This window comes from Dipteris shenzhenensis, chromosome 29, assembly GCF_047967505.1.
Source record: "Dipteris shenzhenensis isolate YYH24624 ecotype China chromosome 29, Dip_SZ_1.0, whole genome shotgun sequence".
Classification (NCBI taxonomy): domain Eukaryota; kingdom Viridiplantae; phylum Streptophyta; class Polypodiopsida; order Gleicheniales; family Dipteridaceae; genus Dipteris; species Dipteris shenzhenensis.
Genome location: NC_141624.1, coordinates 39043550 through 39115638, shown reverse-complemented (window position 1 = coordinate 39115638; position 72089 = coordinate 39043550). Strand labels below are relative to the sequence as shown.

The 72089-nt window shown below is 42.3% G+C and overlaps 1 protein-coding gene across 1 annotated transcript; it reads left to right on the top strand.

Moving 5' to 3' along the window:
- The first annotated feature begins 28370 nt into the window (after window positions 1-28370).
- On the top strand, window positions 28371-47412 carry LOC147882812 (oxysterol-binding protein-related protein 3B-like). Its single transcript, XM_087400270.1, has 10 exons — window positions 28371-28737; window positions 29020-29113; window positions 41480-41596; window positions 41875-41947; window positions 42227-42345; window positions 42437-42558; window positions 43890-44066; window positions 46132-46276; window positions 46433-46611; window positions 46866-47412. The coding sequence occupies exons 1-10, from the start codon at window positions 28646-28648 to the stop codon at window positions 47137-47139; spliced, it is 1392 nt and encodes a 463-aa protein (XP_087256396.1). The 5' UTR covers window positions 28371-28645; the 3' UTR covers window positions 47140-47412.
- Window positions 47413-72089: the final 24677 nt, after the last annotated feature.

Genomic DNA, 72089 nt, shown 5'->3' with positions numbered 1-72089 from the left:
ACTTTAGATAATGGGCGTTGTGGACCCTCTGGCTTCAGTGAAATCACGCATTTTTGCCTTCATCTCTTCAGCACCCTTATGAGTTCTTCCAGGCCTCATTGTGGCAGTCCTTATATGATGCCTTGCATGAGGAGGATTTGGATGTCTCTTGCATTGAGCTTTTCTTTTACTGTTTTTGATAAATAGGGTTTGGCTCTTTTCTAGAGCCTTACCCTGTTGTAAAATGGTGATTTCATAATATAATATTCATAGTTTCACAAAAAAAAAGGGTGTGTGTGTGTGTGTGTGCGCGTGCACATGTGTGTGTGTGTGTAGGTATTCTAAAAGTGTTGTTAGACTCATGTTCTATCCTCCTATAGTACCTTGGACAGGTGAGTAGTGAGGTTTGAGCTCATTGCACTCTATTTTGCTTCTATACTTTTTAATCACAATTCTTAGTACCTTTGTCATTGGAATATTTATATCACAATTCTTAGTACTTTTGTCATCGGAATATTTATATTAGCCCTTTTTGAAATGCAAATGTGTACTGGAGGATGATTAATTTTATAATGCTTGTGTGAGAAAATTGTAGAGTTTTAGCAAGCTACAGTTTTGATATATAGCAATTTAAATGTTTCAATTGTTTTAGTAATCAAATTATGGTCAGACATTGTGTAAAAGCACTTTGGACATCTAGCTTTTTTGCTTGCTATTTTGCGCTAAATTTTAAATTGTAGATTTGAGTCCTAGAGTAACAAATTTGGCAAATTGAGATGAACAAAAAACTATAGGAAATCAATAGATGGTTCAAAATCATTGAGATCCAAGACATATTCAAAGTTTTGGAGAGATCGGGGGTCATGGAGGTTCACATTAAGGCGAACTAACAATGAAAAGTTAACTCCATGGAGTCATAAATTCATGTATATATTGGAAGATTGAAATCTATAAATACAAGGCTTCAATGAGGTAATGCATTAGGAATATTATTGTCAAAGACACTGTTACAATAACTATACCTAAGCCCTAATAAGGATCACATTGAGCCTTAGGACTACCCACTCACTTGGAATTTATATGCAAATCTTGAACATTATATACATAACTTGAAAATAATGGTTTAAAGAGTCTAGTACTTACAACTAATATTAAACTTGAAATATGTTATATCAAACTATTAATTGAGCTACTAATGGCTACTACGACTTTAAAAATCCAAAACTACCAAACTGATGATCATTTTGAGCTCGAATCAATTGCAAATTGATCCTAATTTTGCAAAGAAAATTCTCATGATGCTTCAAGTGGCTGCTCCCACTGCCTCTTTGCCTTAGCGCCCTTCGCCTTCCAACCTTCTAGCATCCAAGAAAATGAACTCGCCTTTTCCCTTCACCCTGTAGCCTCCTACCATCCTACTAGACTCTACCCTTTGTGCTCCCAACAACTCATAGCACTATGCCTTTCGTGAGGCTCTCGGTGACCTCCCTCTATTGCCAAGCAATGGTTGCATCAAACAAACCATCATAAAAAAGAAGCAGTAAAAGTAGCAGCAGATCCAAGCACTGCCATAGCCACTGCAGCTTCTCCTCCTCCTCTGGCATAGCCAAGAGAGAGGGTGCAGAGAGAGAGAGAGAGATGGCAGCAAGGAATGTGGGGAGAGAACAAGTGAGAGAGGGGGAGAGGGCAGCAACAACATTGGGCAGGACCAACGTTGAGAAGGTTTTAAGGAAGAGACGATGGTGGTGGTGAAGGTTTGAGAATTAGCTCGAAGGCGATGGCAGTGGAGAAGGCTTTTTTACCCCACTCACACTCCCACTCCTCAAGTAATTTGAGAATTTTAATTTTGGGAATGTTAGGGGCCCCTGTATGCTCATAAATAGTAGTGCAATGCGAGCATTATTAGGCAATCCTTAATCACCAACAATTCTCTCTCTTGCAACCATCCTACCTGCTCTACTGGGTGGAAAAATGTCATCTACAACCTCAATGCCATATGGGAGTGTGGGACATAAGGATCTCCAATGATCACTAAGAGATGAGCATATTACTACATGTGCTTCTATGTATTCATAGAGTGAGGCATTCATTGGATCTATAGTCTCCACCCTAATTTCTAGTCTTATTTCAAAGATTCCCTAATATTGACCTAGGGATAGGCTTCTTGACAAATGGTTTTTGATAGAATTTCTTTCATGGTCAACACCCCAAAATTGACTGATTTGTATGGTTGATTTTTTTAGCATTAATAGAAATCTCTTTTCTTAGGCAAAAAAATCACCAACATTCCATAGAGTAGAGGATATGGAAAGGTCCAATAGACTATATGCTACTATAATAAATGTTGTGGTGTGCCACAATGAGAATCTATATGTGGATGAATGTTTTCTTAAAGTGCCATAATGGTACCTAATGTGGTGGGGCATAGCCCATGTGAAAGCCATGAAGTACCTGGGTAGATAGTGTTCCTCTTCAATAATCACAAGTCAACAATGTTGATGACTCTACGACAAATCGTACTCTAGTGACACTCTGCAAAAGGCTCTTGTTCATCAGGAAAAAGGTTAGTATACCACATGGGTGCATGGAAGGCGACTATATGAACAATACAAGCAAGACAATAGCACATTCCAAATCATATAGCATTACAATAAGCAATTGCAACAATGGTTAGAATTATTTGCTAGCATGGCGTCAAATGAGCAACAATGTGAAATGGAAAGACAAATGATCCCATCGATCCATATCAAGTTGCATAGTGTAGAGACTAAACTTCATAAGCTCAAGGAAAGCATGGCAGAATAAATGTAACAAAAGTTCCTTGTACAAAATGCTTTAGCAAAAAGTAGAAAGGATGTATAACAAGTTACAATTTTTTTGCAAGAAAAACACCTACAGCTATCTAATGCCTTGAGCAGAAAGGAAGATGTCAAGCTATCCCAAATGCAAGTCTCTTGTGATGATCTAAAAAAAGAAATGGTGCACTTAAACAAAAGCTTGCTACTTAAAGATGACCAGATCCATGCAACAATAGACATAAACAATGAGATGCAAAAAAGTCTTGAAGAAGGTAAATAAATTTCAATTACTAGGGAAGGAAGGGAGACAATTTTGAATGCCAAAGTAGAACTACATGCTCAAGACCAAGAGATACTCCAACTCTACGTGCTTAATGATCAATTGCTAGGGAATACAAAAGCAGCTCAATAATTCAATTGTCTAAATCTTGCCTACACCTCAACACTGGGTAAGTATAAAGAAAATTGCATAGAGTTACAAAATAAAAAGGCAATAATTTCCAAATTGGAACTCAACTCCTAAGTCAATCCAATGATGAAGTGGAGTCATCATCATAATATATGTTGCTACAAGGCATCGCTACATTATGCCAAGATCTTGTTACAGTCCTCAAGTAAGAGGATCACCTCGAAGGAGGAATATGCATTTAGTAGAAACACTTGTAACTTAAGTTGCTACATGCAGTATCTAGTCTTGATTGGACCAGGCCAGGAAGTACAAAGACTCTTTGGGATCTATGTCACCAAATGGATGAGGATGAGCACAATGTGTTATTTCTCTTAGTGCATGCAAATCTCATACGGTTAAAGCCTCATGTGATATTCTATATGAGTGTTTGATGGAAATCCTCCTCTTACAGATGTAGCTAGAGTCCTACCCTTACTGCAATAATCATCATCAAATTCCCTGGTATATAATTTCAAGACAAATCCTACATTGAAGTTCACAATGCCTCCCGAAAGCAACAAAGATCTGCTCGAGGAATACGTGGTCTACCTTCAATCTAATCTCCCCTAACTTGCCACTTTCTTTTCTAATTTTCTCACATCTCTCTCTAACTCTAGTAACATCCTCCATATCTTTCCTAAAATCCATGCTAACCCATATTCCTTGCATGCCTCTCAACACTATCTCCTAATCCAAGAATCTAACTCCTACCATCTAGTAATACTAACATTTTTCCACTACTTGAAAACCCTTCCCTAGAGGACTATCGAGTTGCTAAATCCATTTGTTCTGCTCTTCCTCCACTTTCCACCAACATCCTTGGTTCCCCCTTCTTTAATTCACTACTTGCTTCCACATCGTGTTTGTCCCCAAAACCTCTTCTTCTCCCCAAATACCACATATTCCTCAAATCTCAATTGAATTTCTAGTAGAAGGCACCATCAATGTTTCCATCAATGAGCTTCATGAATTGGATAATCCAAATCAAACACCCACATGGGAGTTGAATAAGAATACAGGCAGGATTCCCATGTTTGGTAATCCCATACGTGATTTTTGGAAGCAATACCCAGATATGCAGTCAAGAGGAGGGGTGGGATCTCTCTGGCATTTCCATGCACATTTGCCAAGTGCAAATCACTCCAAACATAAGCGGCAAGTTGGAACTACAACCTGCATGGTGGACCAAAATTTCTCAAAGAAAAATATATCCTTGAGTATTTACAAGATCCATCTACCTTTCGAACGAATCCCACATTTGATGTGGTACCCCGTTGCTACCAATGGGATGCCCATTAGCATGATCCAAATAAGGAAGATGCTCCTCTCAATTGGCCACTAATCAATAGATACTCTAAGGTCAAATGGACAAGCCAAGAAACACTCATCAAAGCCATCAACAAACATGCATCATAGATGTGACGTAGTTATGATAAAACACTCAAGAGAGCGCCAAAAATAGTGAAGCTTTAGTAGTAATCCTAGAGGTGTCCCTCACCATTGATGACCATTTACCCATGCTTAAGTTCAACCCAAATCAATAGATAGATGCTCAAACAACCAGTCGCCTCTTCAAGTGTGGTATGTGTGTTTGTTTGAAGAAATGGCTAACACTGGCTTCTAAAAATTGAGCAAATAATCTACGATGTTCGTGGATAACAAGGAAAATATTAACAACAAGCTCGATCCATCTATCACCAATGCCATCTTTACCATACTCATTGGGTAAAAACTACCACAACACAACATTATCTACAGACTCAACCATAACTCAAGGACAAGTAATCAAATCAGCCTGGGGGAGTTGTTAACCTTGTGGCAACAAGGGCCATAAGTGTAGTCTAGAGCAATGCCAATGAGATCATCATGTGTGGAGAGTAGCGCGGCAAAGCTCTGCTGGTAATATCTTAAGCCTGAAATATGGTATGATGAATCTTAAAAGTGGAGGATAGCCAAAATACTCTCTAGAAAAGATCCAATAATACTTGCAAAATCAAGATCTAGAGAGAAAATACTAAAACTAGAGAGAGAAAGACTAAAATCCTATAATTTTTTAGGTCCCCCCACTTTGTGGAGGGACTCAAAAGGTCCCCCCACTATGTGCAGGGTTCACCCACTTTGTGTAGGGACTCATGAGGTTCCCTTATTTTGTGTAGGGACTCATAAGGTTCCCCACTTTGTGTAGAGACCTAAGAGGTCCCCCCAAAAGTGGAGGGACTCTTGTCCAAGAGGTCCCCTACAAAAGAGGTCCCATCCTAGAGGTACCTACAGATTGTGTAGAGGCCAACATGTATTAATCTCTCTCAATGAAATGAAGCTCCCACTCATTGGGGTTGAGTGTTCAAGCTCACTATTGTGTTCCTTGTGGGGGTTAAAGGCCACTGTACCTTAACCCCAGTTATGTATTATACTCAAACACATATATATATGGATTGCAAACTTATCGATGGCTAATCTTTGCATGCAACCTTACAATTTACTATTGTATAGGACTAGACATATTCTAATAATGCCCCTTTCATTTATGCATTATTTATGTACCCTCTTTTGTTGAGCTAGAATACTTTAGTCAAATAAATCTCTCATGGAATCAATAATGGCCCACCATATAATATGACATTAATTAATGAAGAAAGTATGATTACTTCCATTGGTAGAACAAAGTTTGTCCACAACATGGGTTTTAATATATTAAGTAAGAGGCCAAAAAGGTTGAGGGGCCGCTATAATAAAGAAATAACTATGTACAATACACTTGATAATAAGGTTATGGGCCACTATAGATGTTAATATATAATTCAAAATCCATATCTATAACATAACATGTGGATTAAGTCAATAATTAGCCACATCATGGATCAATTACTAATTTATTTTCCAAGTCTAGAAAGCATTAAGATAGGCTATGATAAGGCCATACCTTGGAGAAATATAAAATTATATCAAAACAAATATTCAAGCAATAATTGAAGCAAAAATAGCCTTTGAAGACCACTTAAGAAGGTGTGCAAGGTTTAGGAGGATGATCTCAAAGAGATGAATCTCGAAACAGAACAAGGTTCGAAGATGGTGCATGTTAGTGCTTTGGTGGATGGTATTTTTCATGAAGATTTGAACCCTTATTGCTAGAATTCAAAGATGTATTTGCCTAGCATTCTATAGATATGAAGGGGGTTGATCCCTCTTTTTGTCAGATCAACTTAAAGAAGGATGTTGTCCCAGTGATCTAGCAAAGATACAAAATGAACCTAAATTTTTCTCAGAAGGTGAAGGAGGAAATAAATAAGTTGCTCAAGGTGGGGTTTATTTACCTAGTGGTGGATAAGGTGATGAGATTTCACCCATAGTCATAGTACTCAAGAAGAATGGTAAACTCAGAGTATGTGTTGATTATAGAAAACTAAATGCATCAACAATAACATATCCTTTCCCAAACCTTTCTGTGACACAATGCTTGATATTGTGGCTAGTCATGAGATGTATAGCTTTCTTGATGGTTTTAGTGGCTATAATCAAATAAGGATGGCTCCAAAAGACAAAGACAAAACTGCTTTCATCACAGAGTGGGGAGCTTTTGCTACTAGTAATGTTATGACCTTTAGTCTGAAGAATACGCCTCCCACATTTCAAAAGTGGATTCAAGAATTCTTTGCTCCGTACTTGACTACTTTTATAAGGGTTTTTCTTGATAATTTCTGTATGTTTGGGAAGAAGGAGGAACATTGGCAACATCTTAGATTGTGCCTTGAGAGATGCAAAATTGTACAACTTAGTCTTAATCCAGGGAAGTGTGCTTTTGCAATCAAGAGGGGTCCTGTAATAAAGTAATGTGGATCATCAAGCCCTCATTTATTTGGTAAACAAACCACAGTTGTCTAGAAGCTTGGCTAGATGGATATTACTTCCACAAGAATATGACTATGACATTGTTCATACACCCGATAATTAGCATGTTGTTGTTGTAGATTATTTAAGCCAATTTTGATGAATGGTGAAGCACCTTTGGGAATTTAGGATGATTTACCCGATGCATATTTGTTTTCTATTAACCTAGATGGTGGTAGGATTGATGATAGAATGCTTCTTTTTTTTATGGATGGGATAGTACCTCAGTCCTATCATGAGATCAGAGAAAGAAATTTGTGTTGCAAAGTAAACCATTTTTTGTGATAGCTAGAGTTTTATATAGAAGAGGTATTGATCAAATTATCCGAAGATGTGGTCTAGATCATGAGAGGAAAGTAGTATTGATGGAAGCACATGCTGGAAATTCAAGAGGTCACTATTTTGGTGATATTACTGGGAAAAAGATACTCTATGCAAGTTTGTGGTGGCCTACAATGTTGAAAGATGCTCATCAATTTGCTAAAACTTGTTTACCATGTCAAAGAGATGGCATGCCAACAAATGCAGATCAGATGCCACATTAGCCTATCTTACCTTTGGGTCCATTCCAGAAATGGAGACTTGATTTCATGGGTCTGATCAAACCTCTTGCTAGGTATACTAGCAATAAGTATGTCTTGGCAACCACCGACTATTGCACAAAGTGGGTAGAGGCAGTTGCTTTACAGGATAACATAGCTGCTACTAGCATGGCTAAGTTCATTTATCACAATAGCATTACCAGGTTTGGCTGTCCAACAGAGAATTTCTGATCAAGGGGTTCATTTTATGAACAAAGTTATGAAGAAGTTAGCAAACACACACGTGATTGTGCATACGAAGTCAACTACATACTATCCACAAGCCACTAGCTAGGCTAAGTGAGAGTGCTCTCAACGGAAGCAAGAACGAAAGAGGGAGAGAGAGAGAGAGAGAGACAGAGAGCCACACAAGTTTTGGTGGGTGCAGAACCACCCTAATCTTCTTTTTCATTCATTTATATATGTGTTTGAGTATTGTACATAACCGGGGTAAAGGCACAGTGACCTTTAACCCCCACAACCTCCCACTCAAAGGACAATGTGCCTTTAAGGGAGAACAACCAGTGAGCATACTATCCAATGCCCATCAATACACGACAATACTCAAACCGCTGACTAGGTAGACTCTTCATTAGCATATCTGTAAGGTTATCATCTGTATGAACCTTGACAAGCTCTATGCGCTTGTCCTCAAGTACCTCCCTGATGAAATGGTACCTGACCTCAATGTGTTTGGTCTTTGCATGAAAGACTAGATTCCGTGCTAGCTGAATAGCACTCGTGGAATCACTATGCAATGTCGGTGTACCTATATGAATCCCCAAATCTCCCACTAGCCGATCAAGCCATATAGCCTCCTTGCAACCCTCTGTGGCTGCAACATACTCAGCCTCTGTGGTAGACAAAGCAACGCACTTCTATGCACGAGACATCCATGACACTGCACCACCTGCAAAGATGAACACATAACTAGAAGTGGATCTCCTACTATCCACATGTCCTGCATAGTCTGAGTCTGTGTACCCAAGTACACACATGTCTCCTCTACCAAAGCAGATGCACATCTCCTTGGTACCCTTCATGTACCTCATGATGCACTTAATTGCCTCCCAATGCCTCTTTCCTGGATTAGCCATATACCGGCTAACAACTCCCACTGCAAATGCAATGTCTGGTCTAGTAGCTATCATAACATACATAAGACTCCCAACCGCTGATGCATAAGGAACCTTGGCCATCATGGCCCTTTCCTCATCTGATTTGGGACTATCTGTATGACTCAATTTCACATATGGAGGCAATGGAGTACTCACTGCCTTCCCCCCCTCCATATTGAAACGCTGCAATACTTTTGTAACATACTCTTTTTGTGAAAGCCAAAGGAGTTTCCTACTCCGATCACGCGTGATGCGCATACCAAGAATATGACCTGCAAGTCCCAAATCCTTCATATCAAAGGCCTCATGCAACTTGGCCTTTAATGCATCTAGCTCATAAGTATTCTCGCTAGCCAATAGCATATCATCCACATATAGTGCCAGGATTATCAGGCTATTATCCTTAGCCCTTTTAGTGTAGCGGCAGTGATCAATTTCACTCCTTCTAAAACCCTGGGACCGAATGAAAGCATCAAGCTTCTGATACCATTCTCTAGGTGCTTGCTTAAGACCATAGAGACTCTTCTTCAGCTTGCAAACTAAATGCTCTTTGCCCTTTTCTTCAAAGCCTTCCGGCTGCACCATGTAAATTTCCTCATGCAAATCCCCATGCAAGAAAGCTGTCTTGACATCCATCTGCATAAGCTCCATATCCTCTGATGCCACTAGTCCAAGCATGCATCTAAGTGTGGTCGTCTTCACAACCGAAGAGAATATCTCATCAAAGTCCACACCCTTCTCTTGCTTGAACCCTTTAGTGACCAAACGGGCCTTGTACCTAGGCACATCATCACCTGTGACCTTCATTTTTTAGACCCATTTACATGGCAATGCTTTCTTTCCATGTGGCAAAGAAACCAAGTCCCAAGTCTTATTCTTCATAAGTGAACTCGTCTCTGATTGCAATAGCATACTCCCACTTGCATTGATCCTCGCGCATCATAGCCTCTCTGCAGCAAGAAGACTCCCCGCAATCAGTAAGCATCACATAGTCTACCCCTGGAACAAACCTATCAGGTGGTCTAGACACTCTAGATGATCTTCTCAAGGGCATTTCAGCTTGTTGTCCCACCTGCATATCAGCCACATTTGGCTCATCGTTTCCACCAATAGATGATCCATCATCTACCCTTGATTGTATACCTGTGGGAGTACTTGGTGGTACCATTTCTTGCACATTTGGTGCATGGACAGCTTGCTGTCTATCAACATATGTAGGTGGATTCACATCCTGGAAAGCGATTCTCCTCATTTCAACATCCCTCATGGGTGCCTTATGCATCTTCTTCTCATTGAAGACTACACACAGTGTCCTGTAATACTGCATCAGCTCCCACCTACAGCTATTGCTCCAGAAAATACTACCTCTCCAACTTATGGTCCAGGGCCTAAGGCAACGCCTAGCAAGTTGGGTGATGTGGCATCTAAATCTGTTCTTCCCAAAGAAAGTGTGGTCCAGGTTTCCGCCAAGCAAAAGGATAAGGGAAAGGGCAAAATTTCAGAATCTAATGCCTCTCCTCAGGGTGCCTGGCAGCAACCCAAAAAGGTATTTATGCTTAAGCCACTTCCGTTACAATCTCGGCATTGGGATGCCTCTACTTCCACCCCTGGTCAGGCCTCTACCCCTGCTGATAGCCTGACTTCTCGATTGTAGGTTGATGTGCTCAAGAAGGCTGCATATGATCTTCTTTGCTTCTGGATCCCAGAGACGATAGCCCATCTCTCCACTTTCACCATAACCCAGAAAGATGCATTTCCTAGACTTCGGATCTAGCTTTTTTCGAAGCTCTTTTGGCACATGTGCATATGCCTCAGAGCCAAATATATGCAAATGAGAGTAAGAGGGCTTCTTGCCACTCCATGCCTCTTCAGGAATACCACCATCCAAACTCTTACTAGGTGATCTATTGATCACATGCACACTGCAGTCTTTATTGCCTCAGCCCAAAAACCACCAGAAAGACTTGCATTGGAAAGCATGCATTGCAACCTTTATTGAATGGTACGGTTCATCTTTTCTGCAATTGGATTTTGCTCTGGAGTACGAGGGGATGTGAGCCCCCTCTTAATCCCACGTGTATCACAGAAATGCTGAAAGTCATGAGAGAGATACTCTCCACCATTGTCAGTCCGTAGGCATTTAAGCATTCTACCTGATTGATTCTCAACCAAGGCCAGCCATTTCTGAAATACCTGGAACACATCACTCTTCCGAGCTATAGCATAAGCCCACACTTTCCTAGTTGCATCATCAATGAATGTCACATAGTATTCAGCCCCGCCTAATGACCGTGTAGGCATGGGACCACATACGTCTGAATGCACCAAATCAAGCTTTTCAAACTCTTTCTTTCCCCTTCTTTTATGAGCTGATTTAGTCTGCTTCCCATAGAGACAGTGCTCACAAAATTCAAAATCAGAGAAATTCAAATGCGATACATAACCCAAACGGCATAAGAGTTTCATTCCATTCTGGCTCATGTGCCCCAACCTGCAATGCCACAAAGAAGTGCTTGGCTGCTCGGTTATTGCAAACAGCATGATCAAATACCCCTGATACATGTAAGGGATACAAAGTCCCACACTTGGCACCCCTAGCCAAAAGCATAGAGCCCTTCTGAATTTTCCAACTCTGAAAGCCAAAAGTGGTGTGAAAACCAGCATCATCTAGCTGACCCACTGAAATAAGACTCTTGGTCGACTTAGGCACATGTCTCACATGTTTCAAAACAAATGCAGACCCATTTGCAAAAGAAAACTTTATGTCACCTACTCCCACTATGTCACATGCATAGTCATTTCCAAGATGCACACAACTTGTCTTTCCACTGTCATAAGTGGAGAACCATTCCCTATGGGGAGTAACATGGAATGAAGCACTAGAATCCAAAATCCAATCCTGGGAATATGCATCATCTGAAGTGGTAAGCAACTCTCCAGATAAACTAGACATGAAGAGAATGTCATTGTCACTATCATGTGTGACTGCATTGATCTCCTCGATCTTCACTTTTCCTTTGTCCTCCCTTGGACTCTCTTCCTTTTGATTTGCACCCCAATTTGCATTCTTTTTCTTATCCTTTTGCTCTCTTTTCAGCTTGTAGCAATCCTTTTTCATATGGCCCTTCTTGCCACAGTGGTAACACTCAATGTTCCATGCCCTGGATTTGCTACGAGACTTCCCTCTTTCTTGGGACTTCCCCCTGAACTGTCATCTTCCCCTTTGCACATTTAAGGCTGCATCCTGCTTGTTGCCGGCCATAGACTTCCGTCTAATCTCCTCGGCCAACAAGCTACCCACAACATCATCGAATTTCAGTACTCCACCAGGTGTAGAGTTACTGACAGCTGTACGGAAGGTATCCCATGAGGATGGCAATGAACATAAGAGCAATATTGCCTTAGTCTCCGTACAAAATTCATCTTCTGAGCCTGAAGCTGGCTGAAAATAATATTGAATTCATTCAAGTGATAAGCAATGGAGACCCCTTCCTTCATTTGCAGCTCAAACAACCTCTTCATGAGGTAAACTTTATTAGAGGCAGTTTCCTTCTCATAAGTGGCACACAATTTCTTCCACAAATCTTCCGTAGTGTGCTCATTTACTACTGTGAAATAAACTGACTCTGCAAGATGAAGTCTAATACTAGACTTTGCTAATGCATCCAACTCATTCCAATCATCCTCAGACAAATTTGCAGGCTTAGCTTCAATCCCTGCCAAGGGTTTAATTTGCTTCTTTTGAATAAGCACATCCCTTATCTGTTCTTTCCACAAAGAAAAGTTTGTCCCATCAAACTTTTTAATGTTGAAAAACTCCTTTTCAGACATGGAAGAGGATGCCATGATGCAAATAAAGCCAAATCCCAAATGCTAGTGCCTGTAAGAGAGAATCACACCAAATACCAGGTGTACCCAAATGTGTATGCCACAATAGACTGAAATATCACCAAAACTCAAAGCTCAAAGCATCAAAAGATGCAACTGACTCATGTGCATGTACTATGCATCCATATGAGCAAATCTGGCCCAAAAGAAAATGCCAACTACAATGGCAATCCAAAATGCCAATAAGTGCCAAATGACTCAAGCATAAACACCGTCCACTGGCATATGCATCAATAATATCTCATCCAAGAGAGCACAGCACTATCAGTGCATCACCTGCAATGTGTCAAAGCTATCCCTCAACATAAAATAGCATCCATGTGCAAAGTGTCCATAAAAAATAGCATCCCATAAGGCAATTTGAGCCTATCAGCGCATCCAATAAGGATCGCAATGCATCCAAATGGCCTATTAATCATCCACTGCAACCCAATGCACACCACAAATGAGCGCACACTGCTCAAACTGCAACCAAAGTGATCTGCATAAGGTATGCTCAAGAAATCATAGTCCTACGGTAATGACCGCTACTGAAAATAGAACCTGGGATGCCTCAAAACATGGGTGCCATTGCATAATCGGACTCAACAAGAAAATTTGCAAATATCTCTCCTCTGCCGGAACTCCAAAATCCCAACCGATGAGTGAGAAATGGAAGTCAACACTTATCCACTACCATGTGGCATAAATCTAAGGTTTCAAAACCTTAGAATGAAAAATGCATAACAGAGAGATGAAATCGAATACACAGAGATCTATAACTCTAAAAATACTCCACCGAATTGTGCAAGAACTGATAGGTAGGGGTTTTTGGGCATCCGGAACGCAATGGGACAGACAGTTTTGGAAACCGTGGTCTCAATCACTGGGTCCAACACACAGACTGAAAAAAGTTTTTGGAAACAGAGCTGTTTGTAAACTCCACCGGAGTGCGAATGATGAGCAACATAGAAGTTTTAGTACCTCCTGAGTCCACCGGAACTGACAGATCTACAAATGGTTGCTCCAAACTTGAGTTCCAACACCCGGGTAGAAAAACGCAAAAACTGACATAGTGAGTCAGAAATCCAATGAAATGATCCCAGATTCAAGAATGAAGGTGTTTCCAAGCTCTTGAAGTGAAGTGGACACCAAAAGCAAGCAATAGTTGCCTCTACAAGTCAATACGGAGTCTTTGTCATCGAACGAAACAAGGAAAAGCTCAAAAAACGACTTTTTCTTTGAAAACACTTCACAGGCTCTCAAAACATGACTGTTCCAAAGGTTCCTCCAAGGTCTCTACACACTCAGATGCAAGTAAAGTCACCCACAAAGCTTCCCACAGAGCTTCTCCTTCCTCCCACAGAGCTGCTGAGCTTCAAGCATTCACGCACGCTCAGCTAGATCACCCGAACTCTGATACTAGTTGAGAGTGCTCTCAACGGAAGCAAGAACGGAAGAGGGAGAGAGAGAGAGAGAGAGAGAGACAAAGAGCCACACAAGTTTTGGTGGGTGCAGAACCACCCTAATCTTCTTTTTCATTCATTTATATATGTGTGTGAGTATTGTACATAACCGGGGTAAAGGCACAGTGACCTTTAACCCCCACACTAAGAATTCCAATAAAACATTCAAGAAGATTCTTAGAATAACAATTTCTAGAAAATTGAATTGATTGGGACCAGAAACTACATTTGGCTTTATGGGCATTTTGGACGGCGGCCTATAAGGTAACTACTAGAATGACACCATTTTGCCTTGTTTATGGGTGTGAAGCTATAGTCCCAATGGAGTTTATTGTACCTAGTCTCCGAATAGCAGCTGTGAATAGATTATCTCCATAGGAATCAGTTAATCATAGGATTCAAGAATTGTTGAAGTTGGAGGAAGACAAGGTTGTGAGCTCCTATATTTCAGATGTGATCCAAAAAAGAAGGCAACCATGGGTAAACATGAATATTAAGTTTAAAGTGTTTCGGAAAGGAGATCTAGTGTTGATGTTTAATTCTAAGCTAGGAACTCATCTAGGCAAACTTAAGTTAAGATATGAGGGTCCTTACATAATTATGGAGGTGTTGGGAGAAGGAACATTTAGATTGGAAGATATGTATGGTAATGTAGTTCTAAAACTGGTGAATGGTTACAGGTTGAAGCCATATCATGCACCAACCTTGTCTATAAATGTTGTGGCAAATGGATCAATGATGCAGTGTGGAGTGGTGATGCTATATGCAGTGACTATTTGCCAACTCCGAAAGGATGGTTGTACTTAAGTCTAAAATTTTGAGGGGCATTAACAGTATCCTAAAATCAAAAAATCAGAACTATGGTTTCTGAAATTCTGAAAATCAAAACAGTTGTGTCCGAAATTCTAAAAAAGAGTTTGGGGTTCTAAGCATAACACAAATGGAAAGAGGCACTAATAGTTGGCTAGGATGGTACAATGAGATGTTTGAAAGTGATCATATTAGTATCAACCGACTAGTGTGGATTGTTGTGACACCACCGACAAAGGAGAAAGAGCCGATTTGGAGCACAAGAGGTCATTATAAGGTGACACATGTTGTCATTGATGTTGTGTGGCTCACCTGTATGAAGGGGAGTCTATCGAGCATCGTACACTCTGAATTCAAGGGACATTTGCATAAGGTGTTTGTGGCATCTGTTGAGATATCGAGCTCCACTCGTGATATGCCAGGGTGACCGTTGTGCATTTATGTCACCGACTTGTTAGCTGCAGATGCGGTTGGTACATCGCCCATGAATAATAGCTGGATGACAGCTCTCTTTTTGTACTCTAGTTAGTGGCTCAGTTAGTATGCCACCTAGGTTAGTTGAGTTTGGTTTGAGACCCACATATAGGGTTCATCTATTCCTTTTTGTAAAAGAGAGAGTTTTTTGGCTTTCACAACTAAGAAGAGGAAAACTGTTTTCAGCCTCCACCTTTGTGTGTATTTGTATGTGAGAAAGCTGTAAGTGAGCTCTTTACCTCTCTCCCACACTCTTCACATGGTATCAAAGCTCAATTCGTGGTAAGGAGCTCAAGGAAGCAAACCAAGTTCGCAGTGTCTTGGTAAGAGGATCAGTGTTGCTTTCCTTTTTCGAGTTTGGGAGCAAATCTCTGCAGGTAGCATAGCCAAAAAGTGCAAGAGTGCACTGTCTCAGATTGAGACACCCTTCGCGGTGCGATGAGAGGGTAGTATATGCTACGGGAGAGGGCGAGGCCCTTAGTGACATTATTTTTCTGATTTGAGGTCGTTTCAGGAACCATTTTGGTAGAGAAGTTTTCCACAGGCACTCAGAAAAGTGGCCTGTTTTGGCTGTGCGACCATTGTTCTACAAGTCCATGAAAAGTTGCCACAGAAATTGCATCATATGCCTATGCGCAGAGATATTGGGAGTGACAGTATCATTCTTATTGCCTGTTGATGCAAAATCGTCACTAGGAAGTGACTGTGTGGTCAAATACCCCTTTTGTCAGTTTTGCAGATTTGCCTTATGAGAGGCAGAAGTAGTGTTTTTTGCAGTGATAGAATATTTTGCAGTGTTCTGTAATGGCGTCTGACTCTCTTTCATAGATTGTCACTGAAAAGCTTGACAAGAACAACTTCCAAGCATGGAAATTTAGAATGACAAATTTCCTTATGGAAAAAGGTTATTGGGAGTTCATTACAGGAAACGAAGAAGAACCAGTTCTTTCTAATGTTCCCAATCAACAGGAAATGCAGGCATTTAAAGCCTGGCATGAGAGAGCCAGAAAAGTTATGTACTAGCTGTCTATCAGTATTTCAGATTCTATGATTGTGCATATTCAAGATGCAAGCACGCCAAAGGAGGCATGGGATACTTTGGCAAAAATGTATAGCACAAATACACAAGCCAAGAAAATGCAGCTCAAGTAGGAGTTGCACAATTGTAGAGAGAAAATATGAGCATCAATGACCACCACATGAACGTGAAGAAGATTGCAGATGCACTTGCTTCCATTGGGTCGCCAGTGGAAGATGATGATTTAGTTCCTGTGACCTTGAATGGTCTAGGAAAGGATTGTGCACAGTTTCGGACATCCATTGCCGTCCGTGAAAAATTTCCTGATTTTGAGGAGTTGATTGCTCTTCTAATTTTTGAAGAGCAGAGAAATGGTGGTGCATCTTCCTCAGAAGGAACTTCAAAAGAAACTATCTTCTACTCAAATGCTGGAAGAGGTAGAGGCAGAGGTAGAACAGGCCAATCTGGAGGCCATGACAGAAATCAAAATATGCAGCACATTCAAGAAAACAAGTCCTATGGAGGAGGACGTGGTAAGCTTAGAGGCAGGGGGAGCCAAAGAGGTCGTGGTGGATGGCAGAGAGGCCAAAATGCAAACAGCAATGTTGAATGCTACTATTGTGGTAAAATGGGTCATATGGCTAAAGACTGCTACAAAAAGCAGAATGACATTATGAATGGAAAATTGTAGCAAAGCAATTATGCATCCTCTAGTAGACAGGGTGATGACAGAAATGAGCATTTGTTTATGGTGCAGCACATGACCAATTCTATGACAAGTGCAGAAGAAAGCAATGATGTGTGGTATGTTGATTCAGGTGCATTAAACCACATGACAGGTCATGCAGAATGGATGCAAGATGCAAGGAAAATGGAAAAACCAGGATTTGTGGAGACTGGTGATGATACTACACATCCTATTGTGCAGATTGGTAAAATTCCTTTGTCTATGCAAGATGGGAAAAAGAAATACCTGTCTGATGTATTTCATGTTCCAAACATCACCAAGAACCTGGTTTCTGTTGGTCAAATGGTTGAGTAGGGCTTGCAGGTCAGATTTAATCCTCATGGATGCTTTGTTGAGGATATGAAAAATAAAGGTCGCTTGATAGCAAAAGGGAAGAAGAAGGGCAGGATGTTTACGTTGGATGCAGACATGCCTGAATTGAGTGCAGCAATGTTTGCACATGGGACCAATGTAGTTGCAGATATTGGTATCTGGCATAAACGCATTGGTCATGTTAATGTGCAGCGACTTAAATTAATGCAGGCCCAAAATATTATTGCAGGATTGCCCAAGTTCAAGGTTGCAGATATGCATAAGATATGTGAAACCTGTCAATTTGGAAAACAGGCAAGGAAACCATTTTCTAGACATGTTCAAGAGAGTAAGAGGCCATTGGAATTAATCCACTCTGATGTGTGGACTACTAAAGCTACATCTATTGGAGGCTGTCATTATTTTGTCACTTTTATTGATGACTACAGCAGAAAAGTTTGGGTGTATTTTATGAAAAAGAAAAGTGAAGTGCTTGGGCATTTCAAAGCTTTTAAAGCTATGGTTGAAAAATAAATAGGCCTGCAAATAAAATGCCTAAGGTCAGATGGAGGGGGAGAGTACCTCTCAAATGAGTTTGCAAGTTTCCTGCAGGAGCATGGCATAAAGCAGCAATATTCATGCAGTTATTCCCCACAGCAAAATGGACTTGCAGAAATGAAAAACAGGCATATTGGAGAGGTATCTCGTGCCATGCTCAATGAAAAAGACCTGCCATATTATTATTGGGCTGAAGCAGTTGCTTCAACAGTCTACATAATGAACAGGACTCCCACTACAGCAATACATGGCATGACGCCAGAGAAGAGATATACTGGTAGGAAACCAGATATTTCTCATTTGAAAGGTCTTTACATCAGATGGATGTAAAGAATGCCTTATTGCATGGTGATTTGCAAGAAGAGGTCTATATGGAGTAGCCACCAGGTTATGTGCATGATGTTCATCATCTTGAGTTTGTTTGCAGGTTGAAGAAAGCCTTGTATGGCTTGAAGCAAGCATCCAGAGCATGGTCTGACAAGATAGGACAGTATCTTGTCACTATTGGCTTTCAGATTTCCATGGCAGATTTCTCACTTTATGTGAGAAAAACAGAGAAAGGTATTATGTTGCTTGTCATTTATGTTGATGATTTAATCATCACAGGTGATAGTGATGAAGATATCCTTCATGTGAAAATGCTATTGAAGCAGAAGTTTGAGATGAAGGATTTGGGAGAGCTGCTGTACTTCTTGGGCATTGAGGTGATTAGATCCACAAGTGGGATATGGCTCTTGCAGAGGCAGTATGGATTGGACATGCTGTCCAAATATGGGATGACAGGCTGTAAGCCTATTTCAGTTCCTTTGGAGCATAATGTGAAGCTGAGTGCAGATGCAGGTGAGCTTCTGGAAGATCCTACTATGTACAGACGCATAGTAGGAAGTTTGATTTATATGACTATTACCAGGCCAGATTTGAGCTATGATGTTGGGTTGGTAAGTCAGTTTATGGAGGCTCCAAGGAAACCGCATTTGGATGCAGCTAGATGCATACTGAGGTATGTGAAGTCCACATTGCAGTATGGACTATTTTATGAGACTCGGGTTCAGATACAGTTGCATGGATACACTGATGCTGATTGAGCTGGTAGTATTTCTGATAGACGATCTACCAGTGGATATGTGTTTTCTTTTGGGAGTGTTGCAGTCACTTGGAGCAGCAAGAAACAACCTACAATTGCCTTGTCGAGCACAGAGGCTGAATACAGGGGTGCAGCAATGGCTGCATGTGAGGCAGCTTGGTTGCATAAGCTGCTTTATGATATGCATCAGTCTATAGATGGGCCAGTTGTCATTTATTATGACAACATGAGCAGTATACACTTGGCAAATAACCCAGTCTATCATGCTAGAACAAAGCACATTGAGGTGCATTACCACTATGTACGGGAGAAGGTTCTAGTAGGTTTTATTGATCTAGTTTATGTCAGCACAGAGGATCAGGTAGCTGACATATTCACGAAGGCATTGGGCGTAGAGAAGCTATGCAAGTTCAGAGACCTGCTTGGTGTGCAGGAATTGGGATTGAGCTCGAGGGGGAGTGTTCAGATATTGAGCTCCACTCGTGATATGCCAGGGTGACTGTTGTGCATTTATGTCACCGACTTGTTAGCTGCAGATGCGGTTGGTACACTACCCATGAATAATAGCTGGATGACAGCTATCTTTTTGTACTCTAGTTAGTGGCTCAGTAAGTATGCCACCTAGGTTAGTTGAGTTTGGTTTGAGACCCACATATAGGGTTCATCTATTCCTTTTTGTAAAAGAGAGAGTTTTTTGGCTTTCACAACTAAGAAGAGGAAAACTGTTTTCAGCCTCCACCTTTGTGTGTATTCCCCCATTGTGTGTGTGAGAAAGCTGCAAGTGAGACTCCTTACCTCTCTCCCACACTCTTCACAGCATCTAGTTGGGGTATTACCTTTACCACTGTGATGTCTGCTGCGCAGAGGAAACTTGATCGCCGATCCAAGCGGAAGGGGTATGCTGAACTCAAGCTGCCCACAGAGGTGGATGCCACCATCATGTAGAGCAAGGGGAAGATGACAGCATTCAAGAAAAGTAAGAGAGCTTTGGAGGACGCGTTGGCAAAATTAGAGATACAAGAGGTGATAGTGGATTCTGCCACAAACCCAGATGTGCTCCCAACAAAGAAATGCCAAGGAGCGGAGAGCTTAAGCCCAATTCAGGATATGATGGTAACAATTGATATTTTCGCACATAAAAAATGGTTGCTAAGTTTGAAGTTATTTGGGTTTGCATCTTCACCATGGCAATGCTAGAAGGAGAACTCTATGGCACCCGCCCAGCTCAATTTACTTAGGAAGATTGAGGGTGAAATCACTATGGGGATAAAAGTTACACCAGAATTAGTCCGGGAAGTGTTTGCTTTGCCGTTTTACGGTGGAGGAATACCATCTAAGAAGTTCTCCAAAGAGATTTGGGAGGATCACTCAGTATCTCCACCTCCTTCTTGGATCACTCAAGGTTCAAATTTTTTCATCTCCATCTAGCTATAGAGTCCCCAAGGAACTCTTCCCACTCAAGCACTTGCACTCATCCCTAACAAGGGAAGGAGGTTTCCGCTGCTACAGCATCAGGAGGTCTCATGCGGGACCCCAGCTCCATTTGGGAAAAATATCCAATGTTCAAATGTTATTCACAAATAGCGACACAATAACTGAACCTTCTTCCTCATCTACAATGACCAGCATTCAAGGAGGCCCTCGATCAACTAGTATAGTCATCAATTACTAGACCTTTAGTACACTCATAGTGTGTGCACCTTCATCCATGTTCCTTCAAGCGTGAAACTTGAACCCAAAGTGGGTAGCATCTTGACATGGTTCACGAAACCCTCTTTCATCATCACTTGCAATTGCGTCCTAGAGTAGGCATTGGTCATTAGATGTTGTCCTAAATTAGAAATCCCACTTGCACTTTGAACTTGGAGCCACCTCTTTGTCAATATAGGGCTTCATGAGCCATTTTTATATCCGACCTACAATAGGTCACTCATGTGTGAAGGTGGAGATGTGTGGGTTGAGAAGTTGCTTTGTTGATGTTTGGTTCACTATCATCATGAACCTCTACACTTTGGTCTTTCAACAACATTGATTCTATCATCCACGTGAACTACCCTAATCTATTGAGGTCAGATCATTAGTATGGATTGACACATAGTCTATTAGATCTACATGTGGCTCCCCAAAGAGGGCCATCCCTTCTAGCTCCCACCCAAATTCAGTTTGACAGTCAAGGAATCCCCATGGTGATATCTTCAAGGGCCCAAAGTTCCATTACTCATAGTAGTTTTTGAGCATGCCCAAGATAGTGGGTTTGAAGCCACTTAGATGACTTCCTAATCGGTTCTCACTTAAGCCCCAAACCAGATCAGTTAGGTTAGACCATTTTTTAGCTCCATATCTGAATTCAATAAGGCATGACATTTTTTGAGCTCCAAGGAGTAGGTCTAGAGTGGAGATAAAAGTAGCCAATTACAAGAGGACCAGAGTCAGTTTGGTTGTCTATCAATTGTTGCTCTACCCAAGAAACCTCTCCCATGAGTTGCAAGCCTATTGTAATTGAAAATCAATGAGGTTGTTAGAGTGAGAACTTCAAGCACTTGGTTTACTAGGCTTCATAGGATCTTAATAAAAATAAGATCACTTTGCCCATGGATGTACTTAGAACTCACTATTTATTGGTGAGAAGAGTGCTAGCAATAATAAGACCTTATGGATAAGATGGAACATCAAGGACATCACTTTGAAGCAATAATAAGACCTTACGCATACGATGAAACATTGAGGACATCACTTTGTAGAAAAACAAACAAAAAATTTGCACAAACAAAAACCCATGAACCATATTGGGTCTATGAGCGAAAATGTGTAATTATGCCATGAGCATGACAAGGATAGAATGTGTGTTTGCATGGGTAAGGGCCGTGGATAAGTGATGCATGGGTGAGAGATGAGAGGGGCAACAATGTGGGGATGCAACTTCCAAGATTCAGAAGAGATAGGGAAGGGACTTGAGGACCTAGGTCACCCTCATATGAAACTTAAGATAGCAAGTCATTATTTGAGCGTGACCTGAGGACCAATATCCCTTCCCTCATGTGTAAGCCTTGGGGAGAAACCACTTAAGAAAAACAAGAGGATTTTTTGAAAATTGTGTACCCTAAGTGTCTGGAATTTTTAAGACCCAAGGGCCTTTTTCTGAGTCAATTGGGGTAGAAGGATAGGGAAATAGAGATGCGTACAATGGAATTGCAAATTATGAAGTCTATCACATAAATTCATTTTTTGCAATTTTAGAAATCTGCAAAATTTTTAATGTTTAGTTATATTATGGCCAAGGCGTACGCTCTATTTACATTGGAGGCTCAACTATGATAATCTACTTAGATCATTGTAAGCATCATTCAGCCATCTATGTTATAGACAAAATATATCCCCTAGCAAGCAAGCGTGGAACAAGAAAAGACAAAAAAGATCAGGAAAGGCAAGATACAAGCAACAAAAATGACCTAGCAAGATGGCACAACCACAAAAAATGGCTCATGCACACCTACAAAGAGTACACAAGAAGCTAATAGCACTTAGCATAGTCAATTGGTACACAAAATTCATAAAGGCACCACCAACTATGGCCTGTAGCTCAACCAACATTAATGGCCACAACTTCAAGCATAGAAGCAAACAACAATCATCAAGAGAAATGCACAATAGCACGTTTAAGGGAACAAAACAAAGGTAGATACATTCAAAAATTCAACATCTACTACCTACAAACTATTATGGCGATGCAAAACAAGAAGCCAATAGGCAATCAAAAGACATGGCTTACATGCACACTTAGGCAGTGGATGCACAGTAGCAAATAATACAAACTAGACAACCAACACAAGCACAAGATAACACACACTAGTAGCTACGAAAAAGATAGACTTGCAGTGCCTACTAGAGACCACAAGCAACAAACAAGCTAGATATAGTCTATATTCTAGAGTCGATTTCCATTCCATCATGGCTTGATCAGAATGGTGATCAATGACCATCTTATAAAAATATATGCTTCATTAAAGCTCATACAGATTTACATTTGGTTGAAGTGCTAGTTGATAGAAAGCATGGTTCTAATTGCACCAAATGAGTTATAGTGCAACTCCACGTCAACTCGATAATTCTTTAGCATTCGTCAATGCTGCCTTCATTGCTATCCCATCCGAAGCAAATGGCATTGCTTAAAATCACACCATTATGGATGTTAGGATGGTGTTTGTTGATACATGCAATCATAAGGATGCCATGGAAAGCTTCATTACTGGAAAGACCACGAATCTGAGCATTCTTCTAGAAACCATCGCATTGTTAAAGTTTGAGCTAGCAACTCCTTTTAAAGGAACCAAGAATCCTACTTAGAGATCAAGTACTGCCTTTGGCTTCGCATTTGTATTTTTACATCAATTGTTGTAACTAGGACTTCCCATGTACTCTTTTTTCAATGTTCGTTTACACATTGCCAAGCCAATACAATAAAGTAGTCCAACAGTAATGAAAAAGAGAAAGACACCAATTTTAAAGCCTGTGGAGTTTTTGTTGCCCTTTAATTTCAAGGAATAACATTTTAGGTTTTATTATGGACCTCAATATTTGAATTCTTTTTGGATTTTTTGAAATAGATCTGAGATAAGCCTAAGCATTTCTTTAGTTGGGATTTTTTTTTGCGCATGTTTTCAAAAAAATATATAGAAAAGAAATATATATGCGCGTTGCACAATTAAGGCCATGTATACACATATAGACACATCTATGTAATTCTATAATTTTATTAGTGAAGATTTCCATGCGGTAGCTAAAGGGGAGAGTGAGCCCATGTTTGAGCATGTGTAGTCTCAATGGTGACTCACGTGTTGTGGGGATGTTGAAGAGATGCCGATGGAGCCTCCACTACTCCTTGTGAGAGCAATACAAGGCAAAGCCGTCCGCATGTCACTCAAGCGGCTTCCAGATTGTTGCAATGTGTTTCCACGAGAGAAGAGGGAAGAGGGAGAGGGGAGAAGAGAGGGGAGAAGGGAGGAAGAAGGAGAAGGGAAGAAAGGAGGGAGAAGGAGAAGGGAAGGAGAAGGGAGGGAGAAGGAGACATATACCGTTTGCAAGTCGGGAACACATACAAATGCATGCCTTCTGCATGGGGGAAGATTACTCCAACAATACATTGTTGATGCATATAGTAGCATGGAAGAATCTAGGTTAATATGGATATGCAACAATCAAGTGTCTTTGCGTGCAGAGGTTTATCAAGGATTAACATACATGGTCAATTCAAATGAAGGGCCAATTAATTTATGGGCAATGCTATAGGACGTAGAGTTGTGTTGCCATCATCTTTTACAAGAGGACCAAGGTACATGTGCCAATTATATCAGGATGCAATGGCAATTGTAAGGAAAAGAGGAAAACCTGATTTATTTCTTACATTTACTTGCAATCCGATATGGGTTGAGATTTTTTTAGGACTTTTGCCAAGGCAAAGTGCACAAGACCATCCAAATTCCATATTTGACAACACGTGTCTTCTATCAAAAGCACAAGGATATGGTGCAATCAATTTTGCATCCAAATCGTGTAATCACATTTTTGTACAAGAACTTTGTTGTGCTTCTGTCATCTGCCTTTCTCACTGCTTTAGCTCAATAATTTAGCCCTCATATTTCTTGAATCAAGTATTTCAAAATCGGATGCAAACATCAATGGATTGAATGATCTGTTGACAATAACATAGCAAATTCAATGAATTCAGAAATTAAAAATTGCTCAGGTAATTTTTTTTTGGAATTTGTCAATATAGATACTCAAATATTTGCTATTATTATGCAAGTTATTTTGTTTAATATCGCTTCTTTGTAAAAAAATTTTGGAAAAAATAAAAATTTTAAAAAAATTATTTCAAATTTATATTTTATAATAAAACTCACAGTAATTTAATTTTAACTTTAGGTTTTCGTCATGATGTTCAAAGTGAATAAATCAAAGATTGAGCAAAATATGGCAACATTATCTCAAGTGCAGCAATTGCTGATATAAACAAAAAAGAGACTTATTGTTCGATTTTTGTTAGCGCATGCTCTTAAAACAATCTAGCATATATGTCATCATAAAATACAGTATAATAAGAAAAATTTCATACCACATCCCATAACTACTCAAAAAGATTTGACTTACCTGTAGTAAAGTCAAATTTAATACACTAAAAGGTTGGATGCGCATTTTAAACAATATTGGTGTGACAAGCATCACCATCTTATACAAAAATAAATAGAAAACTATCTTTTCATTCAGTTCAAAAAAAGTTCCAAAATAATATTAAAAATAATTAAATTTTATTCAAGCATATCAAAATTTTTGTAAGAGAATCATCAATACTTTAATTGATATAAATATATAGATATTCAAAGTTTTCAATATATAATAATGGTGTATAAAGGATTCATTTTTTAATAGCTTCAATGATGGCACCAAGAAGACATTTTGAATCAAGAAGTTGCTCAAGTTCCATGACTGAGCTACTTCAAAATAAGAACAAAATAGACAAGAACAAGTTAAAGGGAAAGAAGGACATCAACGAACTTCGAGAAATTGAAAGGACCCTTATGTGGAACATACATATTTACAATTGGAAGCAAAAAAAAAGGAAAGGCATTAAAAAAGTATGGAAAAAAATTACTAAGCTATACAGAATTAATAACATATCAAAATTGTTGAATAAGTGATCTTGAAAGCAAGGTTCAAGATCTTTAATCAAACTTCCATCAATACAATGTATAAAATTAACATTTTAAGCAATGTATTTTTCATCTTGGATAAAATAAATAATTTCATAATTTAATGAAACATCTCAATGACTACAAGGACTTCATTCAACGAAAGAAAACTATAATTAATCCTGGCAAATATATGATTGACTAATTCATAATATGCATCAAAGGATTTATTATAAAATATTATAATACAAAATATTATTTGCTTCAAAAAATAATGTCATTATAAATGAAAATGTACTTGAAATAATCTCTTAAAATATTTAATTTAATTAAATAAAATTATGTTGAAAAAATAATGCATCTATCTTTTGTATTATGTGGATTAAGATAATATTAAAATAATAAGGCAAATAGAACTTTAAATTTAAAATACTATGAAAATAAAATTGATTTTTTCCATAAATTTGCATAATGAATTGTTATGCCTTTCTTAGATACCATTGAAAAAAGAAATACATAAAGAAATAAAAATTAATTTAAGATATTGCAAAAAAATATGTAGAAGTACTTCAGAATTATTCTTTTTGTTAATTAACCTAATGTTTTTAATTATAATTTGGTTCTTCTTCTATTTATCAATAAAATATCATTCTCTTATAATTTCTATGGGCTTGAACAAAGTTATAAAATATGCAGCCTTATAATTTTTAATATTTTCTTAATTAAAGAAATTATATTAAGATTTAAATATAATTCGAATTGAAAAACTGAAAATTATATTTTGAAGTTCATCTCTTATCATCAATTCTTCATACACAACTATGCCACATGGCAAAGTCTAAAAATAAAATTATTTGGCCACAATAAAATATAAAATACAAGCATTGCCATATTAAAGGTTTGGATTGCATGCTTGCAGCATTATGAAATTGGGAACAAACCTGTCGTAGACGAGTTTGAGTACTCGTAAAACTAAAAACGTAAATAACTTTGAATTTGAATTCCGACTTCATTAAGGCCATTTTGCCATGGATGAGTGCTAAAAAGGTAGGGTGCCATAGCACGAGCCCCTCTACCCTACAAATGTAAAATTTCTCTTGAAAGGGCCCAGGTCCGCACATAATGGACCGAGGTCAGTGGAGGATTAATCTCTGCCACTAATTTAGGAACTTTCATAGAGGGTAACTAGCCTCCTAGTTAAAGTGCTTTGATCAACCTCCCCACAATTAGAGTAACTCACACTCAGCCTCTCACAATTAAAAATTTCAACCATGGTTAATCACTTAACCCCTCCCTCTGGCCCTCCGCATGGTGGAATGGGCCCTGGTTGGCCTTTTCGGGCTAGAAAATTCCTTCCCCGGCCCATTCCCCTATATGTAAAGGTCTGAGGTTGGCTTATAATAAATTAGAGCCGTTTGATCTAGACATCTTCATAGAGGGAATTTGGGCCCTCGATTTCCAACTATAAATGGATGTGACCATGGGTAGTTCACAGCCAAAAACGGGTCAAATTGACATTGCATGCCTGCCGTTGTTTGATAGATTAGATCACACGATCCACAATATGCGCTGCTACGTATGTGTGGTTGGATGAAGCCATTCGATGTCCATTTGCATACATGTGGCATCCACATATATGAATGCCTTTGCCAGGCCACACTGTCCACTTGACACGTCCTTAATTGCCCGATACCTCCCTAAGGCCGTCCACGTGAGGAAATGAATCGGCGTTGAACATGTCAAATAGAAAATTGCTTGGAATCTGGCCGTGGTTGGGTGTAAGATAACCTTCACTGTTTGATTTGTGCTGGCTCTTATATCGAGGTAGATGCAATCGGTGGAGTCAGACGTCACAATCAAGCTGGAAAATCCTTAGCGCTTTGTTGGCCGTTGGAAGACGATTATGTGGTCACTTTCACGTTGGAAAATCCTTCATGGCTATTGGAAGATGCTTTAGTGGTTGCTGTTAATGCCTCTTGTGGGCCCTTTGAGGATCACAAAAAGACTCCATCTTGTGATTGTGACATTCTTGCTTGGAATGATCTCGGATGTCGGCGAGACGAGGCGGATTCCGAACACTTTCCTGCTTCGAATGGTCGGCTGAGATTTAATTTGAGTTGTTCGATTAAGGCACAATAAGAATCGGAATGTGCCGCCCCTATTTGCAGTATTACTCGTGCCCATCCCATGTGCCCTGCCACTCGCCCCTAGCCACTCCTGTTACGTCATCTAGCGATCGACATGATGCACCATGCCAAGTCATCACCGCTAGCCACCATTCACACTGTGCCACCCCACCCGCCCGCTTGCCTATAATGCCCTTTCTATCACCGTCCATAGTGTGATACCCACGTTAGTGGGGCTTGACTCTCCACAGGGGGGATGGGCCATTGTGAGGAAGAAAGAGACAGGCATGGCGAGCAGGGCCAGGCGCAAGATGCAGGCCCTGCGCTCACCATTGGGGGATTGGGGGGGGGGGTCCTCCGAGGTGCATTCCCCCCCAAACAACAAGCACAAGGGGATACGGGAAGGGGAAGGGCAAGGGGAATTTCGACTTCTGGTGGAAAAACACACGGCATTCTACTTCTCATTGAAAAGCCCTGATTTTCGTCAAAAAGTAGCCAAAAGACCAAGGAGCTTCATTTCGTCCATTTTGCAATTTGTGTTTGCCTCACTCTCTGCCTCCTCCATCTCCATCTCCAGCTCCAGCCCCAGCTCCAGCTCCATCTCCCTCTCCCTCTCCTAGCTCGGATTTGCCTCCCCCTCCCCTCCTTTTGGCCCCTCCCCTCCCAGATCCTGCCTCCTCTTCCTGCTTCCTCCCAAGATCTCTAGCTATGAGCGGTCGTAATGGCGGTGGTGGCTTCTTCGCCGCCCTTACTTCCGGCTTTTCTAGTTTTGGCTCTGCTATGCATAAGTCTGTCAACAGGTACGCGCCTGCTTGTCCTTTGGCTCGCCTTCGTTGCTCGCTCCCTGGGCGGTCGAATAGTTTTGGCCATTTCATTCGGGAGAGGCGCTGCTGGCCACCGTTTTGGCACCTTCGGCGAGCTGTAGTTTTGGTTTTTTCGAATCATTTGCACGGATCCTCCAAAACCTATCTGCACAGTTTTCTGAAATTCTTCAGCTGAGGGTTTTGAATTGTCTGGACACATAGCTCTCTGTTTCGCTTGTCCGTTGACACTCTCTGCTTGGCACACACATTGCGATGTAGCTTGCTTGGTTATGAGGGTTTGGAGGTGGTAAATCCCGAAGGTAGCCAAGAAGATGCAGAGGAAGAAGCTCGCAAGGGCCGATGGAAGCAAGAGGTGCGGAGTGTATCTCTCTCATCCTGTTGGTTGTTCTCTGTTTTACGTGTGTCCTATGGAAGGTTTGCGATTGAGCCTCTGCCCTTCATCTTGGGGTTTCTGGCAGAAACACAGTATGTAACCTGTATGAAAAAGAATGTAATTCCGTCTGAATAGCTATGATTATACCATGATCTAGGCCCGCCATTGTGTACTGATGGCCTTGGTCGGCTGTACTTACTAGTTAAAGTTTCTAGATAGATCGTATGGATGGTTTGAAAATTCTGTGACTGCAATAATTCAATTTATCTTGTACTTGATGAGTTTGGGCCTGTTGCCATAGTTATTTACAGCCGCTATTGTATAGCCAGGTCATTCACGGTGTATTGGCTGAACATTTACATGCAGCTTTATTCTGCACCAAATTATCTCGCTGATGTATAGTTTACCTTATTTATGTCACGTGAAATTGATTGCAATGGAAATGGATACACTCTTCAGAATGGCCCGGACCTTGCTTGTGTCTCGATCTTTCTAAGCACTGTAGCCTCGCTTGCTTTTCAGTTGAAAGCTTATACAGGATTACTCGGCAATTTTTTATAAAGATTTGGAAAGTGTCCTTCATTGTTTGCAGCTTAAGTTTGTTAAGGTATTTACCAAATCTACTGTGTAGTTTCCACTCCATCTAAGCCGACGCAATGGAGACGTTGAGACGCTGTTTGGTTTTTTGATTAAGTCATATGAGGTTTGGCTGCAAATCACTTATACCACTTAATTCACTTAGATCACTTAAATCACTTAGTCCATTTAAATCACATAAGTCACTTAAATCACTTAAACTTATATCACTTAAATCACTTATATCACTTAGTTCACTTAGATAACTTAAATCACTTAGTTCACTTAGATAACTTAAATCACTTAGCTCACTTAGATAACTTAAATCACTTAGCTCACTTAAATCACCTAAGTCACTTAAGTTACTTATATTAGTTTGTCCACTTAAATCACCTAGTCTACTTAAGTCACTTAGTCCACTTGAATCACTTAGTCCACTTGAATCACTTAACTCACTTATATCGCTTGAACCATCATTGCAGAAGAAGAGGTTATATATGAAGTTTACAATGTACACAATTATGCAGTAGGATTCGCATCTGCCGTTCTTTGAGTGCTTGGTCCTGCACCCTGTGAATCTATAGTGAGGTCCTCAAAATTAAAAATATCGGTATCCTCAGCCGCATTCAAATCTCCAAAGGATTGTCTATAGCATGCAAGCTCAGACTCCAACGTCTGTACGCGTGTTTGCGGATTCTCGATCTCTTTGGCTTGTGATGCAACACGATCTTGTAACTCCTCAGTAGTAACACCTTGTTGACGGAGAGGTATGGCAGATGTGGCTAAGTCAACAAGATCACTGTGTGCCTGGGGAGTTAGCACACGAGGTAGACATGGGCTCTTTGTTCTCTGTCCTTGCTCGCTTGTGCTTTGCAGGACGTGTCTTTCTTGTTCCTGACATGTGATGCTTGTCATTCCAATCCACGCGTCGATGCAAGACGTCATAGACATACACCTGTTGAATGAAATACATGGGTATTTGTTGGTTGTTGGGGATGCTTTCTTCCACCTCTATGAATCGTTGGAGAAGGATGTGGGCTAGGGTTTTGTTCGTGAGAACCTGCAAATGAATGAGTTGACTTTGGTCCCTGATGTACCAAATCTAGTGGAGCTTTGGTCCTTGATCTAGTCTCCTTCGAGAATTGTTCTCGGTGTTGCTTACCCTCCAAGCATTGCTATCCCGTAACCCACGTTCACCTGCTATCCAACCCTAGGTACACCATGCATGACATACTTTCCTTCCTCTAAGAACTCACTCCTAAGTTCGTCAGAAAGCCCGTAAACTTGCTGTGAAGATGAGTCAATGCTAGTAACTATACTTTGACTATCAGTTTGAGTGTGCTATACTTTCAATGAGATTCTCTTTGAATCAAAGAGAATCTAAGGTCAAAGCCACAATCTTTGATAAAATCTCTCAATCTAAACAAGGTTACGTATCGTTGTGTATTCTCCTTGAGAAATCAAGTAACGCCTGAATCCACAGAGTTAGTTTCGTTGACATATCCGTACACAAGCATGGTAAAATCCGTAGCTGAAGGTAAATGATTCTATCAACCTTATCTATTGAGTTCTAATATTGCGAAAAAAAGATTAATCTTGTTGAATACCCTTGAACTCAAAATCTTAGGTTGAGATCGAGGAATCATTGTTGAACAACCTCATCAATTGAGCCCCTTGAGGTCAATTTCTGGGTTGCAATTTCTATCAACCCTAATGTCCTGAATTACTTCGTATTCATAAAATCCCTCAATGAAATTCCCTTGTAATTCAATTTCTTGGGTTGAAATACATGACAGACTTTCCATCGTAGAACAATTAGGTATCCGTTCATAACTCATGATGGAAGATTCTTCATGGAAGTATCAATGTGCAAAATTCTGACTAAAGATATGGTCCCCTGATCTATCTTCGGAATGCCCCTACATAAGGATAATTAGTATAAATTCAGTTGACTATCTCCAGGCAATGGTACTGTTTTAGACATGTATATAGTCAACCATCATAGGAGTAACATCCTATGTGATCCAAAGACTATGGAAACATACAATCCGAAATCTCTTAAAACAAGATCCACTATCGGATATCTTGTATAAACTTGTGCACAATAAACCGCTCCGATCACATGATCATCCAGCTCTTAGGATCTCTTATCTAGGAACACCAAATTCCAAACAAGGCACTGGGAGACTAGCATCAGAAGAGACGTGATAACCCTCCTTGATTGAGTCTAGACTATGGAGCATCAGGGTTGAACCCAAAAATACATGGCTTCTCTCAGGTAAAGAATCTTAGTCAGTCCTCATAAAAAATGCAATCAAGTTGCCCCCAATTCAATTCAGCCTACTTGTACTTCACCCTAGAGGTCCTTGGATATGGTTTCATGCTGGTTTATACCACCACATATAAGAATCTTAAATGTAACATACCTTAGTGTCTCATACCACTAAAGTATACTGCAAATAAAAACCTTAGTGGACAATATGAGTGAATCAGGGTAGCCAATCCCTCTTCAACTCAGACCATCCCAGATTGAGTCATGGTGGCAAATTTGTTCGCAATCCTTGTCTTAATGTGATTATATCACCCCCTTGTGTTACAATACCCCAACCAATAGGTCAAAGAAGAAAACTAGTAGGTAGCATCTCTAACAGCTCTTGAATCTTGACTATCCATGACCTCGGGCTAAAAGAGTGAGAATCAGAATGACCTTGCCTTTGGACATGATTCAAAGAAGGTATTCAATAAGACTCATCCTGGTCTAATCAATAAGAACCTTCATATGTCCAAACGGTAGCTCGAAGAAACGTCATAACTCACAATCACATCGAGATCAAAACTTCGAATAGAAACCAAACAGGAATCTATGCACCAAGATTCGAGAAAGGGAAATCTAATTGTCTTAGTTAAGTCCAGTTTAAGATGTAACGAAGTCTCAGGCATCCTCAATGTATCATATATCTAAAAAACTTCAAGATATATGGAACAAAAGTACATGTTATATAATTTGAAAAAAAACCCATCAAATTATAGATGCCACTAACCAAATTAACCAAAATCTGGCCAATTTAATGACAAGAAAGTTTAGAACACAATTAATACAAATAGCCATCCAGCCCTATGCTATCCTGTAACCCACGTTCACGTGCTATCCAACCCTAGGTACACCATGCATATGACAAGATGGCCTTGTAGGCAGTCCTTTGGGGCAGCATATCCGACTGCCAGGTCGGTTTGGTAGGCCCCAACAGATGTGTGCTTTGCTGAGGTGTCTGATCTGCTGGTCCACCACTCAGTAGCCTCTATATGGCTGCGTGGTAGCCTTTCTTGTGGCGGGTCCCAGGGCAGAGGGGGCTGGCCTTGTAGAGGTGTAGTAGGGATGTGTGTCGGCCCTTTATAGAGAGCAGAGGTGGGTCGGCCCACCCTCTATGCTAGTCAGTGGCCTAGGGCAGGGGGTCTGCCACGAGCCCCCTGTTGGTCGACGGTCGGTTGTATGAGGCAAGGCCAAACCCTATTTATAGGCTCCCCTTCCCTCATTCGTTTCTATCATCTTTTGGAGATGGAGCAGTTCTTCTAGCATAGCATCCAGTGGAGCCTGGCATAGGTGTAGAGCCAGCCCACAGTATCATCTCTTGGAGGGCCTGGCAAAGGAGCAGAGCCAGCCCTGTTGTGCACCACAAGAGCAGGGTAGTAGAGCAGTTCTTCCACTCCCTAGTGCTCCCTTCACTTGGTTGTTGAGCTGTGTGTTTCGAGCTTTGACTTTGGATCTCTCTCTCTTTTGTTGTGTCCATAGTTTTTGACGGAAATATATTGTTTTGGTAGCTCTATATTTGGTTGGATCATTGTCTATTGATGAGTTTGCACATCTATGTGATGCACATTAAGTAAAGAAGTTTGTGATTCCATTCCCCACACTCATTGTAGAGCTAGCCCACAGTATCATCTCTTGGAGGGCCTGGCACCGAGGAGCAGAGCCAGCCCTGTTGTGCACCAGAGGAGTAGTGTAGTAGAGTAGTTTTTCCACTCCCTAGTGCTCTCTTCACTTGGTTGTTGAGCTGTTTGTCTCGAGCTTTGACTTTAGATCTACAGAAGGTTGAGTTTGTTCGACTTTGTCGTGTGGTTTAGCAGTAGAGACGTCGTTTTCAGAATGCTCTTTAGCCTCTTCTCTTCCTTCCTCCTCCCCCAGATTTCTTTCTTTCACCATCCCTAACTTTGGAGAGTTTGGGAAACTGAATGGGACAAATTACCCTATCTGAAAGATGAAGATCCAGAGTCGTTTAGTGGCTCAGAAGCTGTGGAAACTGACAACGGGGGCCGAGGTGAAGTTGAAGGATATGGTGGACAACAAGGGGGTGATACTCATATTAGTAGATGGAGAGGAACTCGAAGCTTGGGAAGATAGAGATGTCCACGCCTTGGCATTGATCATAGGGACTATGGCGGATATTGTGCTTCCTCACATCCAGATGGTCGACACGTCAGTAGAGGTGTGGACCATTCTGAAGGATTTGTACGAGATACATAACACATCTTGGATCTTACTTCTTCAGCATCAGCTTTACAACTTAGATATGGATGAGGGAGATTCGGTACATGATCACTTGACGAAGGTCAAGGTGATAAGGGATCGACTAGTTGAAGGTGGACTCGTGCCAGTTGGCCTTGATGATACTGAGGAGGCTACCTTGGAGTTTGAAAAGCTTTGTGATGACTGTGACAGGAGGCTAGAGGACCAAACCTCTGACTTTTGAAGAGTTGGGTCCATAACTGCTCCAGGAAGAAGCTAGGGAGAAGCTCTACAATAATGACAAATATGACAAGGTGTTGTTGGCGAAGGATTACGCTGGCAAAGGGAAGGGCGAGCCTAACGGTAGCAAGTCCGAGAAGGATGACTTTGATGATGAGAACACTTCCCAGAAGAGGAAGTAGAAGAAGAAGTGCTTCTATTGTGACACGTTAGATCATTTTGCGAAGGAATGCAGAAATAAGAAGGCGGATCAGAAAAACAGGGAGGAGGAGTCCGACTCAGATTTAGAGGGTGACACAAAAGCCAAAGCTAATGTGGCAATCGAAGAACTGTTCTTGGTGACATCTCTGTGTGTTACTGAGGTCAATTATGCCGACCTAGAAACCAGAGTGATGATGTTTGACATTGAGATAGTCGACGGGGAGTCAGAGACCTTTGTGAAGGTGAAGCACATCATGGAGTGCTTGGAATCTTCCAAGTGCGTGGCTGCTAATACTGACACGAGGGTGTATTCCATGGAGTGCCCTAGGGTTTCAGGTTTAGATGGATGCTGTTATTTAGAAGGGGACAGTGCATGATTGCATAGGTTATTGGTATGTGCCTCAATGAGGTGCATGGTTTGCTTTCAGAGCAAGCACATAGGTAGTACGATGATCTGGTATGTACTTGATGTACTTAATTTGAGCCTTTATAGCATGCTGCGGAGAGACTCTGCTCTTCATATGTCTCAGGTAATGCGAGATTGGAAGGAATGGGCCTTCTTCGAAGGCAGAAGGGGAAGTGTGGGTGCTTCAAATCTCGAACACAAATTGCTGGAAGGGATGGACAAGGTGTATTGATGCCAGAAGTGTACCTGCTTGAGAGCTCAGTGAGAGTTCATGGTCCACAATGTTATCTGCAGATATTCTTTTGTTGCAGACCTTGCCAAAGGAAGGATGGTTTGAAACAGACCCTCAGAGCATGGTGCTTGGAAGACTCCAGGTTGTTTACTCATTATGAGGGGGACAATTGGAAGATCGTGGCGTTTGGATTGCTTAAGTTTGAAGGCGAGAACGTGACTGAAGGTGGTGGTGCCAAGAGGTGCTACTAGAGATGGACCTGTGTACTAGGATGGCGCGCGAAAGTGGAACCGGACCCGGTGGAGCAGGAGTCACTAGATGAAAAGCTAGGAGTCACTATATGTCTCAGGTAATGCGAGATTTGAAGGAATGGGCCTTCTTCGAAGGCAGAAGGGGAAGTGTGGGTGCTTCAAATCTCGGACAAAAATTGTTGGAAGGGATGGACAAGGTGTACTGATACCATAAGTGTACCTGCTTGAGAGCTCAGTGAGAGTTCGTGGTCCAAGTTATCTGCACAGAAATTGTTGGAAGGGATGGACAAGGTGTACTGATGCCAGAAGTGTACCTGCTTGAGAGCTCAGTGAGAGTTCGTGGTCCAAGTTATCTGCAGATATTCTTTTGTTGCGGATCTTGCCAAAGGAAGGATGGGTTGAAACAGACCCTCAGAGCATGGTGCTTGGAAGACTCCAAGTTGTTTACTCATTACGAGGGGGACAATTGGAGCAGGAATCACTAGATGAAAAGCCATGAAAAGATTTCGACATTGAAATGTTTCAAAGGACTACGATTAGGGAGTTACTAGAGCATCGTCATCGACGTGTTGGCATTGGGCCGAGATGTGTTGGTGAGAGGGGGTGCTGGAAAGGTCGCCTCCGCATCTGTAAGCCCCCATATGAGGAGAGCGTGGGGGGAGGGAGACCTAGGGCAAGATGTGCCCAAGAGAAAAGAGAGGGGGCTGCCACATGGGCAGCACCTTTGAGAGATCATGTATCTGGAGGCATCAAAGTGGCTGCAACAGATGTTGCCTTTGTGCTGGAGAGATGGCGGGGGCAGCATGCCTTGGATCTGCCCTGGCAAGAGGATTCTGATGAGCAGCAAGATGGCGGGGTATAGAAGCTTATATGGCAAGCCACGTGGCAGCGGGTGTTGGTAGGAAAAGACTTGAAGCAGGCCCTGCATGTGGCGCAACCTGGCGAAGGGAGCCAGCACCTTGTTCGGCTGTCTGGAAGGATGATAGGGCTGGTCACAGCCAGCCTATCAGGCCTGGAACAGGGCTGCACAAAGGGGGGGCTAGACCCTGCATATATAGAGGGCATCTGCCCTGGAAGTGTGGGTTAAAGGCCTTAGAAATGAGAGCCCAACAGGGGCATTTATAGGGCAGACCAGGTCAGGGCCTGGTCGGCCCTGATTGGGTCGGCCAGAGGCAGCCTGACTGGTCGGTTTTTTGGAGCAGGCCTTGGGCCTATATGAAGAGGCCATTGGGCCTCATTCATTCATCACTTGGAGCAGCCAACACAGAGCAGACATGAGCAGCACTTAGGGACTCCTTGGGCCCATTCTCAGAGAGTGAAGGAGATCTAGAGGGGCTGCAGACTGAGCTAGTAAATGCTGCTCATCTAGGCTGGCTTCCGGACAGCAAGGTGTTGTGATCAGGACGAAGAGTCTACATACGCTCAAGGTGGAGCACGCGGGCTCAAGTCTAGAGATATCTGGCAGATAGTAGAAGTACCTTGTGGTAAGATCAAAGGACCACGCTCTTGTGGGACTTTGGATTTCGGACGGAAATATATTGTTTTGGTAGCTTCTATATCTGGCTGGATCATTGTCTATTGATGAGTCTGCACATCTATGTGATGCACATTAAGTAAAGAAGTTTGTGATTCCACTCCCCACTCCCCACACACACGGTGTGAGCTCATGGGCTATTCTGTCAGTCTTCCACTGTGTGTACCCTCTGTTGGTCGATTTCTAACACAATAGGGGCCAATAACAACATATCTCAAAGGTATTCTAAAAGGAACTAGTGGGAATGCACTCAAGCCCATACTGCAAAGCTCAAACTACTCATGGACGACAGTCAAATTTTGTTTTCAGCCTTGCTTTGTTAAACCTTGAACTGGGTGCCCTTTGTTGCCAATTTGTGGAGTTCTTTTACAGCTCCTATGATTGGATGATGTGCTTTAGTGTACTCATAGTAGCTTAGCTAACTCTTGATCCGCAATAAACTGAATTGATCGGAAGTAGTAATGGCTTCCTATAAAAGAATACATTTGATGTATGTCTAGGAAGTGATTGTGATATCGCATTGTTTAGGTGAAATGTGCTTTGCAACTTTATGCTTTTCACGGTAGTTTACTGAGTGTTATGAGGAGCTGTTTTTGTGGCAGCCACGGAAAGAGCAACAGTTGGAGGTCATTGATAAGGAAGAGATTGTAGTTTCCAAATAAACTCTTTGGCATGGATTCATGTACTTGAGGAAGCATCCTCAAATTTTAGCATTACCCCACTATGGATGGCAAGTGGATTAATTGTCATTAATTACTACAAGTACGATCATGTTATTGAGGAAACCGTTTTAGCAACGGAGGGAATGTACATACCTTCAAATTAGTGATAAATCATTAATATATGTGCCAATAGAATCAACAAAGCTTTTACATCATACGACAATTTATTTTTCAGCTTATGGCAATCCTCTTTTTCAAATTGATCCGGATTTGGAAGAAAATCGTGGCACAACATCTTTATGTTATGGCACTTTACTATGGTGATTTTGCATCAGTTTATGATAATGAACGTATGTAGAAGATGAAAGCAGTATACATAGCTTGCTAGAAATGCACGACAGTGTGGATAATCAAGAGATAAGTCAATAAATGGACTTGGACATTAGACAAGAAATATGAATTTATGTCACGGGGACGTGATGGTGATGGTGAAGTGATTAGCCTAGGGGTGCTAGGCTAGGGGCATTAGTTAATGTCCAAAGGGTACCTATGATTTCATGTGCAACAAGTGCAACTCCTGCTGTAGTTAATGTCCAAAGGGTACCTATGATTTCATGTGCAACAAGTGCAACTCCTAGTGCTCTTAGAGTGGTTCTATTCTCTAAGGTCATTGGTTTAGTTCACTGGGGTCATGCTTTAAAAATTGACCCACTAGAGGTCCTATATACCAGGTTCATTGGTTTCAAGCATTAGGGTCATGAGTTCCAAAGTGGCCCCCTAGGGGCTTTGAAATCCCATGCCTTTTTTGCCATGTGTTTGTGTGTGGAGCATGTGTGGCCTCTCTGCTTGACTTGTGGCACCTGTGTCACATTTGGAAGCACCTGGAAGGCCTTGGAGCCCTTCCCTAGACTTCCTTGCTGTTCTGGGTCTTCTCCCCTACCAAAGTAGTCTTCTTTTGAAGATGACGGATTTTTGCAGCTCTCTCTTGGCTGGCTGAAGTTGATTTTGAAGCTTTCTTTGCGACAGATCTCCTCCCCTTGCTGTTTCCTGTTGCTTGCATACTCCCTGGACCAGGGAGTCTTCATTCTGGGCCTTTTTTGAAGCTTTTCTGGACTTTCTTCGTGACAAAAGTTCTTGTTTTCTGCATCTGAAGCCATATTCTTAGACGCCTCACTCCTGCTTCATTATGACCTTTGCTGGTGCTGGAAGTTAGCCAAGGACAGCTCCCTCCTACCAGAGTATGCTATCTGCTGTTCAACCATCTTATGAGGCTGTTTCGAGCTGAAACAGGCTCCTTTTGTTGGCCGAATTCTTGTCTTCTCCTTCTGCTTTGTGCTACTGTCATTCTTGCTGAGTTTCTGGAAGGTGGGATGCCTTGCCGTTGGCCGAGGAGAGGATTGGGGCACTGGTTGTGATACTCTCTTCCTGGGGGTGCAGTGGCAAGCCTTGGGCTAAGGAATGGCTTTGATTTGTGTAGATGCATTGCTTGGCATGGTGCTGGGGGGTTCTGCTTGTGATATGCATGGCTACTAGGGAACCAAGAGAATAGCACTGGGAGTTGGTCACTAGCACAGCCACGGGTTGGCATTGTATTGGGTTGTGCTTGCGGGTGAGTTCAAGAAGGAAGTCCCTTGTATTTGAACAAACCAGTGAATAAATAAATACCGCAAGTGGCGCCAAGTGTTGGGGCCAACAGGTGTCACTGTGTATGCTATTGAGTAGGGGCATTCTAGCCTCCCTTGTTTTGTATGGTTCAGTGATGCTATGCTGTGAAATTGTATGCTCTAAGTATTGTGTGTGGGCAATGGCAATGGTAATGGTACATGGTGGCTGTATTTTGGTGTTGTGAGATAATAGTGTCAGGTATACTGCCCTTTGTCAGACAAAGGCCGGTTACAATTTACAACTACAAATATAACGACATCAACAATTCATTCATCACCAACTCAGAATTTGTAAAGTTCAATCAAGACAATGTTTTACATTTTTACTTCATTTATTTATTATTGTTTATCGTGCACATGCTTATTAGACTTTGGACTTTAGAACAACAAAAAATCTCAATATGTACGATTGGATATATTCTAGTCTTACAAAGGGATATACATGCTTATTGATCACTGGTGTTAGTTCAAATGTGAGTTCTTTTCAGAAGACTTCACAAACGTACCACGCATCTCCTAAAAATCCTATGCATCATCTTCAGTGACATCACTTTTCCATCGTTTTCATCATGCTCTAGATTGATATGGTGGCGGCACCTTTTAGAAAATTGCCATACCCAACACTTTGTACAACGTTTGAACTAGTCACCCTAGATTGCATGACGTGGATAAATTGCAAGTCTATCAGCGATTCTTTCCCAGAACACCCTCCACCTCATTGATTATACGCATGATGTATGAGAGTGTTATGCTTTGCACATCACAATATTTAGGTACCCACTAGGGAATTTACACCCTTAGTTAGTTCCCAAGAACTTTATGATAGCCTTGGGGGTGAGCCTTGGTATGTGAAGCTGGGATAGTTGACTTTAATGAGGGTAATTTGAGATTTTAAACCTTGAGGTAGGCATGAAGGGGCTTGGTCGATAGTCGAGACGCCTTAATTGTGACCAAGTCTCTCCAACTGAAGTTGGCACATCTTGGTTAAGCCAAATTCTTGTTGACCGAAGTCAACACTCTGCGACCGGTCACCGAAGTCAATCCAAGTCTTCCTAACCAAGGTTAGGTTTACTCAACCGGAGTTAAGTGTCTTTTACCAAAGTCAATACTTTGACCAATAAAAGATAACTCTTTGAACATAATTAAATAAATGAAGAACTCTTTAATTATGATCAATAATTGGTCAACTAGAACTTTGACTTGGAGTATTTACAACTTGGTGACACCACCAACCTGGCTATTTGGCTGCTGGCGGGCCAGCAGATCTGGCCGACCAGACTAGGCTCTATAAAGGTACCATCAGCCCATTTACAAGGGCCATATGTGGGCTCCATCCTGCCCGCAGCCTTGGCCCATGTTATGCCACCTGCACTTGTTTTTACCTCCTGCCTATGGGGCTGTAAACTCCTCCAAAGTGCTGTGCCATATTCTCGTACATGCTGCCCTGTAGACAGTCATGTAATCTCTTCTATCTGCTGTCCATATCTCACCCTTGTGCTGACCACGTGGCAGCCCATGTGGATATCCAGTTCCACATAGATCTGCCTGTGTGGCATGTATACCTCATGTCCATTTGGCTCTCTCTCATGCCCTCTTCATCTTATATCGGTACCATGTCACAATGCTCTCCTCTTATGGGGTTTTGCAAGTGGGGCAATTAACCTGCTACTCCGGCGCATCTCTCTCTCTTTCTCGTTCAATCTTGTGATAAGTGCATGACATGCTGTTTTTTCGATTTTCGTTTGGCATGGTGACTAACTCTTGTATTGCGGATGTTCCTTTTTAAAAATTTTAATGTTATATTTGCCTTTTGAGCAAATTTTTCTGGATAGTTTAACAAATGTTGGTGTGTGATACACAGATAACTATATTGCTTAATGTCTATGTTCTCAAAGTTTCTAATTGAATTTCAGATCTTCAAAAGTTCATGACTGCTACCTTCATGTCTTTATTGTGACATTGAATGTCTTGTTCTAGTAAACTCACATATGTGCTGTCACCTGCTGTCGTGGACATTTTACAAATGTCCGTGATGAATTGCAACCCAATTATAATTTTTGTTTTCTATCTTGAAGGACCGAGAAAGCTATTGGAAAATGATGCAGAAGTACATTGGTTCTGATGTGACCTCAATGGTGACTCTTCCAGTGTTTATATTTGAGCCAATGACCATGTTGCAGCGAATGGCTGAGGTAAGACTAGATTGCGTGGATGAACCATGCTCTATGTGTGTGTGTGTGTGTGTGTGTGCGCGCGCGCGCAATACTCCAAGTGACTTCATATGGTGAGTTTTCAAATCTTGTTCCCCAGATTTTGATGCTATTTTTCACACACCACTTGCTTCAGAATGCCAACAAGCTCTCTCATGCACGGATGTAGGCGCACACGCACACAAGTCCTTCCTCTTACTTCCTCTATCATTCACCAGTGAACTTAACTTGTACTCATTGCATGTTTTTTGTGGATGCAGATTATGGAGTATGCTTATCTTCTTGACATGGCAGATCAATGTGAGGATCCTTATGTCAAGATGGTGTATGCAAGTAAGATGAAAAAACCTCATAGATTCCTTGCCTAATTTGAATCTGTGCGCAAAACGCTTAGCAGCAATGTTTGGGGTACGCTTATATGTAGCTGTAGATGATGTGTATGGTTGATATGTTTGTAAGCAGAAATAAAAGTATTGTCAGTAGCTTGTTGACCTCACTTGAAGTTCTTGTTTTTATATGTGCAAACAAATTGCCATAAACGTGAGTTCATGTACAATAGAAATTCAACTAAACTTAATCAAGGCTAATGAAGTTTCCGTGGCTTTGCCACAGCAAGTTGGGCGGTATCACTTTATTATTCGTTACAAAGAACGTGGAAGCCCTTCAACCCTATTTTGGGGGAGACTTATGAAATGGTGAACCATGGAGGTATCACATTCATTAGCGAGCAGGTAAGTGCTTGGATGGAGGCACTATATTTACTTATTCTATTCCTTAATAAAACAAGAATTTTGAACGATGTGTTATTTTGTTGTGTCACAGGTTAGCCACCATCCCCCTATGAGCTGTGGGCATGGTGAAAATGAGCATTTTACATATGATGTTACCTCGAAATTAAGGACCAAGTTTTTGGGGAATTCTATTGACGTCTATCCGGTTGGAAGGTAGGAAGCATTTATGCTAAGATGAAATGTACTGATGCTGTTAGGCTTTATCAAGCATTCTGTTTTGGTAAAGCATTTGGGAATTGTTGCTTGCAGAAGTAAACTGCAAAATGATATCATGACTGATATATCTGCATTATATACATTTGCTTTTTACATGGCATGGCTACAAATTGCTGGGAGGAAAACTCTATGGTATTGTGCATTAAGGTCAACTTTAAGAGAGGTTACAACCTACAATTCCTCTTGTAAGTTTCTTAAGGAAGAGATAAGGTCATTTTTTTCTAATGGCTTAACCGAAACTAAACATTGGCTTGCACAAGCGAAGCATGATTAGCGTATTTTGGAAGGCACCCTCCCTAAACTCCATGGGAAAAGGGATTCAGTGTAGTATGTACTCGTGTAGTAAGTCAATTACAAGGAAGAACGCAAGTAGTGGTGGCTTGTATTAATTGTGTGCGATGAGGGTTTTCCTTGTGTTTATATTTTTGGAATTCCTTAGAATATGTCATCCCATTCCATATTTAATATGGTTGCCTTGTGCTTAAGCGAGGTGTCATGTAAAAGGGACTTGCTCCCATTGTTTTCCATTACGCGTGCTAGAGCTTCCTAGGCTTTTCTAAGGTGTGTGTTGTGCTCTTCAAGGCATCGAGAGATTTGGACATGCATTTACTATCCCCAATCCACTAACTAGAAATGGTCTCAACAGATCTTAAAAGGTGTAGCTTTATTCTCTTTCAATGGAAGTGTTGTATGATGATGTAACCTTCAATGGAAGTTTCCCTTTATATACAAGTGTTTTATAACTTAGCACTGCATCTCAGTGAGCTTGTAAGGGGAATAAATCAAGTCTAAGTCATTTGCATAAAGCCTTATGGAGGTAATTTCTACTAGGTATGAGATCCATCCTATGAATCCGAGATGTATACCTTAGGCCGGAGGCTGGTCATATATTGGGAGTTGCAATGGGGGAAGGTGTAGGGAGGGGCAGGAGGGGGGTGGAATCACTTTATCAGTTACAAGGGTTCAACGAAGAGTCTATAATGCTGCTGCAAAGGGAAAGGGAATCTCTCACAATATCTCTAAAGAGCATTTTTAGTTAGTTTGTGGTTTAGAATCTTCTATTGGCTATCTGTGGCTGTGTGCTGTTGGGTGGGTGCAGTGGGAGGTTGCTTCTTTAAGCTTGTGTATGGTTCATATATTAATAATAAAAGTCCATGTGGGAGAAGAAAAGCATGCTTTTGGATTTTGTTATATCAGATTTGGCAGCCACTGTCGGCTGATGCATTCTGAACTTACAAGCCTAAAACTGTTCTGCTTTATGATTGCAGGACAAGGGTGAAGTTGAAAAGGTCTGGCGAGATTTTAGACCTTGTGCCCCCCCCTACAAAGGTGCATAACTTAATTTTTGGGCGAACTTGGGTGGACTCTCTTGGTGAAATGGTCATGACCAATCTAACAACTGGGGACAAAGTAGTCCTATATTTTCAGCCATGTGGGTGGTTTGGGTATGTTCTTTTCTGACACCTTTCTTTAAAGTAACCTCCCTCCCTCCCTCTCACTCTCCCTCTCTCTCTCCCCCCCCCCCCCCCCCCCCCCCCCACACACACACACACACACACACACACACACACACACGGGGCAGTTTCTTTTTTGCTCAAAAAAATGATTATTATGCATATTTTCTCTCTTTTCAAAACAGAGAGACATTTGCTAGAAAAACGTAGAGTAGCTTGCCAACGCTCTCTGCAGTGGAAGATGAACCCCGAGATCACAAGCTGCTACTTTGGAACACACCTCATACGCATGCGATTTACTTGAAAGTAAGAGGACAATTCAGTTCTGGGAAAAGGACTCCGATGTATAGTAAAAAACAGAAAGGTATATATAGAATCTTAAGTACAAAAACTTGCCCTTCAATGTACCAATACCTCTGGAAGTAACCTCAAAGGTAAGATACCAAAAACAGGCTCTGTTTTGCTGCACCATCTGTAGGAACTCTTCCTTTCTGCCACACGCCTCTTTGTAGGCTTCCGTAGCTACTCAAGGCTGAGCAAGCCTGCAAAGTTCTGCTCCTGAGTTCAATGCTGACAAGCTCCCTCCTGTGCACCTTCTTATGCTCTGCTACAATCTGCAGGTATGCATCTAGATGTGCCCTGGATTGCTAGGACTTAAGAACTGCGTCAGTGTGTGGTATTGCTGATGAAGATTTCTAGGTTTTCTGCTGCATTCCTGCCCTCCAGCCTATACGGCCCCAACCTGGTTGCTATTCTGCTGACATAGGGCCAGGCCTATAAATTGCCTTAGCCCACCGTGTTATGCTTCTATTCTGCTGGTCCTGTACCAGCCCAAGGCCTTGTGGATGGCCATGTAACTGGGTCTCTTTTTCTTGTTGTCACCCTAAAAAATAACCCCATCCTCACCCTTGGCATCTTTCTTTTTCTCTAGCTTCCATTTGCCACCCTTGCTCTTTGCTACGAGAGCCTTCTTGTCGCCATCGTCCTCGTCCTTCCCGTCGTACAATTTCACGTGAGCTGCTACCTGAAGCAACAATGGGCTGAGAATGGCACCAGTCCACTATTTTATAATGCTTCTATCTGCAGATCCTGTACCTGTCCCAAGGCCTCATGGATGGCCATATAGCTGGGTCCGTTCCAGCCCAAGAAAGCATACTTTGGTGTGGGCTGCCCCAAGTAAACCCTAAACAGGGGTCTTGATCTACTGCCCATTTGGCAGCTTTGTTACTACCCACATGGCAGCCTCATCCCCTCACCCTACGGGTTCTTCTACCTTCATGCATGCTGAGGTGTCAACCCCCTGAGCTCTCTTCATTTGGGGGCTTACAGGTGGGGCATTGACCCAATTTCTCCAACAACATTGCACTTTTAATCATCTGACCCGTGATATGGGAAAATAGCCACAAAGATTTACCTCACTACCGGATGCAAACTGCATAATACTAGTCTAAGTCTACAGCAGACGAGACAGCTTATGGGATTCAGGTCTGATAATCAGGAGGAGGCTCCCTCCATACAGGGCAATGTTCTGTATGATTTTGGGGTTTTTAGATGCAGGGGTGCCTGTCCCATCCGTTACCTCCTCTACCACCTCCGTGGGGGGTGGTGTCCTCTTATTTTTCCATCTATATTATGGAATAGTTGCTTGTGTCATGTGGGTGAAAATAGTTTCTCTCTGAGAGTGTTGCATAGTCTATAGAATGTTCATTTATTGCCGGTGAATGCATTGGTAGCTTTTTTCTCTGGTCTGTTCAGCTGCGGGTTTTGAAAATTTGAATTTTTGTGAGTTTGTTTCAGAGTGTTTTGAGACTCCTGTCAAGCCAAAGGTATCGTTGGTAGACAATCAAAATGCTGTGGCTGTGAAGATACAAGCCCTGGAAATAATTCCTCTGGCTTAAGGAGAAAAAAATTTGTCTGTAGGCTCTCTGTGCATGAATTGAATATACTTCCTAATTTTCAGCTTCTGTCCGCATTTTGGGCCTCCCTTTGAAAGCACTTAGTTTAGAGTATTGGCTGGAGCATGGATGAGTGAAACGATTGTGTAACATTTTCACAGAGCTGGACGGTTCGAAGTAGATGGATATGTATACAATGCAGAGGAAGAACCCAAACTACTAATGACTGGTAAATGGAACAGCTCACTGAGCTATCAACCTTGTGATATGGAGGGCGAGCCTCTTCCAGGCACAGAGCTGAAAGAGGTATTTTACGTTTTTCCTTTATATGAAAGAATTGTTGGTATTTGGAATGCCACCATAATTGCTGGGCCTTCCACTGTACAGCTTACAGAATTGTCTGTGATTAAAGACTGTATCAGGTGAAAGCATGTGGTTTTTGGTTGCTCTATGTTTGCTCAGGTGTGGAAGGTTGCCGATGTGCCTGCAGATGATAAATTTCAGTACACATATTTTGCACACAAAATCAACAGCTTTGACACTGCTCCCAAGGGAATGCTTGCCTCTGATTCCCGTCTTCGACCTGATAGATATGCTTTGGAGATGGGTGATTTGAGCAAGGCTGGCATAGAAAAGACCAGGTAAGCGTGGCTGGTGTTAGATAAGTTTTGTGGCTTCATATGAATTTGTTAATGGAAAGTCTGCAAAGGTGCATGTGCCACAAGGGGTGTCGAGAGATTTGTAAGCTTGGCTAATACAAACTGCAATAGTTTACCTTTGTCCACCAAAGGCTATCCTAAATTCTGGTGCTGCATGCTTCTAAGAAAAGGCTTTAGCTACAAGCTCATCTTGGTCAATTCATGCAACTTATTTGGAGGTTTTTTTAATGAGGCAGAATGGAGGAAAGGCAACGAGCTGAGAAAAGACAGAGAGAGGCCTTGAAGCAAGAATTCACTCCGAAATGGTTTACATTGACTGAGGATGTCACCTCAACTCCTTGGGGCGATCTTGAGATTTATGAATACAATGGCAAGTACAATGAGCGCAGAGTAGGAATTGAGGGGTCTTCTGAGCATGATAATGTGGACCCTAAGGATATGCAATTCAACCCTTGGCAATTCAATGACAATGTGGAATTGCAAACAGAATCAACAGATGGTTCTGTATGACTCTTTGCTCCGCTGAATGATGCATTGCCCTCCACTGGCGTATGGCGGGAGGGGTCCTTAATATAACCTTTAATTCTTTCTGCACTCACGATTTTAGCTTCTAGAAATGGTTGGGAGCTGTTGGTACTGCTCTTACTAGTTTCATGTATAGTCCTGGTGGGCTATCTCCTTCAAAGCCATATACTACACAGATCTAGAATTGAACCAGACTGCAGTGTGGCAAAGATAGCCTGCCTTTTAAGGCTTTTGGCAATTTGTCTGTGTTTCTTTGTATCTTGCAATGTTTTGTATTATTTGAGATTGTAACATAACAAAGATAACTTTTTGTCTTTTAAAGAATGTCTAATGTTTGTAGTTGTTCTTTGTGCTGAATCAGCTGCATGTCAAATAAGCTGTAGCATAGCGTTGAGCTTCTCTAAGAACATGTGTTCTGATCCTCCTTGGCTTATCCTCCCGAGTATGTCTTGATGAAATATATTGCTGAGAATTTTAGGAAAGGGTGAACTTATATGCCAATACAAGGTGGCGAAACCTCTGGCCTTGCTTTAATGAAAGGAAGAGTAGTTGTAGTACTAAAAAAAGGCAACCTCCTCTGCCCATTAACAATCTATTTTCCAAAATGGTAAATGGGCTTGCTTAAATGTAAGGAAGAATACGAGGTAGTACTGAAGAAAGGCAACCTTTAATGCCCACTAACAGGCTGCTCCTGTCTGCTCCTCTTTCTGCTGAGCTGTTGGATGAATTGTGAGGCCTAGGCCCTCCCCTTTTATAAACCTCAAGGCCTGCTGCAAAAAACCGACTGGCAAACCCCTAACTGGTACATTCTGTCTGCCCTAAAATCGACCTGGTTGGCTGCCCCTACCAGCCCAACCAGGGCCCTATATAAGGGTCTTCTCTAGGCCCTTTTTGCAGCCTTTGTTCCAGGGATTCAGCCCCCCCTGGCCAGCCTATCTCCAGGCCTGATTTGCTGGTTCCAACCAGACCCACCAGCCTCAGCCAATGGCCGACCCAGGTCCTGCTTCTCCCTTCCATGGTTGAGCCACCTGTAGGCTCTGTTGCAAGCTGTCCATCTGCACACTGGTTGGCTGCCCCTACCAGCCCAACAAGGGCCCTATATAAGGGTCTTCTCTAGGCCCTTTTTGCAGCCTTTGTTCCAGGGATTCAGCCCCCCCTGGCCAGGCTATCTCCAGGCCTGATTTGCTGGTTCCAACCAGACCTGCCAGCCTCAGCCAATGGCCGACCCAGGTCCTGCTTCTCCCTTCCTTTATATGTGCAATTCTGCGCCATGTCTGCTGCCTGTGACTGACCTCCTGCCAGGTTAGATCCAGGACTTGCTGTCCCTGCCATCTGCTCCTTCCACAGGTTCCGTCCGTTGCAGCCATGCTAGTCTCTTTGATGTGAGGTGTTGCCCATGTGGCAGCCCCCTCTCTTTCTTTTCTCTTGGGCACATCTTGGCCTAGGTCTCCCTCTCCCACGCTCTCCTCATATGGGGGCTTATAGATGGGGAGGTGACCTTTCCAACACCCCCTCTCACCGACACATCTCGGCCCAATGCCAACTCGTTGATGACGACTTTTTCTTCTTGGCTTTCCATCCAGTGGCTCTTGCTCCACGAGTTCTGCTTCCGCTTCCGCACACCATCCTAGTACACAGGTCCATCTTTGGTAGCATCTCCTGGTAGCACCTCCGTTAGTCACGTTCTCGCCTTTGAACTCGAGCAATCCAGTCGTCACGATCTTCCAGTTGTCCCTCTCGTAATGAGTGAACACCCTGGAGTCTTCTAGGCACCATGCTTTGAGGGTCTGTTTCAACCCGTCCTTTTGGCAAGGTCTGCAACCAAAGAATATTTTCAGATTACTTGGATCAAGAACTCTCGCTGAGTTCTCAAGCAGGTACTTTTTTGGCTTCAGTACTCTTTGTTCATCACCTTCTAGCAATCTGCGTCCGAGATTTGAAGCAGCACCAATACTTCCCCTTCTGCCTTTGAAGAAGGCCAATTCCTTCCAATCTCGTATCACCTGAGACAAATGAAGAGCAGAGTCTCCACATCAATTTATAAAGGCCTAAATGCAAAATATCAAGTACATACCAGATTGTTGTATTTCCTGTCTGTTTGCTTTGAAAGCAAGCCCTGTACCTCAATGAGGCACCCACCAAGAGCCTGTGTAATCCTTTACTGTTCGCTTTTGAAGTACAGCATCCATCTGACCATGAGACCCGAGGGCTTTCCATGGAATCCACCCTTGTGTTAGTGTCAACAGCCACGCACCTGGAAGGTACCAAGCGCTCCATGTCCTTCACCTTCACAAAGGCATCTGACTCCTTGTCGACCCACATCTCTATGTCAGACATCCTCACTGTGATTTCTTGGTCAACATATCTAGCCTCAGGAACAACTCTTTGATTACCACATTTGATTTAGCCTCTCCTTTTGAATCTGAGTTGGACTCCTTGGACTTGCCACTGTTAGGCTTGCCCTTTCCTTTGTCAGCGTAATCCTTCGCTAGCATCGTCTTGTTGTCTTTGTCCTCGTTGTAGAGCTTCTCCCGAGCTTCCTCCTGTAGCAGTAATGGACCCAACTCCTCAAACCTCAGAGGTTTGGTCCTCTGTTTTGCTGTCACAGTCATAACAAAGCTCTTGAAACTCCAAGGTAGTCTTCTCAGTACCATCAAGGTCAAATGGCATGAGTCTGTCTTCTGACCAACTGTTGCCAGTTGATCCCTCACCACCTTGACCTTCGTCAAGTGGCTATGTACCGTATCCTCTTCCATATCAAGATTGTAGAGTTAATGCTGAAGAAGCAAAGTTCGGGAGGAGGTGTCCGTCTCGTACAGATCCTTTAGAGTGGCCCACGCCTCTACTGACGTCTCGGCCTGTGAATCAGCCTAGGTGGGCAGCCCCTGCCAAGCTTTGTCTGCAGCACATAGGTCCCCTTGGTTCTCCTAAATGTAGGCCCCAAGATAGTTGTTCCACTGTTCCAACCTGCTTCTGAATGGCTGCTCTAGAAGGTATGATGATCACAACACCTTGCTGCCCTAGAAGACAGCCAAGGTCCAGCCTCTAGGGAATTGAGTTTGCAGCTCACCTTCAACTCTCCCGCCTGCAAGATGAGGCCCAAGGGAATGTCTTCAGGCTGCTCCAGTCTGCTCCTCTTTCTTCTGAGCTGTTGGATGAATTGTGAGGCCTAGGCCCTCCCCTTTTATAGGCCCCAAGGCGTGCTGCAAAAAACCACTCGCAAACCCCTAATTGGTCGACTTTCTGTCTGTCCTAAAACCGACCTGGTTGGCTCCTACTAGCCCAACCAGGGCCCTATATAAGGGTCTTCTCTAGGCCCCTTCGAAGCCTTTGTTCCAGGGATTCAACCCCCCCTGGCCAGCCTCTATCTCCAGGCCTGATTTGCTGATTCCAACTAGACCCGCCAGCCTCAGCCAATTGCCGACCTAGGTCTTGCTTCTCCCTTCCATGGTTGCGCCACCTGTAGGCTCTGTTGCAAGCTGTCCATCTGCACACAGATGCCCTCCACATAGGCGCCTTTATTTGTGCAATTTTGTGCCATGTATGTTGCTCGTGACTAACCTCCTGCCAGGTTAGATCCAGGACTTGTTGTCCCTGCCATCTGCTCCTTCCATAGGTTCCGTCCGTTGCAGCCATGCTAGTCTCTTTGATGTGAGGTGTTGCCCATGTGGCAGCCCCCTCTCTTTCTTTTCTCTTGGGCACATCTTGGCCTAGGTCTCCCTCCCCCATGCTCTCCTCATATGGGGGCTCACAGATGGGGAGGTGACCTTTCCAACACCCTCACCACCCCACCCCACCCCTTCCCTTTTCTTTCTATACGCTTCTTGGTTCCACAACTCTCACACCCCCCACCTCTCATGTCTAAAGACTCACATACCCTGGAAAATAAACCCAACCTTTACCACCTTTACACCTATAACTTGTCCCCTCCCTTGCTACATGCATTTGTGCAGTGTAAAGTACTTGCAAGATACTGCCACTTCTTGACAACTTCTTACCACCCTTGCTTATCATCCCACCGCCCACGCACGTTACATATTGGCTTGCATAACGTCCCATTGTCCCATTTATAGGCTAGTATTTGCTTATTGTGTCTCCTTGGCATTTCGGCGCTTAGTTCCCTCCTATGGAAGCTACACTTCTTGTCTTCTCTTCACATTGCCTCTGCTATTTCCTCGACTATTCAGTGGCAAGTACCCCTCTTGGTTTTGTCACCTTGATGTATCTTCTTCTGGTTCGCGGTCCTTCTACTCTTTACCATGCCTTTTTTGCCAACACGCAAGCCCTTATTGGCTTCTCGTCAGTGTACTCTCCGTGTTTTTTAAAAACTCTCATGGAGTTGAAATTTTTGAAAAGTGTTGCGTGAGGCTTTCTTAATCCTTAATAAAATCGAGTGTTGGATAGTTTTCCTTGTATGTTGACCTTTGGTCCATCTCCATTTCTCTTTCACCCACTGTTGAGCATTCAACAAATAAACTGGAGTTCTGCATACAAATGATTGATCTTCCCTTGATTGAAGCCTGTCTTCTTTGACGTTTATAACACATGCCCTAGCTAAAGCACATAAGAATTGTATCAATCAATGCCGTTTTTTGTCACCCATTTGAAATGCAATTTATGAAGGACCAAAATCTATAATTGATGCTTTTATAGGGACTTTGTAGTACACTCTACTGAGCCATGCCTTTATTGTGGCACATTTAGTGAGGTGTTCTTTAGCCATTGCAATATACTTGCTTGGGTTAGCCAAGTAAAATCTAGGTGCTCAAGGTAGAATGTGTTGTAAGAACATTTGATTAATTCATTGTAGGGATGTCTCACTTTAAAAAAAGACCAAATGCATCATTGACACTATTATTTGATTTGCATTATTCTTTGCAAGGATATTTGTTATATTGCTACAAGGGGCCATCTATAGCTTCTTTTTGTGTTGCATCTCTTTTAAAAATTTAGCTATTAAGGGGCACGATCTCTCTTTTGGGTCACACATTTGTTTTGCAAGTAGTTAAAGTGTTTAGGAATTCTTTACTTTATACCCTTAAACTCCATATGTGATGAGCATGATCACAACATTGAATACTTGTAGTAGTAGTATCTAACATAATCTTCTTGGATGTTTTATTTCCTCAATGTTATAATTCTTGATGTGATACCAACATAAACAAAAAGATGTGCGCTCATTTGCCTCTACTCCCTTAAGATTTGAATAAGCCATTCCCAGCACTCACTTCTTTGTTGTACTATAGTTCCTTTTGGGAGTTTTTGGAAGATGTGACTAGTTGGGTTTCCTAGCTGATAGGAAAATCAAGATTGCTTAAGGATTGATTGTTGGAGTTCTACCTATGTTCATTGGTAGAAGCAAGTGAAACCAAACAACCTCTCTCTCTCTCTCTCTCTCTCTCTCTCCCTCCCTCTATGTGTGTGTGCGTGCACGTGCGTGTATGTAATTGTATATGTGTGCGTTTGTGCCATGCACACACACACACACACATGCGTTTGTGCGTTTGTGCCATGTAATTGTATATGTGTGCGTTTGTGCCATGCACGCGTTTGTGCCATACACACACACATGCGTGCGTGCATGGCACAAACGCACACATATACAATTACATACACGCGCGCACACACACACACACATATATATGTATGTACATACATACATACATGCGCACGCAGGCGCACACACATAATAGTGAGTTTGATAAACATAATATTGAAAAAAGATGTCGAATCCTCAGGTAGTCCAGGTTCCAAGGTCGGGGTCCAGTTACCTGTTACCACCATCCAAACAAACTAGGGGTTAGAACAGCATAGTTATGTTTGGTTAGACAGGTAATGCCTGTTTTCCCCGGCTTGTTATCGCTTTACCTAGGAATATAGATAACCATATGGATTCTTAGATAATCAAAAAAATTTTAAGCCACAAGTGAATTTTAAGTCACAAGTGAAAAAGGAGCAAATGAGTGCATGGGTTGAGACGTGATTAGAGGAGGTATGGGATGATTAGTGGGCTTGGTGTGTGGGGTGGTTGAAAAGAGAGTGTAAAGGGAAGATTTCACGGGGATAAATGAAAGAATAATTCATAGTTGGGAAAGTATACATGTGTGTGTGTGTGTGTAAAGAAATAAGTGTTTGTGTGTGTGAGATACATTTACTAATCAAATTTATGTGTGTGTGTATAAAACATGTTCGTACATACACACGTATTCATTTTGAAGTCCAAAGCATAAAAGCCATGCAAGGTTATTGTTTTGTGTAAAAAAGCCAATGTGCTACCTTTTGGTCAAGAACTTAGGATTGAATCAGTCAACACCTGACTTGGGCAAGCACGAATCAATTGAACTCGATAGTGAAACGGCCTACATAAGTCCCCCAAGCATCCTCTATGTCTCATGATGTGGATACTCACCATCTATTATTTCTCTAGCAAAAGCTTCCCTTAAGTACTAACCTTTATCATGGTTGAGTCAACCTCTTGCCTGTGCAGTCTTGGATGAAAAGGGTTCTTGTTGTTAATCCCTTGAGTTGTGAACGGGTTTGTAGCTCATCTTTGCATGCAAGATTACAAATGACTAATGTATTCGACTCGACAAACATAATGAGTAGATAGTCATATCAGGCTTTCAAACAATCATTTTCACACACTGGAGTACCATTGATTCTTTGCAACAACCACCACTGCATTGAGCTAAACGCCTTATATGAGCTTAACAAATGAGTTATTTGGTGTCAAGGAAGCATCGACATTGCTAATGTCTATGTAAAACCTCCATCAAGGCCTAATGGTGTATCATAACAACTACATTACTGTGGGAGTTTAGAGTCTCCTCTCTTCCAATCAAACTTTTCTATATGTCTCCATCCCATTATCTTCACATGAACACTATATTAGGGAATTCGAGAATTTTCAAATAGTTTGGGACTTCCCAATATGGTTAAGATTTGGCCGCAAGGTCAAATATGAACCCATTACTTGAAAGTGGAATCCATCCAAAACACCATATTAGGGAATCCTCTGAAGTCCCACTTTCAAATAAGGGATCAAGTTTTGGCCACATGGTCAAATCTTAACCCCTTACTTGAGAAAGTGGGACTTGGGAGATTCCCATTACTTGAAAGTGGAATCCATCCAAAACACCATATTAGGGAATCCTCTGAAGTCCCACTTTCAAATAAGGGTTCAAGTTTTGGCCACATGGTCAAATCTTAACCCCTTACTCGAGAAAGTGGGACTTGGGAGATTCCCAAATTCTCCAATATAGTGTTCATGTGGTAATGCACCTTAAGCGTATACAAATCCTATTGTTGGACCACCATCTATTGCCAAATTTTATATGTGGAAGACATTTACACACCAGTGTTATCAAGCAGATTGAATATATTTTCTTATGAGAGTATGCATCCTTGCATTTCTATGTTACTATTGGATGAGATATCCTAGGATATAAGGAGATTAGCGTTTTGCACGGCTATGACATTGTTTCATACAGGTTCTTTGTGTCTTTGATGTATTTTTGCCACCTTCTAAGATGTTACTCCTACACTGCCTCAAAAAGTACCCTAGGACCACATAGGATCTTTAAAACTACTCTTTTTCTTTGTCATCTGACATTGTCCCACTGTTCTGAAGTTACTTCATCCGACTTTTGTTCTTTGTGTTGCTTCTGTTTCTCTTTTGGAGTGTCTCCTTCCAAATTTGGAACTGCAGTAACCTTCATTAATGAAGAACTACCCAATTCATTTATCTTATATTGATCCAGTATGCCTTGCACATCCACTTTAAAAATTGGTTACCAAGGATGGATTTCTTTTGAGAAAACACTCTTCCTCATAGTCTTCAACTTTGGCCACCATGTTAATTCATTCCATTGCCAAGGGTTGAACAAATTTTGGAACACTCCTTGCCCACTCCTTGTTGGAACCATTTTAAATTTCTTCTTTCCCTTTTGAACAGCAACAACTACCCTATTAGCCCCCCAATCTTGCTTAATCTTGGCTACCCAAAACCACGGACTGCCAAGTAGCATGGAATAAGATTTATCATCTCCATTCAAAGAACGACAAAGATGGCCATAAAAGTTAGACCACAAACTCCAAGATCCTCCGACAAGATGTTCACACCAGATCCGCCATCCAAAAGGACCTCTGGTATGATTTGTTATTTATATTCCACCTTAATTAGTGGGACAATATAATCCACATCTTCAATTTGTGTTGCATTAAGGCTAAACTTCTCGAACCTCCACATGATCCTCTTTTGCATTATCCCATTATGCTCACACCACTACCTGACAGGTTAGTCAACAACTGTGTCTTCAATTCTATTACCAAATTAAGAAGTTGGTCCAATGTAATATTTAACTGGGCCTTCAACAAACTGTGAAATAGTTCCTCATGGTCCATTGCATCCCCAGCTTTGGGCTTGTTGCATATTTCACCAATCGGATAATAATCGTCAGAAGGAGTCTTCTCTTTCGGGACATCGAGCTTCTTGTTTTCATGCTGCTCTTTGAGCACGACAACCTCCCTTGTACTCCATTCACTCTTGTCACCTTCCTTTACTGGATCCTCATTAATTACTGATGCTAGCTTAGCACATTGAGGCGGGACCTTTTCTTCAGTCACCTATAATTCTGCATAAATCTTCATTTCTACAGGCTGGGATTTTGAGGTATCTTTCACTCCCCACTTAACTTCCTTTCCTGCAGTCACCTTATCAAGAGCTTTAATAACATCTTGTTGAACTCAATTTTTCTCATTCCAATCAATTGGATGCTTACCTTTTACTTCCACAGGCACTTTCTTCTCAATTGGAAAAGGACCCTTGGATCTTGTAATGGCGAGTGCTTTAGGATAATTTGTTTCTCTAGCATCTCCCCTTCTTGCTTACAACCCATACAATCACAAGACACTGCCAACATTGCCTCCAAATCTTTCTTTCCATGCCCAACTATCTACTTCAATTCTACAGGTGTGTCCTTTTAATAGCTTTGTTCTAATTGGATAAGCACAGCATTGACTTGGGCTAGTGGTTGACGAGGTTGACTTTGTGTTTGTGATTAATTTTGGTACTACACAATAGGAATACCTCTCTCACTATGGTATTTGCACCATAATTCACAACATGGGTCTTGGTGATGTCCAGTTGACCACAATACGTGCAATTCTAAGCATCATTATTTTGATTCAATTGTCCAGGCTAATTTCCCCAATTATGATATGGTTGTCTTAGTAGGATCATTCACCCCTACTTGGTTGACTACAGAAGGTTGTGTCACTGCCCTAGTATTTTGCATATGAGGAGGCAATCTTCCCCTATAGTTTAGGTTATACCATCGATTGGCACTCTCATGATTTATTTTAGCATAGAAGTTAGAACTCACATTTGGGCTTCTCAAATGAATCAGAATCTGATAGCACCATGCTTTTCAAATGCTGTTTGACCTTATTCTCTAACTTCTCAGCACTCTCATGATTTATTTTAGCACAGAAGTTAGAACTCACATTTAGGCTTCTCAAATGAATCAGAATCTGATAGCACCATGCTTTTTAAATGCTGTTTGATCTTATTCTCTAACTTCTCATCTCCTGAGGAAGATTTCACCTTTTTATTTGATTTAAAGCTCTCCTTGTATTTTCCTTTCTTTGATTGCTTCTTTCTTTTTCATTTTGTCTTCTTGTCTTCATTATCCAAAACATCTGAATCATCATCATTGGACTCAAAATCCATATCTTCATCTTCACTGTCTAGGTCAGAGTCCTCATCTGAATTTGTGTCAAAATAAGAATCCTCTGTATCCTTCCTTTTATTTTTCTTGGATTTTCTTTTGGTCATGCAAAATCTTCGTTCAACATGTTGTGCAACTGCTACCATATTGCCAAAGTCATTATCTCCTGTGAGGGTGTCTCTCCTAGCAACAACACTTCTCAATTCGGTATTCAGTCCCTTGACAAATTAATCTCCCAATTGCTCCCGAGTCGGTCTCTAAGGGGCGGCTAGCCTTTGGTTCAAATTACAGAACTCGGCATAGTCTTCTACCAACAGATCCTTCTGCTTCAATTGTTGGAGCTTTTTGAGAATTACTTCTAGTGTTTTCTCTTGCTGAAATCTTTGTTGTCTCTGTGCCAACATGGACTTAGGTAGCACAGAGTGTGTGTGTAGAGTAGCAGTAAAGCTCTGCTTATACTTGCATAAGGCTAGGAATAATCCCTCTTAGGAATCTAACTTGCATGTTCTACATGCAAGTTCTACATACAATTCCTACATGCAACTCCTACATGCAACACCTTCATTGGGGGTGGAAGGGTTTAGGAGGAGTTTAAGGGTTAGAAGGAGGTTCATAATTTAGAAGGAGGTTCCAAGGTTCAGAGAGAGGTTCCAGAGTTTAGAAGAGGTTCAAGGGTTAGAAGGAGGATCCAAGGTTCAAGGTAGAGTACATGGTGGAGAACTCATCTCCCTCATAAGGAAGAAGATGTAAGAGCATGGGAGGAAAGGAGAGAGGAGAAAGGAGGAGGAGGGAGGAGGAGGGAGGAGGAGGAGGGAGGAGGAGAAGGGAGGAGGGAGGAGGAGGAGGGAGAAGGAGGGAGGAGGAGAAGGGAGGAGGAGGAGGAGGAGGGAGGAGGAGAAGAGGGAGAGGATGGGTTGCAAGGTTGGAGGAGAGGGGAGGAGGAGTTGCAAGGTTAGGACATGCTTTTGGACGTGGAGTGTAAGGAAGCATGGACACTTGGAGACAATTGCTTGGAATACCAAAGTAGAACTCAACACAATGCCCCAAAGAGTCTGGGCTTCATTCCATTATGGGGTATTAATACAAGTTGGAGAGCGTCTCTCTTTGCATGTAGGAATTGTAAGACATTCTCTCTCTACATGTAGAACTTGCATATAGAAGTTGCATGTAGGAGTTGCATGTAGAACTTGCATGTAGAACATATGTAGGAGTTGCATGTTGCATGTAGGAGTTGCATGTAGAACTCGCATGTAGAACTTGCATGTAGAACATATGTAGGAGTTGCATGTTGCATGTAGAACTTGCATGTTGCATGTAGGAGTTGCATGTAGAACTCGCATGTTGCATGTAGGAATTGTATGTAAGCTTGCACATAGAACATGCAAGTTTGGATTTCTAAGAGGGATTATTCCTAGCCTTATGCAAGTATAAGCGGAGCTTTGCCTGCTACTTTACACACACATTTTGTGCTCCCTAAGTCCATGTTGGCACAGAGACAACATACTCCTATATTCATTTAATTACCTGTCCTCGAGTTATGGCTTATTTTGATTTCGGAGGGGATCTCGTTGCTGAGGCTGCGGACTCTGCCATTGAATCTTCTTGGAAAGAGCTTTGGTGGGGGTCTCGTTGCTAAGGCTAGCATTTCTTGCTATCTTGCATACATGTTGGATGCGATTGCACCTGTAGCATTGAGCTTGTAGATCAGTTTGTATGCAAGTTTGATATTTGTGTATTTAGGAGACGGTTGTGATGTTTGGCGAGGGTCTTGTTGCTAAGGCTGCAGACTCTTTTGCCAATTCATCTCGAGTTTTGGCATAGCTTCTTGTCCAGCTTGTGAATTCATTGCATGCTTTGAGATTATGGAATGAAAGTGTGTGATACTATTATTGATGCAATCTATTATGTGCCTATGCAAAATCGTGTGAGTGCATGTGATCTGTCGATTAGGTAGGGACTAACTATATGCTTATTTGTGGGATTTCATAGGGGAACTAAGACTCAATCATCCCTAAGTGGAAATTGATTAGGTCTTCCTAAATGTGCAAAAACGTGCATATGCCACAGTGAGTGTGCATGTAACAATCTAATGCAAAGAATATGTGTAAAAATGTGCATATGCTAGTGAGTGTGCGTGTAACAATCTAGTGCTAACTATAGAAGACTTGGGGTTCCCAAAACTTCATTATTGTCAGGGATGGCTTGTGTGTTGATGTAGTATCACTTCAATTGGCTCCTATTTATTATGCTTATGTTGAATTGGACTCCATCCAATGTTTCTAGTAGCACAACTCTAATGGGATTCATTTTTCTTACTCGGTAGGGTCCTTGACCTAGATACTTGAGTTTTTACTTATGTACTTTGGCATTGTTGGGGACACTACCACTTATGTGATTTTTGAAGTACTCCAGCACTTCTCAAAGATCAGCCTTCTCTGATGGTGTTGAACTAGCCTAATGTGTGCTATGGGTACTGGGTGGCATAGCATCATTAACCAATTTGTTAGACTCTTAGGGACTTTCATTTTTTGAAGTCTCTTGATTGATCTTCATCTGCACATGTGGCTTATACATTCAAAAATTCTTACGTTGGGAACTGTGGGGTGACTTTTCCACTAGTAAGGTGTTGCCAAGTAAGGGTTCATTTGCTGTACAGACTCCAAGTCCATCAGTCAAGAGGAGGTGGCTCAGATTTTGAGGGAGCTGGCTTTGCAAGATACAATTTGACGATCCTTGTTTGGACTCGTTCTAATTCATTGAAGTGTTTGGACTTGGCTTTACGGCAGTGATTTCCTCCTTCAGCATTGTTGCGGGACCTTGTTGAGAGTTCACGCTCAACATTATGTGATCATGTGTGCATAGCACCATCACATGATCATATATGCATAGCACTAACCTTATAGAGTGCTATAAAGGAAAGGGTTAGATCCCCTAACCCTAACCCTAAAAGGGTTTGTATATATATTCTATTTTTTCAACTAAATCTAGTGTACAGTTAGTCATTTGTGGTGTGCTCTCTAGCTGTGCCCTCTCTCCTCATCTCCACTCTTCTCCTCTCCCCTCTTCATATTTTGTCATGGTATCAGAGCTCCCTTGCCTTCCGTTGAGGCATTGCGATCCTTGAGAGTGTGAGAGAGATTGTGAGATTGAGAGTTCTCTTGAGTGTTCTCCGTGAGAGTCCACTTCTGGTGAGAGATCTTCATCCGTCCATTGAAAGAAATTTCCGTCATTTGTTCTTGAGAGTTTCAGAAAAGCCTACAGTCAATGACAGATACTACAGGCAGCTCATTGGATCTCTTATATATCTGACAATCACACGGCCATATATTTGTTATGCAGTAAGCTCACTAGCACAGTTTATGGCAATCTAAAACAGTCTCACTAGAATGCAGCCAAAAGAGTCTTGAGATACATCAGAGGTACAAGACAATTTGGGATAGAATACAAAGGAAGTCATCCACGGTTGCATGGATACTGTGACAGTGACTATGCCGGAGATCATGAGACCAGGAGATCGACACAGGGATATGCATTTTTCCTTGGTCAAGGTGCTATATCATGGTTGTTAAACAAACAACCAACTGTTTCTTTGTCTTCGACTGAAGCAGAATATAGAGCACTCACTACAGGTGCATGTGAGGCTATATGGCTCAGAAGACTATTGTCATAAATAGATTACTTTGATGAATCAAAGCCAACAACAATATACTGTGATAATCAATTGGCTCAAGCATTGGCCAAAAATCCAGTATATCACTCTAGGACAAAGCACATTGATGTCAGAGAGCACTTCATCAGAGAAAGAGTGTTACTTGGTGACATCACACTGCAGCATTGTGATAGCAAAGAAAATGTTGCAGACATCTTTACCAAACAATTCAGTAAAGAGCTATTCGAGAAAGACTGACGGGGGAAATCAAAGTTCTAGCTAGGTGGCTTTACAAGAATGAGCGTGTTACATCAAGGAATAGCCCCCTCCTTTTATAGCCAAGAAAGGGGGTCTCTCCCAATAAATGCATCCTCCCACATGCATGGTGTGTGTGGAAGAGTCTCCCATGTGGGCTAGGTGAGTATGCACTCTCAATTGTGTGCGACAACCCTTTGCCTGATTTTTCCACATAAATCAAACCCCATATCCCAAGTCTAAGATACTCCCTTGGTCTCCTCCCAATTTTATAATTCATTCAAACATCTAGGAGGACAAGTCGACTAGCTCTTGGTTTGACACAGAGGAAGGACATTCCCATTAAAGGGGTGTGATGGAATGTAATGCTCAGTCCTTCTTCGATTCCCCAGAATCATCATCTTGAGGGAAGGCCTACTTCATGATGTTGATCTTGAGGGAAGGTGTTGAGAGTTCACACTCAACATCATGTGATCATGTGTGCATAGCACCATCACGTGATCATATGTGCATAGCACTAACCTTATAGAGTGCTATAAAGGAAAGGGTTAGATCCCCTAACCCTAACCCTAAAAGGGTTTGTATATATTCTATTTTTTCAACTAAATCTAGAGTACAGTTAGTCATTTGTGGTGTGCTCTCTAGTTGTGCCCTCTCTCTTCATCTCCACTCTTCTCCTCTCCCCTCTTCATATTTTGTCAGACCTTTTGCGATTATTCAACTTTCGAGGTTCAACTTTGGGAACTCGACCACTATTAGGGCATGTAGAATGGCTAAGTCATTGTCACAGACTTGATCTTCATTTGAGCATTCTCAGCCTCAGTTTCAAGATCCCAAGGAAAATTTGAGTTCTTATTGGCATGGGTACCTTTCTTAGATTCATTATTCCACTCGAGGTCTCAGCCATAAAGAATGGCACCTCTAGATCGATTGGTTCTTCATGTGTGTGTTGAGGATCTACCTGTATGACCTTAACATCTATCTATGACAAGAAGATGGGGTCTAATGAATGGCAATTGTTGATGGTTTCCAATGTTTGTATCCAATTATTGACATTGCTTTGTGCATTGCCTGCTATGGCATGCTGTTGTAGGGGAGCTCATTTGCTTGAGATCGTCGTTGAAGAGGTTTCATCCAACACTCTAGGCACAATTGGGTTTATTGCTCCTGTCCCCACATTCACCCGAACTACAATGTCACGAATTTGGATTGCCAGTCTATCAGTTCCCCAATCATGGAGGTCTGATGCTTCCTGCAACCACTCGAGGTCAGCCATAAAGAATGGCACCTCTAGATCAATTGGTTCTTCATGTGTGAGTTGAGGATTTACCTGTGTGACCTTAACATCTATCTGCAAGAAGGTGGGGTCTAATGAATGGCAGTTGTCGATGGTTGCCAATGTTTGTATCCAATTATCGACATTGCTTTGTGTATCGCCTGCTATGGCATGCTATTGTTGTAGGGGAGCTGATTTGCTTGAGATCATCTTGTTAAGGAGGTTTCATCCAAGGCTCTAGGCACAATTGGTTTTATTGCTCCTGTCCCCACATTCACCCAAACTACGGTGTCATGATTTTGGATTGTCAGTCTATCAGTATGGAGGACTGATGCTTCCGGCAACCAAGGACGTCCTAGTAAGATTTGATAGGATTTCTTCGGGAGATCCAAGATTGTGAATTGAAGGGAAAAGCGGACTCCCGTGACTTTTTTTGACATGCTATTCACTATTCCCAAGGGTTTAGCCCGTGAATCATTGGCAAGGCATATGTTGAAATTAGCCTTTTGCATTGGTGGGAGACCCCATTCATCATAGAGCTCCTTTGATAGGTGTTAACATCCACAGAGAATAGCCACCAAAAGCAGGGTAATCAGTGAGTAAAGGTGACCAGGACAAATGATCTACTTTAATGGACAAGCTCAAGGGAGTTTGATGCCCAAATACACCAAGATTAGTGATTACAAGCAATGTGCACATGGAAGGAGTATAGCTCAAACTTAGGGAGTTTGATCCTCAAATACCCAAAGTCCGCTCCAAAGTCCAAGGATTCAAGGATCCCAGGCACAGGCTGTATGTTCCAGCTCTACCACCGGCCGAAACAAGGAGATGCATACCAGGAACAAGGAGATGCACACTTCTAGGCCACGAGGAGTGCATGTGCCTTGCCCTTTTCAGCTCCACATCCACAAGAAATAGCTACACCAATGAAAATAGCCATGAAAGGAGTACAGCTCAAACTCAGGTAGTTTGTCCCCCAAATATTCCAAAGCAAAGGCTTCTAGGCAACATGTAGGGTTGTCGTGGGGTGTCTTACGGAAGTTAAGCTTTGCCACTCCAGGTTTTGAGCCTAGTATACGGGGTTTGAATGCCAAATAGGTGAAGGTGTGAGGGCGCTCAAGGATTTTGAGCCCCAAATCACCTAAGCCTAGGAGTGGCGAGGTTAACATGTGCTATTTGGGAACCGGTTAGGACCACCTCCTAATTCCAAGCTTTTCCCAAGTGCTCTAATATGGTTAACACAAGCGCTATTTTCGCTAGTAGGGAGCCCACAGCAACATCACCTCCGCTAGCTACTCAAACGGTGTTGGTTGATGAGGCAATGCATATTTTGGTGAACGCCCTAAGAAGGGGGGAAACACCACCTCCACTTGCCCCAGTGTTCCCTGCAGGGATGGCAAATCCTCAAGAAGCCGTCCCATAGCCATTTCCAAGATAATGACCAAGTTCCTTAGAGAAAGAGACTCGATCTCCCATGTGGAACGATTCGAGCAGATTTGTGAAGCCTTTGGTGCACTAGGTGACCTCAAGATGGCCAATGCATTCGTCGGCCTCAGCCTAGATGGCAAGGCAGGCTTGTGGTATAGGGCTCTCACCCTAGAAGAAAAGATCAACTCGGAGACATTGACAAAAGCTTTGATTGTGGGATTCCCCCCTAGTGGCCACAAATGGAGCCCGACCAACCAATTGTATAAGGTGAAACAGAACGACAAGGAATCCCTGAGGGATTACATTGTGAGGATTAAGCACCTCAATGCCCACTGTGAGCCTTATGAGTGGATGAGCGATAAATGATTATTGCCTCGCTTCCTTATCAGATTAGTAGATCCAAAGCTGCACGACCACCTCATGGTGATGAACCCCACCTCCTTTGATCTATGCAGCAAGGTGGCCATCCATATATGTGACAACATGATGGACAAGGTGGATTTAGACAAGGCCTCAACTCCCTCCGAAATAGCTCCATCAGCTAGGTCCTCGAGTGTAGAGTCAAGCAAGAAGGAGGCTAACGAGCCTAAGAGCTTGGACGTGAGTGATGAGCTAGCCTCCACTTTGTTGGATCAGCTAGGCCAACAATGGAGGACAGGAACCTCCAAGGAGGCACTAAGCAACCCCCACTTTTTTCCACGGAGAGACAATGTCTAGTGCGGGGTATGCAATGGCAACCACCCCTCCAATCAGTGGCCATGCCTAAGGGCAAGGCTGGCACTCTACTGTGCACACTACCATAGGTGGGGAAACCATGATACCTCCCAATGTCGATTTTCAAGGTCCGTACCAACCCATGTATCAAATGCGACCCCCCTTAGCCCTAACAGCCCCACCTAACACCCAGAGGATGGTTGTTCTCAAACGTATGATGGGCCAGCCCTAGTTAAGGAAGTAAACCTAGCCTTCGAAGGGAACAACCCACAACCCGTATTTGTCGCCGATGACCTCACTCCCAACAAGGAGAATGCCCTAATAGTTCTCCTATGGGAACATAAGGACTGCATGACTTGGAAATACACTGACATGAAAGGAGTGCCTGCCGCCGTGGTGCAGCATACAATCCCCATGATGGATGATGTCAGGCCAGTACAGCAATGCCCCTACCCTATGAATCCTAAATACACACTCATAGTGAGGGAAGAAATCCAGAAACTCATAGATGTAGGATTCATCTATGAGATCGAGCATACAGACTAGGTATCACCCATTGTGATAGTCCTAAAGAAAAATGGAAAAATTAGAGTATGCATGGATTTGAAGAAGGTGAATGCTGCCTCAAGGCGTGATCACTACGCCCTGCCATTCACGAAACATGTTCTAGAAAGGGTAGCTACTAGAAAGGAAGCATATAGCTTCCTAGATGGATTTTCAGGTTACAACCAAGTGTCGATTGCCCCCCAAGATCAACACAAAACTACCTTTGCAACCGAATGGGGTGTATATGCAGCCATGGTGATGATATTTGGATTAACCAATGCCCCTGCTACCTTCCAATGTATGTGATTATGGTATTCAAGGATTATCTAAAGGACTTTGTGGAATTCTTCTTGGATGATATCTGTGTGAACTCAAAATGAGATGACCATCTGAAGTATCTCAGCTCATCCTTGAGAAGTGCCGCTTATACTGCATATCCCTCAACCCCCTTAAGTGCCAATTTTGGGTCAAACATGGTGTCATCCTGGGCCACATAGTGTCCCGGAATGGAATCTCTACGGCCACAATAAAATCAAAATCATCTTGGAGTTATCGCCCCCCACCAATGCTAAGGGAGTCCAATGATTTAATGGCCATATAGGTTATTACTGGAGATTCATCTTGTTCTATGCGAACATAACCTGCCCATTATACAAACTGCTAGTATCCTTTGAGTGGACTGAAGAATGCCAAACATCCTTTGAAACCCTCAAGCTAGCTCTAGCCACTGCACCAGTGTTGAGGTCTCTTGACTGGAATTTAATATTCCACGTCCACATTGATGCCTCTAACTTTGCCCCAACTGGGGGAGCATAAATTGGATTACCCGGTATACTTTGCAAGTCGTCAACTAAATGAGGCTAAGGTTAACTACACCACCACCGAGAGAGAGGCCCTTGCCATGGTCTATGCAGTCAGGAAGTTCAAGCACTACTTGTTAGCTAACAAGTTTGTCTTCTTTGTGGACCATCAAGCATTGCTGTACTTGGTCAATGAACCCTGCATGATGGGATGTATCACTAGATGGATGCTGATCCTACTAGAATTCAACTTCATAGTCACTGTACGTAAGGGTTGAACCCACATTCTAGCTGACTAGATCCCGAACAATGAGGCCCCAACGGGAGTAGATGATGATCTCCCCAACACTTCCCTCTTCTTCCTCAATGTCATTCTAGAACGGGCCACTGAAATCAACCATTACTTGGCCAACAGACTACCCCTAGGCCAGGACCTTAAGAAGGATAGAGCCCGTAAAATCATTAAGGATGCAGCGCCATATCAGCTGATTGTAGGCCAACTATACCGCATGGGCAAGGATGATATACTACGAAGATGCATGTGCGAACACGAATACATCGAGGTGCTTGAAGAAGCCCACTCAGGAATCGCAGGAGGCTATTTTTTTGCTGATGTTATAGCATGTAAAGTGTTGCAAGCTGGTCTCTAGTGGCCAACACTCTTTGAGATGCAACCAAATTCATCAAATGATGTGACCCCTACTAGCGTATCCAAATCCCGCTCAGGGCAGACATGATGCCCCTGATAGGAATCCTGGCCAACTAACCCTTCGAAAAATGGGGCATCGATTTCATTGGTCCTATAAGCGTAGTGGCAAAGGGGACTGGGGCATGATACATCATCCTGACCATCGACTACTTCACTAAGTGGGTAGAAGGAAGAGCCATAATAAAGGCTGATTCAAGATCCACCGCCAAATTCTTATATGAACAAGTCATTACGTGGTTTGGATGCCCGTTGGAGTTAGTCAGCGACCGAGGAACTCACTTTCTCAACGAACCTGACAAGCGAGTTTATGATCATTCATAGAAAGCCAATGCCATATTACCCTAGAGCATTGCAATGGCTTGGCTGAAAGCTCCAACAAAACATGTTGTAAGATTATCACATGTCCGATAGAAGCCAGTCGTACCGACTGGGCGCATAAGCTCATAGCAGTGTTATGGCCTACAGGACCTCCTACAAAGTGGCAACACATTGTACCCCCTTCAAGTTAGCCTTTGGGGTAGAAGCAGTAATGACAATGGAGTATGTAGTGCCTAGCCTCCATCTTGCCATGAAAGAAAGACTCACAAAAAATGCGCTAGCTAGTCGACCTCGAAAAGTTGGAAGAGACAAGGTTGCATGCAACCTACTCTCTCCAAGTAGAAAAGGCTCGACGTAAGAAGTGGTTCAACTGCAACCTCAAGAATAAGGACCTGGCAGAAGGAGACTTGGCACTCCTATATAGTGTCTGCAATACCAAATGTAAGCTTAAGTACTGAGGTATGGGTCCTTACCATGTAGTTGAGATCATTCCTCAAGGGTCGTGCTGAATAGCCACCCTTGATGGAACAGGCATGGATGGCTACCTAAATAGGAGCAAACTAAAAAGATACTATGGGCCACTCACTCTCTCCACCCTTCAAGCCGTGCATAGAGAAAAGGAACTTAAGGCAGAGGTGGCCAGGATGAAGTGCTAGACCATCGAGGAAGCCAGAATCTGTAATGCTAAGATTCGACAGCGTAGACAAATGACCTTGCTTAAGGCAATGATTGAACAGATGCAACTAATGGATGAGCTAATAGTAGAGCCACCAGGTTGCTTGTTTAGCTATAGGTCCCATGCATGCGCATCAAAGCACTCATGGAACCAGGAGCGAGCCACAACTTCATCTCCTGAGAGATATGGGAAAAGCTATAGGTACCCCTAACCTTCATTGTTGTCTCAATAAGAGATATAAACGGCCAACTTTTGTGAATTCATGAGGAAGCAATGAGGCACACAATGTAAACCTTTATTCCAAGAGTGGTTACATATATAGGCAATTGCCTCCATGTAGGTAGATCCCAGATCCACAATCATCTCCCTGATTATCTTAATCAATGACCTTCTATGATCACCCACTCATCACACCAACCTGACACACCTAACTGATGAGTCACTAGAACCTTCTAGCACACCTACACTCACACACTTCTTGCACACACACACACATCAATTTGCCCCTTCATTCTTCCCCACAAATTGATGACCTCATCCCTTAGCAGTAGTACATGGGATGCTCCATGGCTTGCCCACCATCGTGTGGCAACACACATGGCCCTAACCTGTGACTCACTCTTAGGATTCTTGGTTTACAACTGCAAGATAGACAATGACTATTATGTATGTAAAGCCCAATGACTCCAACAAGGAAAAATTTCAAAAGACTAACAATCATTTAAGGATGGACTATCCATGGTAGAGAACCATTATTGACCTCACACACACATAACTTAGAAAACATATGGATCCTTACCCTTGTCAGAATTGACTTGGGTGTTGTAAGCAATGAGAGCTTTGACATTCTTTGGTTCTTCTTCTTCTTCAATTTCTGCTTCCTCAACAAGATTGGCTGAACATCTCTTCTTGGCACAACATTCCTTTTCAAAGTGTCCAGGTTTACCACAAAAGTTACATTTCATTTTTCTCTTTCCATTGAAGTTGCTTTTGGCCAAATATGCCCCTTCTTTGTAGTCACTTCTTTTTTTGATCTTTCTCTCCTCTTCCAAGAGTGATGCTTCAATTTCTACCAGACTTATCTCTAGAATATTGGTGAGTGTGGTTACAGTAGTGCCATATTTTTCAGTCAGATTTCTAAGTAAGATGGCAATTACAATATCTTCATCAAGATTAAACTTGATGCCAGATAACTGTGTCAAAATGCTCTTCATTGAATTTAGATGTGAAGAGATGGACTCCCTTCTATCCAATTTTAAGTCAAAGAATTTGATAAGCAAGCTAAACTTAAAGCATCTTCCCTATGCTCCAAAAGAGTCCATGCAGCATGAGTAGTCTCACATCCATCAATGTGATGAATAAAGGAATCACTCAAACCAAGAGCAATTATAGCAAGTGATTTTTCATCTTTTGGAAGCCATGAAGCTTCTCCTTCTCTAGTTGTAGGTTTAGTTTCTTTTCCATTTGCTACCTTCCATATTCCCTTTTTCATGAGAATAAACTTCAGTTTTGTTTGCCAAGTATGGAACCCCTCTCCTTCAAACTTATCTATTTTCAGTTTGGAAGCAATTTTGGGAAGGTCTTACCAAATTAATGGCAGTGTCTAATCCCTTTACAAAAGGTCAATCTTTCTAAACAAAAAAATCACCTTCACATATAGATGCAAATTGCAAGATAAGAATTCTGAAAATCCTAATTGTTTGGCATAATCATAACTAGTTGGCTTGTCCCACAACCTCTTAACTGGAGTCTTCTTCACCTTGTATTTTGTCTTTGTAGTCTTCTTGACACTTGAAGAGATTTGAGAACTTGAGGTTGGCATGTTTTCAAGAGATTAACACCAATTGAACTTGGAAGAACATTCTCTGAACTGAAAGTTTACTCCTCAAGCATTTAGTGTAGCATAAAAAACTCTAAAAAATACACTAGAAATGCTAGCAGAGTACATGGAAACTTTGGAGGCTTGATACCAATCCAAGAATCACTAAGATAGGGGCTTTTGCTGCGCAATCATAGATCCATATGCAAGAAAGGCTCAGAAAAAACCATAGCCAAAATGGTGCACTATAACTCCCGAGGCAACATCATCTCCTTTGCTTGAGGAAACTGTCTTCTCAAAAGGTTAACTAGTTTTTTGCTGAGTTCTCCCTCATTTCTAGACCAAGTTGCCCCAAATTTCTTCAGAGGGTAGCTCTAGGTGTAGAGTAAGCTTGGCTTAGAGGAATTGCAAGGTAGTTGACTGAGGTGAGCAGCATTGTAGAAATGGCATAGAAAATACAGAGAGACAGTGCGCATACATGGCGATGAATTTCATCAATCCCACCAGTCAGAAAGGTCGCATAGGAGTGAGGAAGGTGTGGCTGAATGGGCTTCTCAAAGAATTGCATGGATGGAGAGAACAAAGCTTCCCAAGCTCAAGGTACAAGAGGGAGAGAGATGAGGCATTTGGGAAGAAGATAGAATCTAGTTGGAATCTTCTAGGAATCTCATTCTAGGCACTCAGAGTCTAACCAAGCTCTGATACCACGTGTGAATTCATGAGGAAGCAATGAGGCACACAATGTAAATTTTTATTCCAAGAGTGGTTACATATATAGGCAACTGCCTCCATGTAGGTAGATCCTAGATCCACAATCATCTCCCTGATTATCTCAATCAATCACCTCCTATGATCACTCACTCATCACACCAACTTGACACACCTAACTGATGAGTCACTAGAACCTTTTAGCACACCTACACTCACACACTTCTTGCATAGGACTCCAAGCCCATAGGCACACACACACACATCAATTTGCCCCTTCAATTTCTACAAACTTTGGGTTATGTGAATCTAAGTCTAATGGTTATTCGCCAACAAACTATGGGTATATGCTTTTATGTTCTCCCTACAGAGGCCACTAAAGAGCAGATTATTCTAGGAAGAACCTGGTGCTACGACGTCAACTATCAAATCGACTGGCATGCCAAATTGCTTTCCTTACTAATGGTGCCAAATGGTAGTCGTCCCACTGTGCAGATCAAGCCCTCCCTCTTCAGCCCTGACGTCACCGATCCATGACAATGAAGCAATGCAACAAGGCCAACAGGAAGCCCTAGCCTCCACCAGCACCCTGCTCAAGGGCCCTACTCAAAATGAGAAGAAAGCTCACCGCAATGGTAAACCAATGCCATTGCATGCTCGATCGATGCCACCATCCCCTGCCCAACAGATCTGAGAGCTGCAGGTAAAAGATGCTATCCTTTATGCCCAACGTCACTTCGATTGCGACCGACACCTAGAGAATAGTGAAACTATGATGGCAGCTCCAGTCACCCCAAGAAAGTTTCCTTCGAACCCATCTACTACCTGGAGAAAGCTGTGCCCAGTGCTTTCGCCTCATCCACTACCAGACATCGCCAACCATTCGAGCAACACCACTCGCTTGGGCGGCCAAGGCAAGAAAGTTGCTTGGATCCAGAAGAAGACAGTGCAACCCCCGAAGGTAGCACCACAAGAACTTGTTTCTTCTTGAGATACAGCACCACAAGAACTTGCCAGCGAATCGGACATAGTAGGCTAGCCTCAAGGTACCGAATACGCACTGGTGCCACGGGCGGTCTGACTTAACACCCTACTCACACAAGCAGGGGCCGGCACCACATGTAGACTCATGAAAGCTCGCATCTTTAAGGAAGTCAAAGCCCACAACAACAACAGAGTCTGACACAAAGGTGCCCTTGGCATCCAAGGTAAAGAACAAGCTGGACTCATACTCTACATGGCTCCTTACTCACTATGTTGCAATATGGTGTCCGCCTCCACCGCACTTATCATAGTCATCGCGTCCAAGTCTAGGTGAGTCAGTATCGTAGACATCTCACCCGATGCACCCACAGCTCACTAGTCCTTGCTGAACACACCACACGCACACACACGATTAGCATTGGGTGATTAGAGTCCATTCTTGCATTTTTACAAGCGTTCATGCACTTGCACGCTGACCTCACCATCACGTTGCACCACACAAGGGCACTCCGCTCAGTCACCACATTTCCCCCCACCCCACTCCTTCCTTCCTTTCCTTTTCTCTCTTTCACACAGTCACTACCTCGTCGACTGTCGCCAAACCATTACAGCATCGACCGTCGCCAAAATATTCACCGCTAATCATCGCCAAAGAGTACAGCATCGGACGTCATGATCACGATACCTTGCCAGGTCGTTGCCATCCCAAACCACATCGCCCCGTTGCCATTCAAGTACCATGTCGATCACGGCCTTGGACACTTCACGTCGACCAAAGTTCAGCACTGACCGTTGCCATACCAATACCCTGCTGGTCGAGGGGATGAGGAGGGGATAGGAATTCTATAAAGGCAAGCCTACCCCATTGGGTCGTCGCCATAGCTGTTACCTAGAACTCTATCAAAATTCACCCAGAAATCTGACAATTTCCTACCCCCTTCCTGTACATCCCAACCAGCAAATTTATGTCCTGTTCTTCCTCATCCACCGATTCCCTCATCACTCAACTTCCACTCCTATTTGTGATGGAGTCTGAACATGACTTCTTTAAGTTTGAAGCTAACCTGGGGCTCCACCCTTGCCCTATCCTAGAGGCCACTGGCCCATCAGATTCTCAAAGCACCCCTTTTGCCACAATTCGAATGCTGACCAAAATACCCGTGGAAGACTTACAGGATGAAGACACTTCCACCAGACATGCCACCCAAGAAGAGCCAGCTACAGCAAGCACGCCTCCCATGAGAACATGAAAGTGCACCACGACGCCCATTGCAGGTGAGTACAAGATCATGCATTCACAAGCACACTCACCATTGGGAGAAGCA

Bases quoted from the DNA above. Each gene is read 5' to 3' on its own strand.
- LOC147882812 (XM_087400270.1), top strand. From the start codon at position 28,646: ATGAGCGGTCGTAATGGCGGTGGTGGCTTCTTCGCCGCCCTTACTTCC. The intron at 44,067-46,131 runs GTATGTTCTTTT...ACATTTTCACAG, and splicing joins CAGCCATGTGGGTGGTTTGG to AGCTGGACGGTTCGAAGTAG. The intron at 46,277-46,432 runs GTATTTTACGTT...ATGTTTGCTCAG, and splicing joins CAGGCACAGAGCTGAAAGAG to GTGTGGAAGGTTGCCGATGT.